This window comes from Tachyglossus aculeatus, chromosome 16 (genome assembly GCF_015852505.1).
Source record: "Tachyglossus aculeatus isolate mTacAcu1 chromosome 16, mTacAcu1.pri, whole genome shotgun sequence".
NCBI classification, from domain to species: domain Eukaryota; kingdom Metazoa; phylum Chordata; class Mammalia; order Monotremata; family Tachyglossidae; genus Tachyglossus; species Tachyglossus aculeatus.
In genome coordinates, this window is record NC_052081.1 from 45443477 (window position 1) to 45515565 (window position 72089).

Genomic DNA, 72089 nt, shown 5'->3' on the forward strand with positions numbered 1-72089 from the left:
ATTATTATCACAGTCTAGAAGGGGGAGACGGACCACAAAACAAATCACATAGACGGGTGTCCCTCATGGGACAACCTGATCACTTTGTATCTCCCCCCGCACCCAGTGCACATAGTGCCTAACAAATGCCATCATCATTATGATTATTATTATTACAGTCTAGAAGGGGGAGATGGACCACAAAACAAATCATGTAGACGGGTGTCCCCCGTGGGACAACCTGATCACCTTGCATCTCCCCCCCAACCTAGTCAGCGCCTAACAAATGCCATCATCATTGTAATTATTATTATTACAGTCTAGAAGGGGGAGACGGACCACAAAACAAAACACGTAGATGGGTGTCCCCCGTGGGACAACCTGATCACCTTGTGTCTCCCCCCCAAACTAGTCAGCGCCTAACAAATGCCATCATCATTATGATTATTATTATTACAGTCTAGAAGGGGGAGGCGGACCACAAAACAAATCATGTAGGCGGGTGTCAAAATGGGTTGGGCTCTCAGTCCTGTTCCCAGGAAGGGGGGGGGGGGGAAGGACCCCGGGACCCCCAGGGCCCCCTCCCAGCCCCTCCAGGAGGGCGAGGGTTAATGTGCCCATGCTTCTGTGCTCGTCACGCGTCCCCGTGATTTGGGGAAGGGGTGGGGAGAAGCGATGGTCTATGGTGGTCTTTGTGATGCGTTTTTCTCCAGAGCAGCAGCTGCAGCACCGAGGCCACCCGGAGCAGAGACAGACGAGCACACACACGCACACACAAAACCACAACTACACACCCACCCACCCACCCACCCACACCAGTAGAATCTGCAGAAGAGCCGCTGGACCAGGCCCCCCCGCCCCCCAAAAAAACAAAAAACGGTGAGCTTTTTCTCCCTTTTTCATTCATTCAATCGTATTTATTGAGCGCTTACTGTGTGCAGAGCACTGTGCTAAGCGCTTGGGAAGTCCAAGTGGGCAGCATCTAGAGACGGTCCCTACCCAACAACGGGCTCACGGTCTAGCAGGGGGAGATGGGCGAAGGGATGGAGGAATAAATAAATGATAACGGTGATGGTTCATTCGTTCAATCCTATTTATTGAGCGCTTACTGTGTGCAGAGCACTGTGCTAAGCGCTTGGGAAGTCCAAGTCGGCCACATCTGGAGATGGTCCCTACCCAACAACGGGCTCATGGTCTAGAAGGGGGAGATGGGCGAAGGGATGGAGGAATAAATAAATGATAACGGTGTTGGTTCATTCGCTCAATCGTATTTATTGAGCGCTTACTGTGTGCAGAGCACTGTGCTAAGCGCTTGGGAAGTCCAAGTCGGCCACATCTGGAGACGGTCCCTTCCCAACAACGGGCTCACGGTCTAGAAGGGGGAGATGGGCGAAGGGATGGAGGAATAAATAAATGATAACGGTGTTGGTTCATTTGTTCAATCGTATTTATTGAGCGCTTACAGTGTGCAGAGCACTGTACTAAGCGCTTAGAGCACTTAGAGCATTGGTTAAGCGCTCACTATGTGCCGAGCACTGGTCTAAGCGCTGAGCGCTGTTCCGAAACCGGGCGGAGGAGACAGAAGGCGGGCAGTGGGGAGGGAAGGAATCAAGAGGGTGAGCAGGGAGGGGGATTTTGGGGGGCTGGAGGGGTCCCCGGGCGAATGAATGGAAAAGGAGGCCCATCTTGCCATTTATTCATGCAATCATATATTTATTTTATTTGTACATATTTATTCTATTTATTTTATTTTGTTAATATGTTTTGTCTTGTTGTCTGTCTCCCCCTTCTAGACTGGGAGCCCGCTGCTGGGTAGGGACCGTCTCTAGATGTTGCCAACTTGTACTTCCCAAGCGCTACAGTGCTCTGCACACAGTAAGCACTCAATAAATACGATTGAATGAATGAATGAATGCAGAGCACTGTACTAAGCGCTTGGGAAGTACAAATAGGCATCTTTTCTGCTGTCTTTGGTTCCCGGCTTGACTCTGGCTTACTTTGGGTGTGTTGCGCTTGGGGGAGACTGGAGGGTTTTTGTCTTTTATTGTGGAGCCCCGAGATGTGACCACCTTGCGCCCCTGGAATTGGGGGGGTGGGGTCATGGTGTCTCCCCGGGGGGCTGGAGGCATCTCCACTAAGGTGGGGGGGACATTTCTGGGCCTGGAAAGGAATAGTTGCCCACCAGCCCTTCAGGCCTAGCTGTGGATGGGCAGGGGGCACCCAGAGCGAGGTGGGGATGCCCAAGGGTTAGCGCCGGGCAGGTCCTGGCTCCCCTCTGGGGTGGGCATTAAGAGCATTTTCCCCCCCAGATCGCTGGTACCCCCCCGGGGGAGACCCCTAGACCCCCGTTCTTCCCTGGAAGGTGACAGCCAGTGATGGACGGAGGGTCTTGGTGAGGCCTGTTATAGGCTTGGTGAGGTCTGTTAGAGCGTAATAATAATAATAATAATAATGGCATTTGTTAAGCGCTTACTATGTGCAAAGCACTGTTGTAACTGCTGGGGAGGATACAAGGTGATCAGTTTGTCCCATGTGGAGCTCACAGCCTTCATCCCCATTTTGCAGATGAGGTCACTGAGGCACAGAGAAGTCAAATTCATTCAGTCATTCATTCATTCATTCAATCGTAGGGGCTCACAGTCTTCATCCCCATTTTACAGATGAGGTCACTGAGGCACAGAGAAGTTAAATTCATTCATTCATTCATTCATTCATTCAATCGTAGGGGCTCCCACTCTTCATCCCCATTTTACAGATGAGGTCACTGAGGCACAGAGAAGTCAAATTCATTCATTCATTCATTCAATCGTAGGGGCTCCCAGTCTTCACCCCCATTTTACAGATGAGGTCACTGAGGCACAGAGAAGTCAAATTCATTCATTCATTCATTCATTCGTATTTATTGAGTGCTTACTGTGTGTGGAGCACTGTACTAAGCGCTTGGGAAGTCCAAGTCGGCAACATCTAGAGACGGTCCCTACCCAATAATGGGCTCACAGTCTAGGAGGGGGAGACAGACAACAGAACAAAACATGTAGACAGGTGTCAAAATTGTCAGAACAAATAGAATTAAAGCTATATGCACATCATTAACAAAATAAATGGTCAATATGTCCATGGTCAATGGTCAATGGTCAATAAGTCACACAGCTGACAATTGGCAGAGCCGGAATTTGAACCCATGACCTCTGACTCCCAAGCCCATGCTCTTTCCACTGAGCCACGCTGCTTCTCTACTCTGCCAAGTGCTTAGTACAGTGCTCTGCACACAGTAAGCGCTCAATAAATATGATTGATTGATTGATTGACTGACTGAAGGGCCTGCTTTGGGGAGGGGGTACGGGTGAGTCCCAGGGGTTCTTCCCCCTTCTGAAGAGCCAGGAAGGGCTGTGCACTTTCGGTCCTTCATTAATTCCATCCTATTTATTCAGTGTTTGCTGTGCATAGAGCACTGTACTAAGCGCTCAGAAAAGTACGGTACAGCAATAATAATAATAGTAATGACATTTATTAAGTGCTTACTATGTGCAAAGCACTGTTCTAAGTGCTGGGGAGGTTACAAGGTGATCAGGTTGTCCCTCATGGGGCTCACAGTCTTAATCCCTATTTTCCAGATGAGGTAACTGAGGCACAGAGAAGTTAAGCGACTCGCCCAAAGTCACACAGCTGACAATTGGCAGAGCCGGGATTTGAACCCATGACCTCTGACTCCAAAGCCCGGGCTCTTTCCACTGATCCACGCTGCTTCTCCAAGGGTGACAATCCCTGCCCACCACGAGCTCGCAGTCTTGGGGGCTGGTGGGCTGGGCGGGGGGAGAGACAGACGTCAGTACAAATAAACTGACATTAATATAAATAAATAAAATGACAGGATAGATACATGAGTGTTGTGGGGCCGGGAGAGGGGGAAGAGCAAAGAGAGCAAGTCAGGACGAAGCGGAAGGGAAGGGGAGCTGAGGAAAAGGGGGGCTTAGTCTGGGAAGGCTTCCTGGAGGAGGTGAGACTTCAGTAGGGCTTTGAAGGCGGGGAAGAGTGATTGTTCGATGGATTTGAGGACTGACTGTGTTCCAGGCCAGGAGTCGAGACAGGAGAGATGGAGGCACGGTGAGGTTAGCTCCTTATGGATAGATAGGGCAGGTGTCTTCTAATTCTGTTGTATTGGACTCTCCCAAGCATTTAGTACAGTGTCCTACACATAGTGAGCACTCAATAAATACCACTGATTGATGGCCACATCTGGCCCCATGGACCAACCCCCCACCCTGAACTGGGCCAGACCCGTGGCCGTTTGGCGCTTAATAAATGTGATTGAATGATTGCAGGAAGGAAGGAGGAGTCAGGCTGGGGTGCAGAGAAGGATTTATTTAAGGGCCGCCTTCTGGGGCGACCCTCCCCCAGCCCCCCAATCCCTCCAGCCCCAGCCTGGCACTTTCTCTGCCCCAAATTCCCCTGCCTGTCCCGAGGGGCCACCCCGGTGTGCTAATCTAAGCGCCCCTGAGGGTCAGGAGCCCAGGAGGGGTGGGAGGGGGAGTCCTGAGAGTCGAGGTCGACTGATGGAGGAGGGTGTGTGCGTGCAAATTGTCAATCAATCAATCGTATTTATTGAGCGCTTACTATGTGCAGAGCACTGTACTAAGCGCTTATTGTCGCTCTGGGAGCCCACCTGAGCCCTCCGGGAATCAGGGGGTGCAGGAGCTGTGATACCCGGGTATGCCTGGAAGGGGTGGCCCACTCAAAGTCAGCCTCCGTGGGCCTGTCTGTCTGTCTCTTGGGGGAGTCACCTCCCCTTTAGATAGCATAGACAGAAGGACCTGGAGTGAGTGTGTGTGTGAGTGTGTGTGTGTGTGTGTGTGTGTGTGTGTGTGTGTGTGTGTGTGTGTGTGTGTGTGTCTTTTGGGGGAGTCGTCTCATCCCAAGTAGCACAGAGAGAAGGACGGAGAGAGAGACAGAGAGTGTGTGTGTGTGTGTGTGTCTGTCTGTCTTTATGGGGAGTTGTCTTGCTGCAAGTTAGCACAGAGAGAAGGACCGTGTGTGTGTGTGTGTGTGTGTGTGTCTGTCTGTCTGTCTGTCTGTTTTTTGGGGGAGTTGTTTTGCCCCAAGATAGCACAGAGAGAAGGACCGGGAGAAAGAAAGAGAGAGACTCTCTGTGTGTGTGTCTGTCTGTCTTTCTTTTGGGGGAGTTGTCTCGCCCCAAGATAGCACAGAGAGAAAGACAGGGAGAAAGAGAGAGAGGGAATGAGAGAGAGAGAGAAAGAGAGAGACTCTGTGTGTGTGTGTGTGTTTCTGTCTGTCTGTCTTTCTGGGAAGGCTTCTCACCCCAAGAAAGCACAATAGCACAGATAGATGGACAGAGACAGAGAGTGTGCTTTGGGGGGTCATATTGCCCCAAGATGGCACAGAGAGAAGTACCAGGAGTGTGTTTGTGTGTGTGTTTTGGGGGGGGTTGCCTCGCCCCTCGATGGCACAGAGAGGACCAGGAGAGAGAGAGAGAGAGAGAGAGAGAGAGAGAGAGAGAGAGAGAGAGAGAGAGAGAGAGAGAGTGTGTGTGTGTGTGTGTGTGTGTGTGTGTGTGTGTGTGTGTGTGTGTGTTTTCTTGGGGCCGGGGGGGTGTTGCCTCGCCCTTAGGTGGCACAGAGAGAAAGACCAGGAGTGTATTTGTGTGTGTTTTGTTGTTGGAGGGGGGTTGTCTCACCCCAATATGGCACACAGATAAGGCCCGGGAAAACCAGGACAGCTTTCCAGGCAAGCGGGAAGGCAGGAGGCAGCAGCTGCCCTGTGCCCTGGAGAGCCGGTTCCCCAGGCCTGACCTGCAGGGAGTGCCAGAGAAGGGAGCCTGCTCAGCCATTACCCTGCCAAAGCTGGGGGGCTGCTGGGATGACAGATAGAGAGAGGGAGAGGTCAGTAGAAGCGCAGGTGAAGAAAGGGGGCTTGGGTCTGAGAAGGGGCGGGCTGGGGTTTGCAATCCATGGGGGTGGCTGGCCTGGCCTGAGGGGGCTACCACAGGCTCCCTATCTCTCTCTCTCTCGATGCCTTGGCTGGAGTGGGATTTTCCACGCTGATATAAAACGCTCCGCTGCCTCTCCGGCCGCAGTAGCTGGGCGACCTGAAGCCCTGCCTGACTCTGGTCGAAGGAGAGAGTCTGATCCAGATAGCCCCATCCTCCCCCTTCCCCGCTCCAGCTCCACTCCATTCATTCATTCAATCGTATTTCACTCCAGCCCCCACCCAGAGCGAGGACCCCAGTGGCTAGTCTCCCAGTCCACTGTCGGGGCTATCCCGCAGATTCCCTCTCCGAGGCTCTTTGGATGGCGGGCTCCAGGGGCGAATTGAGCCCCCTGGAGCTGTGCTGCAGGAGGCTAATCCCAGCTGGTGTGTGGTCCACGGCCTCTAACTCTTCCCTTTGGCCCGGCTCTTGGCTTGCTTAGAAGAAGCAGCGTGGCCTAATGGAGAGGGAACACAGTCCTGGGAGTCAGAAAGAGCAGGGTTTTAATCCCGGCTCTGCCAATCGCTTGTTTGTGTAGCCTTGGGCAAGTCACTTCACTTCTCTGTTCCTCCATCTCCTCAACTGTAAAATGGGGTTACCTGTCCACCCTCCTACTTAGACCGTGAGCCCCATGAGAGACAGGGCCTGGGTCCGACCTAATTAACTTGTACCTTCCCCAGTGCTTAGGACAGTGTTTGACACAGAGTAAGCGCTTAACGAATAGTCAATCTCACCGCCGCGGGGTTGCGGGGGGGCCGGATTTGGCCTTCAGCCTTTCCCAGCTCCTGGCTAGTAGGACTTCCCTGGGGGCCAGGGTGACCTGAGGTGACCAGACCAGGCTTAAGTTGGAGTCTTGCCAGTCTCTCCACCCACCCCTCACCCATATCCTGCCTTTGGCTTGGAACACCCCCGCAAAGGCCCATCTCCTCCATGACGCCTTGCCAGACTCAGCCCCACTTTTCCTCATCTCCCACTCCCTTCTTCGTCCCCCTGACTTGCTCCCTTTTCTCTTCCCCCATCCCTGCCCCACAGCACTTAAGTCCACATCTGTCATTTATTTATTTCTATTAATGTCTGTCCCCCCCCTCTGGGCTGTAAGCTTGTTGTGGGCAGGAAATGTGACTGTTGGTTGTTGTCCTGTACTTTCCCAAGCGCCTAGTACAGTGCTCTGCACACAGAAAGTGCTCAGCAAATGTGATTGGATGAATGAGTGAGTGAGTGAGTTGCCGTGGTCGCTGCTGCAGTGGGGCTGATGGCAGAATCCGGGAGATTTTGGAGAGAGTCGGAGGCGGGGAGGGGGCGGAGGGAAGGGGTTTTTTCTGGGCTGCTGCTCTGTCATTTCTTACACCCAGGCCAAATTCCCCAAAAGGACCTGGTCATCCAGCTGGGTCCTCGCTCATTCAATCATATTCATCGAGCACTGTACTAAGTGCTTGGGAGAGTACAGTATAACAAGAAACAGACACATTCCCTGCCCGCGGCTAGCTTACAGCTTTGCCGCAGACCGTCTTGGGCAGTCATTCCACCTGCAAATAACCACTCGCCCAGGAAGTCATTCCACTTGCAAATAACCACTCGCCCAGCATGAGTGACATCAGATTTCAGGCAAGTAGAAAGGAACTTTGGCTACCCACCCGGCCAAGCTGCTCCGAAATGGATGGGGGCCGGTTGATTGTCTGAGAGGTTCTTGATGGACTCATTTGGGACTGATCTAAATGATTTAATAATAATAATAATGGCATTTATTAAGTGCTTACTATGTGCAAAGCACTGTTCTAAGCGCTGGGGAGGTTACAAAGTGATCCAGTTGTCCCACGGGGGGCTCACAGTCTTAATCCCCATTTTCCAGATGAGGGAACTGAGGCCCAAAGAAGTGAAGTGACTTGCCCAAAGTCACACAATTGGCGGAGCTGGGATTTGAACCCCTGACCTCTGACCCCAAAGCCCGCGCTCTTTCCACTGAGCCACGCTGCTTCTCATTTCATTGTTCACCCCCTTTATCTAAACAAAGCATCGCTGTGTCAGGTGCCCTCCACAGCCAAAAAAGGCTGCATACCTCCTTAAAAAAGAAGTACCTGCATTCATGATTTCGAGCAATTCCTTGAATTCACAAAGCTCTCTTTCAAGTAGCTCAAAAGGCCTCCCCTGTACCCGCCCCACGAGACACCAAAGGGATCGCCATTACAGTGCTTTGCACATAGTAAGCGCTTAATAAATGCCATTATTAAATGCCATTATTAACAGTGGGGAAACTGAGGCCCAGAGAGGTTAAGTGACTTGCTCAAGGTCACCCAGCGGGAGAGTGCTACGGCCGGGGTTTTCCATCTGGTGTTCCTTTCCTCAGGCTGCACTAACTATATATTCATCACGATGCGGTATGGTGGGCGTAATTAGGAATGGGGAGGATAAGGGGGCTGGGTCACCCTTAGCTGGGGGCAGTTTTCTGGGCACCGGCTCAAGAGGAGGACAGGGAGAAGGGAATTGGATCCAGCAATTCCGGAGGCGAATGAGGCAGGAGCTCTGGAGAGGAGCCTCTCAGTGGAGCGAGGAGAGGTGTGCCAGGGACGGAGGGAGTCATCAGGACTGCTTGGAAAATTGGTTCTTTTATGGCGACCCTGATTCGCTCAAGCACTCCATTCATTCATTCATTCAATCCTATTTATTGAGCATTTATTGCGCGCAAAGCACTGTACTAAGGGCTTGGGAGAGTACAATATAACAACAAATAGACACATTCCTGCCCACATCGAGCTCTCCAGAGCAAAGCTCCCTCTCTCTCCCTCCTTCTTCCTGGCTCTGCATAAGCATCCCCACTGGTTCTCATTCATTCATTCAATCGTATTTATTGAGCGCTTACTGTATGCGGAGCACTGTACTAGGCGCTTGGGAAGTACAAATCGGCAACACACAGAGACAGTCCCTACCCAACAACGGGCTCACAGTCTAGAAGGGGGAGACACACAACAAAATAAGGACGTGTCAAAACTATCAGAATAAACAGAATTATAGCTGTATACTACATCATTACTACATACACAAAACATCATTATATACCGAAGCAGCGTGGCTCAATGGAAAGAGCCCGGGATGGGAGTAGTAGGTCCTGGGTTCTAATCACGGTTCCGTCACTTGTCGGCTGTGTGACTTTGGGCAAGTCACTTCACTTCTCTGTCCCTCAGTTACCTCATCCGGCTTGTCGCTCTCCTGCTTCCTGATCCCTCCTCCCCTGCCTGCCTCTGGATTCCTCTTCCCCTCTGGACCATAAATTCATTATATTGTTATATCGTGCTCTCCCAAGCGCTTAGTACAGTGCTCGGCACACAGTAAGCACTCAATAAACACAACTGACAGACTGACACAAGGTAATCAGATCCGACGTGGGAGGGAGAACAGATGTTGAATCCCCATTTTGCAGATGAGGGAACTGAGGCGAAATACGATTGATTGATTGATTGATTGATTGATTGAGGCACAGAGAAATTAAGTACCTTGCCCAAGGCCCTAATCATCATCAATCGTATTTATTGAGCACTTACTATGTGCAGAGCACTGTACTAAGCGCTTGGGAAGTCCAAGTTGGCAACATATAGAGACAGTCCCTACCCAACAGTGGGCTCACAGTCTAAAAATGAAATAGATTTGGCATTCGAGGGTAGAGTTGGAAGACTGTTGAAAGAGGATTAATGGAGCTGATGCTGGAAGGTGGAAATAGTCTGCTTAGAGTCATACTTTATGGTCTGAATGATGTCCTAAGAGAATCAATCGTATTTATAATAATAATAATAATAATAATAATAATTGGCATTTGTTAAGTGCTTACTATGTGCAAAGCACTGTTCTAAGCGCTGGGGAGGATACAGGGTGATCAGGTTGTCCCACATGGGGCTCACAGTCTTAATTCCCATTTATTGAGCGCATACCGTGTGCAGAGCACTATACTAAGAGCTTGGGAGAGTACAATATAACAATGTAACAGACACGTTCCCTGCCCACGTAGAGAGAGAAAATTATAAAGAGAACATTAATTAAAAAAAATAAAAGTGATTAAGCAAGAGTCATCGATTCACAGGTGTTCTGTCTCCCTTCAGACTGGAAGATCGTTGTGGGAGCGGCATGTATCTCCTTATTAATAATTATGATATTTGTTAAGCACACACTATGTGCCAAGCAGTGTTCATTCATTCATTCAATCGTATTGAGCGCTTACTGTGTGCAGAGCACTGTACTAAGCGCTTAACTGTACTAAGTGCTTGAAAAATGGTATATTTGTTAAGTGCTTATTGTGTGCCAAGCACAGTGCTAAGCACTGGGGTAGCTACAAGGCTATCAGGTTGTCCCATGTGGGGCTCACAGTCTTCATCCCCATTTTACAGATGTGGTAACTGAGGCACAGAGAAGTTAAACAACTTGCCCAAAGTCACACAGCTGACAAGAAGCGCTGGGGTAGATACAGGGAAATCAGGTTGTCCCACATGGGGCTCACACTTTTAATCCCCATTTTATAGATGAGGTAACTGAGGCACAGAGAAGTTAAGCGACTTCCCCAAAGTCACACATCAGACAAGTGGCGGAGGTGGGATTAGAACCCACAACCTCTGACTCCCAAACCCGTGCTTGTTCCAGTAAACCACACTGCTTCTCTCTGCTTATTCTGCTGTTTTAAGATGACTGCTGGAAGTGGCTCTGAGACAATCAGTCGGCCAGTCATTCATTCAATCGTATTTATTCATCATCATCATCATCAATCGTATTTATTGAGCGCTTACTGTGTGCAGAGCACTGTACTAAGCACTTGGGAAGTCCAAGTTGGCAAAATATAGAGACGGTTCCTACCCAACAGTGGGTTCACAGGGGAAGACAGAGAACAAAACAAAACATATTAACAAAATAAAATAAGTAGAATAAAAATGTACAAGTAAAATAAATAGAGTAATAAATCCTTTTAGACTGTGAGCCCACTGTTGGGTAGGGACTGTCTCTATATGTTGCCAATTTGTACTTCCCAAACGCTTAGTACAGTGCTCTGCACATAGTAAGCACTCAATAAATATGATTGATTGATTGATTATACTCTCCCAAGTGCTTAGTACAGTGCCCTGCCCACATAAGCACTCAATAAATACCACCGATTGATTGATTGATTGAGTCACCTTAATGGCCGAACCACAGTGTCGGGGATTAGTTTTGGTTTTGGAAACAGATTTTACGAAGGCCCCGCCGAGGGCAATACACTGTATCCGGCGCTTGAAACTGTACCAAGTCCTCCAGGCTGCAAGCTCACTGTGGGCAGGGAATGCGTTTATTGTTATATTGTGCTCTCCCAAGCGCTTAGGAGAAGCAGCGTGGCTCAGTGGAAAGAGCACGGGCTTTTTGGAGTCAGAGGTCATGGGTTCGAATTCCTACTCTGCCACATGTCTGCTGTGTGATCTTGGGCAAGTCACTTAACTTCTCTGGGCCTCAGTTACCTCATCTGTAAAATGGGGATCAAGACTGTTAGCCCCACGTGGGACAACCTGATCACCCTGTATCCTCCCCAGCGCTTAGAACAGTGCTTTGCACATAGTAAGCGCTTAATAAATGCCAATTATTATTATTATTATTAGGATAGTGCTTTGCACACAGTCAGCTCTCGATCCTTGGAGGGGACACTCTTAACAGGTGGGTGAGGGGCTGGGGGGGGCTCGGGGATAGTGTCTGTGATGTTTCTGGGCAGGGTCAACATCTGCGTAGTAGATGTTCTAGACTGTGAGCCCGCTGTTGGGTAGGGACCGTCTCTATATGTCGCCAACTTGTACTTCCCAAGCGCTTAGTACAGTGCTCTGCACGCAGTAAGCTCTCAATAAATACGATTGAATGAATGAATAGTCAACTGCAGCTGCCACCCCCTCTCCTGAGCCCCTGCCACAGGCTTGCTACTCTAACCAGAGCCCGTGACTGGGGAAGAGATGGGCAGGGGGGACACAGGATAGGATATCAAACCCCCGGAGAATCATTTCCTGCTAGAGATTTGGGAAAAATGGGACAGACTAGAGTGAGCATCATGAGAGGAAAGAAAGAGGACAGAGAGAGAGGGAGCATTCTGAGGAAATAAGATCATTTCATGATTCGTTTGCTGGAGATGATTTGATTATCCCGGAAGTCCGGAGTCTGGAATCGATGGGGCAGGCGGACAATGCGGCAACCCCAGGTTGAGAAGCAGGTGGAGAGTAGGGCAGGGGGTTTCGGAGGGAGGCATGGAAGATGGGGTTGAAAGGGCACAGTCTCCAGGAGAAGTCAGGAAGCTGGCAAGGGAGATCCTCTGAAGAACTGAAAGATCATCATCATCATCATCAATCGCATTTATTGAGCGCTTACTATGTGCGGAGCACTGTACTAAACGCTTGGGAAGTACAAATTGGCAACATATAGAGACAGTCCCTACCCAACAGTGGGCTCACAGTCTAAAAGGGGGAGACAGAGAACCAAACCAAACCTATTAACAAAATAATGACCGCTGGAAGTGGCTCTGAGACAATGTCGGCCAGTCATTCATTCAATCGTATTTATTCATCATCATCATCATCATCAATCTTATTTATTGAGCGCTTACTGTGTGCAGAGCACTGTACTAAGCGCTTGGGAAGTACAAATTGGCAACATATAGAGACAGTCCCTACCCAACAGTGGGCTCACTGTCTAAAAGGGGGAGACAGAGAACCAAACCAAACCTATTAACAAAATAATGACCGCTGGAAGTGGCTCTGAGACAATCAGTCGGCCAGTCATTCATTCAATCGTATTTATTCATCATCATCATCATCATCAATCGTATTTATTGAGCGCTTACTGTGTGCAGAGCACTGTACTAAGCGCTTGGGAAGTACAAATTGGCAACATATAGAGACAGTCCCTACCCAACAGTGGGCTCACAGTCTAAAAGGGGGAGACAGAGAACCAAACCAAACCTATTAACAAAATAATGACCGCTGGAAGTGGCTCTGAGACAATGTCGGCCAGTCATTCATTCAATCGTATTTATTCATCATCATCATCATCATCAATCTTATTTATTGAGCGCTTACTGTGTGCAGAGCACTGTACTAAGCGCTTGGGAAGTACAAATTGGCAACATATAGAGACAGTCCCTACCCAACAGTGGGCTCACAGTCTAAAAGGGGGAGACAGAGAACCAAACCAAACCTATTAACAAAATAATGACCGCTGGAAGTGGCTCTGAGACAATCAGTCGGCCAGTCATTCATTCAATCGTATTTATTCATCATCATCATCATCAATCGTATTTATTGAGCGCTTACTATGTGCAGAGCACTGTACTAAGTGCTTGGGAAGTACAAATTGGCAACATATAGAGACAGTCCCTACCCAACAGTGGGCTCACAGTCTAAAAGGGGAGACAGAGAACCAAACCAAACCTATTAACAAAATAATGACCGCTGGAAGTGGCTCTGAGACAATCAGTAGGCCAGTCATTCATTCAATCGTATTTATTCATCATCATCATCATCAATCGTATTTATTGAGCGCTTACTGTGTGCAGAGCACTGGATTAAGCGCTTGGGAAGTCCAAGTTGGCAACATCTAGAGACGGTCCCTACCCAACAGTGGGCTCACAGTCTAGAAGGGGGAGACAGAGAACAAAGCAAAACACATTAACAAAATAAGTAGAATAAAAATGTACAAGTAAAATAAATAAATAAATAAATAGAGTGATAAGTACGTACAAACGTATATACATATATACAGGTGCTGTGGGAAAGGGAAGGAGGTAAGGTGGGGGGATGGAGAGGGGGAAGGGGGGAGAGGAAGGAAGGGGCTCAGTCTGGGAAGGCCTCCTGGAGGAGGTGAGCTCTCAGTAGGGCCTTCGGGGGTCACGTAACTAGTCATATTTATTGAGCACTTACCGTGTACAGGGCTCAAGATTATCGGGTCTTCTCTGAGGCCCAGAGAAGTGAAGTGACTTGTTCAAGGTCACACAGCAGACAAGTGGCGGAGCTGAGATTGGAACCCAGGTCCTTCTGACGGCCAGGCCTGAGCTCTATCCACTAGGCCACGCTGTGATAATAATAATGGTATTTGTTAAGCGCTTACTGTGTGCAAAGCACTGTTCTAAGCGCTGGGGAGGTTACAAGGTGAGCAGGTTGTCTCACGGGGGGCTCACAGTCTTAACCCCCATTTTGCAGATGAGGAAACTGAAGCCCGGAGAAGTGAAGTGACTTGCCCACAGCTGACAATGGGCGGAGCCGGGATTTGAACCCTTGACCTCTGACTCCAAAGCCCGGGCTCTTTCTACTGAGCCCTAACCCACATAGGGCTCCCAATCTTAACCCCATTTTACAGATGAGGAAACCGAGACACAGATAAGTTAAGTGACTTGCCTAAGGTCACACAGCAGACAAGTGGTGGATCCGGGGTGGGAGAGAATGCTTTCAGTTGGCCCTTCTCTGCCATGGTGGGACAAAGCTTTAAATCATCATCATCATCATCATCAATCGTATTTATTGAGCGCTTACTGTGTGCAGAGCACTGTACTAAGCGCTTGGGAAGAAATCCCCTCAGGGCAGGAGAGCTCACGAGACCCATGCCCCACCCCCTCAGGGGAGACCCCTGGGTGCCACACAGACCACTGGGAAGATGCCATGACTCTCAGCACGGGCCTGGGATTCGGAAGGTCATGGGTTCTAATCCTGGCTCCGACACTTGTCTGCTGTGTGACCTCAGGCAAGTCACTTTACTTCTCTGTGCCTCAGTTCTCTCATCTGTAAAATGGGGATTGAGATGGTGAGCCCCATGTGGGACAGGGACCCAACTTGAGTTAATAATAATAATAATGATGGCATTTATTGAGCACTTACTATGTGCAAGGCACTGTTCTAAGCGCTGGGGAGGTTACAAGGTGATCAGGTTGTCCCACGGGGGGGCTCACAGTCTTCATCCCCATTTTACAGATGAGGTAACTGAGGCACAGAGAAGTTAGGTGGCTTGCCCAAAGTCACACAGCTGACAGTTGGCAGAGCTGTTATTTGAACCCATGACCTTTTAGACTGTGAGCCCACTGTTGGGTAGGGACTGTCTCTATATGTTGCCAATTCGTACTTCCCAAGCGCTTAGTACAGTGCTCTGCACATAGTAAGCGCTCAATAAATACGATTGATGATGATGATGACCTCTGATTCCAGAGCCCATGCTCTTTCCACTGAGCCACGCTGCTTCTCTTTGCTTCATATCCAGCCCAGCACTTAGTACAGTGCCTGGTGCGTAGTAAGCGCTTAACAAATACCATCATTATTATTATTACCTTCCTCCACGCCGGGAATAGAGAAGCAGCGTGGCTCAGTGGGAAAGAGCCCGGGGTTTGGAGTCAGAGGTCATGGGTTCAAATCCCGGCTCTGCCAATTGTCAGCTGTGTGACTTTGGGCAAGTCACTTCACTTCTCTGGGCCTCAGTGACCTCATCTGTAAAATGGGGATGAAGACTGTGAGCCCCCCGTGGGACAACCTGATCACCTTGTAACCTCCCCAGCGCTTAGAACAGTGCTTTGCACTTAATAAATGCCATTGTTATTATTATTATTACTCCCGCCTTCACGAGGTCAGGATTCCGGGAAACGCAGGTTGTAGTCTCAGCTCTGCCACTAGCCTGCCGGGTAATCCTGGGAAAATTTTTTTTTTAAGCGCTTAGTAGAGTGCTCTGCACACAGTAAGCGCTCAATAAATACGATTGATGATGATGACTAAACCCAGCCCTTGCCCCTCTGGGCTCCTGCCCTAAACCAGAACAGGATGGGAGTAGGGTGAGCTGGTGTGGGGACACAGACCTCCACAAGGCCAGTCTTTTAATCAATCAATCAATCTTATTTATTGAGCACTTACTATGTGCAGAGCACTGTACTAAGCGCTTGGGAAGTACAAACTGGCAACACATAGAGACAGTCCCTACCCAACATTGGGCTCACAGTCTAAAAGGGGGAGACAGAGAAAAAAAACCAAACATACTAACAAAATAAAATAAATAGAATACATATGTACAAGTAAAATAAATAAATAAATAAATAAATAGAGTAATAAATATGTACAAACATATATACATATATACAGGTGCTGTGGGGAAGGGAAGGAGGTAAGATGGGGGGAATGGACAGGGGGACGAGGGGGAAGACTGTGAGCCCACTGTTGGGTAGGGACTGTCTCTATATGTTGTCAATTTGTACTTCCCAAGCGCTTAGGACAGTGCTCTGCACATAGTAAGCGCTCAATAAACACGATTGATGATGATGATGAAGGCCACGCAGCACCTCCTCCAACTTGGATGGTCCCGGCCCCCAGATCGGTCAGGGCCCGACTGATGGACGGTGGTATTTATTGAGTGCTTATGTGGGCAGGGCACTGTACTAAGCACTTGGGAGAGTATAATCAATCAATCAATCATATTTATTGAGCGCTTACTATGTGCAGAGCACTGTACTAAGTGCTTGGGAAGTACAAATTGGCAACATATAGAGACAGTCCCTACCCAACAGTGGGCTCACAGTCTAAAAGGATTTATTACTCTATTTATTTATTTAATGGGAAGGACTGGCATCTAGTTTTGGGGGGCACTAGCCACTTGGCCAAAAAAGCCCAGGGCGCCTCGTAGGGGAAGGAGAAGTGAGTCCCCCCCCACAATCCAATGCCTCCTCTGCTCCTTCTCACCCCGAAACAATGGACCCTCCACCTCTGGCTTGGAAGTTGCCAATTTGTACTTCCCAAGCGCTTAGTACAGTGCTCTGCACATAGTAAGCACTCAATAAATACGATTGATTGATTGATTGATTGATTGGGGGGAGAGAGGGTTTGGGGGGACCAGCGGGGACAAACCACCCCAAAGGTCACCAGGGCACGAGAGGCCAGGGTAGCCATTAAAGCAGGAGACGCATCCCAAAGTCAATAATACGATTATTACTCTATTTATTTATTTATTTATTTTACTTGTACATAGCTATTCTATTTATTTTATTTTGTTAGTATGTTTGGTTTTGTTCTCTGTCTCCCCCTTTTAGACTGTGAGCCCACTGTTGGGCAGGGACTGTCTCTATATGTTGCCAATTTGTACTTCCCAAGCGCTTAGTACAGTGCTCTGCACATAGTAAGCGCTCAATAAATACGATTGATGATGATGATGATGATGATGATTAATAATTGGGGTATTTAATAATAATAATAATAATAATGGCATCTATTAAGCGCTTACTATGTGCAAAGCACTGTTCTAAGCGCTGGAGAGGTTACAGGGTGATCAGGTTGTCCCACGGGGGGCTCACAGTCAGTCCCCGTTTTACAGATGAGGTACCTGAGGCACAGAGAAGTTAAATGATTTGCCCAGAGTCACGCAGCTGGCAATTGGTGGATCAGGATTCGAACCCATCATCTCTGGCTCCAAAGCCCGGTATTTGTTAAATGCTTATTATGTGCCAAGCACTGTTCTAAGCCCTGGGGTAGGTAAGAGGTAATCATTCATTCATTCATTCAATCCTATTTATCGAGCGCTTATTAATAATAATTAATTAATAATAATAATGGTGATGATGATGATGATGGTATTTGTTAAGCACTTACTATGTGCCAAGCACTGTTCTAAGCGCTGGGGGTGGTACAAGGTGATCAGGTTGTCCCACGTGGGGCTCACAGTCTTAATCCCCATTTTCCAGATGAGGGAACTGAGGCCCAGAGAAGTGAAGTGGCTTGCCCAAAGTCACACAGCTGACAATTGGCGGAGGCGGGATTTGAACCCATGACGTCTGACTCCAAAGCCCGGGTTCTTTCCACGGAGCCACGATTGTGTGCAGAGCACTGTACTAAGCGCTTGGAAAGTCCCCACCCAACAATGGGCTCAGGTTGGACACGGTCCCTGCCCCACATGGGGCTCACAGCCTTAATCAAGCAGCTGCTTAATGAAGCAGCGTGGCTCAGTGGAACGAGCCCGGGCTTTGGAGTCAGAGGTCACGGGTTCAAATCCCAGCTCCACCAACTGTCAGCTGTGTGACTTTGGGCAAGTCTCTTCACTTCTCTGTGCCTCAGTGACCTCATCTGTCAAATGGGGATTAAGACTGTGAGCCCCCTGTGGGACAACCTGATCACCTTGTAACCTCCCCAGCACTTAGAACAGTGCTTGGCACATAGTAAGCGCTTAACAAATACCATCATTATTATTATTATTAAGCCCCATTTTACAGGTGAGAGAACTGAGGCAGAGAGAAGTGAAGCGACTTGGCCAAAGTCACACAGCAGGCACGTGGCGGAGCCGGAATTAGACCCCACACCCTGTGGCTCGCGGGCCTGCGCTCTTTCCACCAGGCCATGATGCTTCCCATAAAGTTGGAGGTTATCGGATCCAACCCCCTGCCTCCAGGTCGGCAAATTCCATAAACCACCCGGGGTAGAGGGATATCACCCTCTCCCGATCCCGTTTGCATTTTTCTGTTCCTTCCCCAGGAGGGATCACCCCTTCTTCTCCCGCTTCCCATCTGAACCCCCTTTTAGACCGTGAGCCCACTGTTGGGTAGGGACCGTCTCTATATGTTGCCAATTTGTACTTCCCAAGCGCTTAGTACAGTGCTCTGCACATAGTAAGCGCTCAATAAATACGATTGATGATGATGATGATGATGATGATACCCGCGACTCCTCCATCTGCAGAGCTGAGCTCCTCGGCCGGTCTCGGCTGGCTTCTCCCTGTCATCATCATCATCATCAATCGTATTTATTGAGCGCTTACTGTGTGCAGAGCACTGTACTAAGCGCTTGGGAAGTACAAATTGGCAACATATAGAGGCAGTCCCTACCCAACAGTGGGCTCACAGTCTAAAAGGGGGAGACAAAACCAAACATACTAACAAAATAAAATAAATAGAATAGATATGTACAAGTAAAATAAATAAATAAATAAATAGAGTAATAAATCATCATCATCAATCATATTTATTGAGCGCTTACTGTGTGCAGAGCACTGTACTAAGCGCTTGGGAAGTACAAATTGGCAACATATAGAGACAGTCCCTGCCCAACAGTGGGCTCACAGTCTAAAAGGGGGAGACAGTGAACAAAACCAAACATACTCACAAAATAAAATAAATAGAATAGATATGTACAAGTAAAATAAATAAATAAATAGAGTAATAAATATGTACAAACATGTATACATATATACAGGTGCTGTGGGGAAGGGAAGGAGGTAAGATGGGGGGATGGAGAGGGGGACGAGGGGGAGAGGAAGGAAGGGGCTCAGTCTGGGAAGGCCTCCTGGAGGGGGTGAGCTCTCAGTAGGGCCTTGAAGGGAGGAAGAGAGCTAGCTTGGCGGAGGGGCAGAGGGAGGGCATGAGCTACTAGGAGCCCGGCTGATCGTGCAGTGGTACTGAGACAGTGTTTATGCGGCACCAAGCGCTGGGGTAAACGCTGGGCCTGGTGCAGGATAATCAGAGTGGACGCAGTCCCTGTCTCATCCCCATTTTACAGAGGAGGAAACTGAGGCCAAGAGAGGATCAGTGATTTGACTGTGGTCTCACACAGCAGACCAGGGGCAGGGCTGGGAAGTGGGGGGGCGGTGAGGTGGGGGTGGGGAATCGATCAATCGTATTTATTGAGCGCTTACTGTGTGCAGAGCACTGTACTAAGCGCTTGGGAAGTACACGTTGGCACCATATAGAGACAGTCCCTACCCAACAGTGGGCTCAGATGAGAGAGGGGTCCTGCCCGGTCCCCTGTTTCCTTGTGGGGAGCTCAGACCACTCCCTTCTGGGACCCCACGCCCCGCTCCACCTTGCTTTGTCCTTGAGGCCGCTGCCATTCCCCGCTTTTGGGGAGAGCCAAAAATATCTTTCCGGCGTTCAGCCGTTTGGCCGGTTAGCTTCGCTAGTCAGCGAGCTACCTGAGAAGGACAGCGGATGCGGAGGGGGATCCGATCCCACAGTGAGTGGAGGGAGAGAGGGACAGAGGGACGTGGGGCGGCTTGGATGGAGCCCCTGGACCCCACCACCGTGACCGGCCATTCCAGATAATCCAAGGCCCTACTAAGATCTCACCTCCTCCAAGAGGCCTTCCCAGACTGAGCCCCTTCCTTCCTCTCCCCCTCGTCCCCTTCTCTATCCCCCCATCTTACCTCCTTCCCTTCCCCACAGCATCTGTATATATGTATATATGTTTGTACATATTTATTACTCTATTTATTTTACTTGTACGTATCTATTCTATTTATTTTATTTTGTTAGTATGTTTGGTTTTGTTCTCTGTCTCCCCCTTCTAGACTGTGAGCCCACTGTTGGGTAGGGACTGTCTCTAGATGTTGCCAGCTTGTACTTCCCAAGCGCTTAGTACAGTGCTCTGCACACAGTAAGCGCTCAATAAATATGATTGATTGATTGATTGATTGTACATATCTATTCTATTTATTTTATTTTGTTAGTATGCTTGGTTTTGTTCTCTGTCTCCCCCTTCTAGACTGTGAGCCCACTGTTGGGTAGGGACTGTCTCTAGATGTTGCTAGCTTGTACTTCCCAAGTGCTTAGTACAGTGCTCTGCACACAGTAAGCGCTCAATAAATACGATTGATTGATTGACTGATTGATTGTACATATCTATTCTATTTATTTTATTTTGTTAGTATGCTTGGTTTTGTTCTCTGTCTCCCCCTTTTAGACTGTGAGCCCACTGTTGGGAAGGGACTGTCTCTAGATGTTGCCAACCTGGACTTCCCAAGTGCTTAGTACAGTGCTCTGCACACAAATAAATACGATTGATGATGATGATGTTCGGTGCCCAGGGCACCTGAGACGCGTGATCTAATTCGTCCCGATGCCCTTGTCTTTGGGAAATACACCAGAGACAGAGACCGTCACCTGCCCACGAGGGCCGGGGACGTTTAGGTGACTTGCCCCAGGTCAGACAGAGAATTAGGGCAGAGCCAGGACTAGAAGGAGCATGGCCTAGTTGCAAAAGCTCAGAGCTGGGGGCCAGGAGTCCTGGGTCCTACTCCCGGCCCTGCCAGGTACCTACTGGGTGACCTTGGGCGAACCTCCTAACTTCTGTGTGGCCCGATTTCCTTGTGTGTAAAATGGGGGTTCAGTACCTGCTCCTTAGACTGTGAGCCCCATGTGGGGCAGGGACCCTGTCTGACCCGATTATCTTGTATCTAGTCAAGTACAGTGCCCGGTATAGCCCTGAACAAACGCTACTATCAGTGGAAACAGCACGGCTTTGAGGTCAGAGGTCATGGGTTCAAATCCCCATGTCTGCCCATTGTCAGCTGTGTGACTGTGGGCAAGTCACTTCACTTCTCTGGGCCTCCGTTCTTCATCTGTAAAATGGGGATTAAGACTGTGAGCCCCCCGTGGGACAACCTGATCACCTTGTAATCCCTCTAGTGCTTAGAACAGTGCTTTGCACAGAGTAAGCGCTAAATAAATGCTATCATTATTATTATTATTATTTAATTGTCTTCATCATCATCATCAGTATTATCATTATCCTTCGAAGCTTTAGGATTTTACACAAACACACCCACACCCACACATGTCATAGGCATCACTTTGAGTCCCATAATCTTCAGCAGCACCCCGGCCATAGCATCGCCCTCACAGGGACAATTCTCCCTAGGGAAACAGCCCGTGGCCTAGCGGGAAGAGCATGGGCCAGGGAATCAGAGGACCTGGGTTCTAATCCCGGTTCTGCTACTTCATCATCATCATCATCAATCGTATTTATTGAGTGCTTACTATGTGCAGAGCACTGTACTAAGCGCTTGGGAAGTACAAATTGGCAACATATAGAGACGGTCCCTACCCAACAGTGGGCTCACAGTCTAAAAGGGGGAGACAGAGAACAAAACCAAACATACTAACAAAATAAAATAAATAGAATAGATACGTACAAATAAATTAAATAAATAAATAAATAGAGTAAAAAAATATGTACAAACATATATACATACATATAGGTGCTGTGGGGAAGGGAGGGAGGTAAGATGGGGGGATGGAGACGGGGACGAGGGGGAGAGGAAGGAAGGGGCTCAGTCTGGTACTTGTCTTTTGTGTGACCTTGGGCGACTCACTCAACTTCTCCGGGTCTCGGCTTCCTCATCTGGGAAATGGGGACTAAATCCTACTCCCTCCTACCAAGCGCTTAGTACAGTGCTCTGCACCCAGTAAGCGCTCAATAAATACGATTGATGATGATGAAGGCTGTGATTCCAGGTGGGACTGGATCCCACCTCATTATCTAGAGAAGCAGTGTGGTCTAGTGGAAAGATCCTGCGGCTGGGAGTCAGGGAATCTGGGTTTTAACCCTGGCTCTGCCATGCCTCTGCTGCGTGACAACCTCTCCATTCATTCAATCGTATTTATTGAGCGCTTACAGTGTGCAGAGCACTGGACTAAGCGCTTGGGAAGTACAAGTTGGCAACATATAGCAACGGTCCCTACCCAACAACGGGCTCACAGTCCAGGCCTCAGTTACCTCATCCGTGCGACGTGGCTCAGTGGAAAGAGCCCGGGCTTTGGAGTCAGGGGTCATGGGTTCAAATCTCTGCCACTTGTCAGCTGTGTGACTTTGGGTAAGTCACTTCACTTCTCTGTGCCTCAGTTTCCTCATCTGTAAAATGGGGAGTAAGACTGTGAGCCCCCCGTGGGACAACTTGATCACCTTGTAACCTCCCTGGCACCTAGAACAGTGCTTTGCATGTAGTAAGCGCTTAATAAATGCCATTATTATTATTATTATCCATTAAATGGGGATTCAATCCTGTTTCCTCCTACTTAGACTGTAAGTCTCATGTGGGACAGGGACTGTGTCCAACCTGATTGATTTGTATCTACCCCAGTGCTTAGAACCATGCTTGGTACCGAATAAGCACCGAACGACTAGCATAATTATTATTATCAATTATTACCAACCCTCCCTCCAGCAGCCTCCATTCCTGCTGGCCCGTCAGACTCCAATCTCGCCAGCAGCTGCGACAGTGCCTTTTTTTTTTTTTTTAAAAAAAAAGGGCATTTATTAAGTGCTTACTATGTGCAAAGCACAGTTCTAAGCGCTGGGGGGATTACAAGGTGATCAGGTTGTCATCATCATCATCATCAATCGTATTTATTGAGCGCTTACTATGTGCAGAGCACTGTACTAAGCGCTTGGGAAGTACAAATTGGCAACATATAGAGACAGTCCCTACCCAACAGTGGGCTCACAGTCTAAAAGGGGGAGACAGAGAACAAAACCAAACATACTAACAAAATAAAATAAATAGAATAGATATGTACAAGTAAAATAAATAAATAAATAAATAGAGTAATAAATATGTACAAAGATATATACATATATACAGGTGCTGTGGGGAAGGGAAGGAGGTAAAATGGGGGGATGGAGAGGGGGACGAGGGGGGCTCACAGTCTTAATCCCCATTTTACAGGTGAGGGAACTGAGGCCCAGAGAATTGAAGTGACTTGAAGTGGCAGCAGATACTTGGTAGATGCTGTGAAAATCGACTAATAATAATAATAATAATGATTGTGGTATTTGTTAAGCAATGTGTCAAGCGCTGTTCCAGGCATCAGGGTACATAGAGGGTAATCATGTCAGACACAGGCCCTGCCCTTCATGGGGTTTCACAGACTAAGTAAAAGGGGGAGCAAGGGTTGAATCCTCATTTTACCGAGGAGGAAACTGAGGCCCAGAGCAGTGAAGCGGCTTGCCCAAAGTCACACAGCAGGCAAGTGTCAGAGCCGGGATTAGAACCCAGTTCCTCCGACCCCCAGGCCCGGGCTCAATCCACGAGGCCAGGGCTGGGCTGAGCTCAGGGGCTGAGGTCCCGGAAGACCAGGGTGGTGACAGACCCCAGACTCTTATGGCATCCAGAGAAGCAGCGTGGCTCGGTGGAAAGAGCCCGGGCTTTGGAGTCAGAGGTCATGGGTTCAAATCCCACCTCTGCCAATTGTCAGCTGGGTGACTTTGGGCAAGTCACTTCACTTCTCTGGGCCTCAGTGACCTCATCTCTAAAATGGGGATTAAGATTGTGAGCCCCACGTGGGACAACCTGATCACCTTTTAATCCCCCCAGCGCTTAGAACTGTGGTTTGCACATAGTAAGCGCTTAATAAATGCCATTTTTGGGGAAGCAGTGTGGCTCAGTGGAAAAGAGCATGGGCTTTGGAGTCAGAGGTCATGGGTTCAAATCCCAGCTCTGCCAATTGTCAGCTGTGTGACTTTGGGCAAGTCACTTAACTTCTCTGTGTCTCAGTGACTTCATCTGTAAAATGGGGATGAAGACTGTGAGCCCCATGTGGGACAATCTGATCACCTTGTAACCTCCCCGGCGATTAGAACAGTGCTTTGCACATAGTAAGCGCTTAATAAATGCCATTTTGGGGGAAGCAGCGTGGCTCAGTGGAAAAGAGCCTGGGCTTTGGAGTCAGGGGTCATGGGTTCAAATCCCAGCTCTGCCAATTGTCAGCTGTGTGACTTTGGGCAAGTCACTTAACTTCTCTGTGCCTCAGTGACCTCATCTGTAAAATGGGGATGAAGACTGTGAGCCCCATGTGGGACAACCTGATCACCTTGTAACCTCCCCGGCGCTTAGAACAGTGCTTTGCACATAGGAAGCGCTTAATAAATGCCATCATTATTATTATCCAGAGCGGAGAGAGGCTAGGCCCCGCCCAGCCTGGATTGGAAATTTCCTTTCCCCTAAGGTCGGCAGTCTGGGGCTTGGGCATCCTCCTCTTGGCTGTGTGACTTTGGGCGAGTCACTTAAAGCCCGCTGTTGGGTAGGGACCGTCTCAATATGTTCATTCATTCATTCATTAAATCATATTTATTGAGCGCTTACTGTGTGCAGAGCACTGCACTAAGCACTTGGGAAGTACAGGTTGGTGCTCCACTTAACAAGAGTGTCAGAGTCCCTCATCTGCTTAAACACGGGGAGAGGGGGCCTGAATGGAGCAATGCCTTCAAGAAGCATTTTTATCTGTTGCCATAGTGATCTGGATTCCTTGGTCCTCAACACCAAGATAGAACAGGAGAAGGGAGATGGGTTACTTCTCGAGATCTTTCTCTCTGGCTTGGGAAGAACGACTCTGCCCTTTTTCAAAGACCTCCCCCAATTCCACCTCCTCCAGGAAGCCTTCCCCGATTCATTCTCACCTCCCCAAGTTCACAAGTAGGGACCGTCTCTATACGTTGCCAACTTGGACTTCCCAAGCGCTTAGTACAGTGCTCTGCACACAGTAAGTGCTCAATAAATACGATTGAATGAATGAATGAATGACCATCAACCCTACAGCCACCTTTAGCACCTAAGCTTTGTACACCTACCCGCAGCATTATATTTACAGTCTACTGACATACAAATCTGCTACTGTGTGACCTTGGGCAAGTCACTTAACTTCTCTGTATCTCAGTTACCTCATCTGTAAAATGAAGATTAGGACTGTGAGCCCCACAGGGGTCAGGGTCTGTGACTAACCTGGTTAGTGTGTTTCTACGCCAGTGCTTAGTAAAGTGCCTGGCACATAGTAAGCGTTAAACAAATACCACAAAAAAAATCAGTAATATATGTTTTAGCTACACTCCTTATTTATTTTTTAATTATCCATAGTCTTGCTCTTAAAAGTTATATCCTTGTTCCTTATTCCCGTCTCACCCCACTGGCTTCACAGCACATATGTACGTATCTGCAATGAATTTATTTATATTAATGTCTGTCTCCCTTTCTAGAATGTAAGCTTCTTGTGGGCAGGGAAGGTGTTTACCAACTCTGCTGTATTGTAATAATAATCATGACGATGGTATTTGTTAAGCACTTACTATGTGCCAAGCACTGTTCTAGGCGTTGGGGTAGACACGAGGTAATCAGGTTGTCCCACGTGGGGCTCCCGGTCTTAATCCCCCTTTTACAGATGAGGTAACTGAGGCACAGGGAAGTGAAGTAGCTTGCCCAAGGTCACACAGCAGACAAGGGGCAGAGCCGGGATTAGAACCCAGGTCCTCAGACTCGCAAGCCCGTGCTCCCTCCACTAAGCCATGCTGCTTCTCACAATTGTAGAATTCTCACAGTTCTCTCAATCAATCAATCAATCAATCAATCGTATTTATTGAGCGCTTACTATGTGCAGAGCACTGTACTAAGCGCTTGGGAAGTACAAATTGGCAACACATAGAGACAGTCCCTACCCAACAGTGGGCTCACAGTCTAAAAGGGGGAGACAGAGAACAAAACCAAACATACCAACAAAATCAAATGAATAGGATAGAAATGTACAAGTAAAATAAATAAATAAATAAATAAATAAATAGAGTAATAAATATGTGCAACCATATATACATATATACAGGTGCTGTGGGGAAGGGAAGGAGGTAAGATGGGGGGATGGAGAGGGGCTAATCAGCGCTTAGAACAGTGCTCTGCACATAGTAAGCGCTTAATAAATTCCATCATTATTATTATTATTATTAATTGTACTCTCCCAAGAGCTTGGTACAGTGCTCTGCACACAGTAAGCGCTTGATTGATTGACTTGATCCTCTTCCTCTCTCCCATTAGATTATAGGGTCTTTGAGGGCAGGAACCGTGTTGTCTTCTAGTTTTATTTGTACAGTTCCCAAGGACTTGAGCACAAGAAATATCACTGAGAGACTGACGGGTTTATAGTGTCCGTCTTTACTGTTGTCGACGTCCCGAAACCCACAGACGGCAGAGTGGTCCCCTGGGTTTTGAAGTTCGGATGCTCTACCCTGCCGGGGAATCCCCGAGATTGTTTCGGGACCCCGAATGAAAACAAGCCTCTCGGGGCGTCTCCCAAGCTACTTCACTTCTCTGTGCCTCAGTTACCTCATCTGTCAAAGGGGGATTAAGACCAGGCTTTTGGGAGAAAAAACTGCATCTTGGGGTGGAAGTTCAAACTGGCGAAATCCAAACAGGGAAGGGGATTCATCAGGATGTGGACTGGGATCCCCTCTTGGCTCCCAGTGGGGTGAGGATGTGGCCTTTATCATCATCATCATCATCAATCGTATTTATTGAGCGCTTACTGTGTGCACAACACTTTATTCCACCGTATTGCGCGGATGTGGTCTCCTGAACCTTCACAGAATTCCCTGGACTGGCTGAGATCAATCAATCAATGGAATTTACCGACTTATTTTTAATGGTATCCATTAAGCACAGAGCATAATGCGATCGAGTTGAGAGTCACGATCCCTGCCCACAAGGAGCTTCCAGTCTTCAGAGGGAGACAGAAATTAAAGTACATTTTAATGGGATGGAAGGGGTGGGGATTGAGTGGCCCCGGTGGCTCTCAATCAATCAATCAATCAATCAATCAATCAATATTGAGTGCTCACTGTGCGCAGAGCACTGTGCTCAGCATCTGGGAGAGGATAAAGTCTCAAAAATCCCCTTTGCCAACCCAGATGCATCAGAAGAACGTTCCATGACTTATGTCATGACATGTCCTAGAGAAGCGGTGTGGCTTAGTACAGTGCTCTGCACACAGTAAGCGCTCAATAAATACAATTGAATGAATGAATGAATGAAAGAACACAGGCCTGAGAGTCAGAGGACCTGGGTTCTAATCCTAGCTCTGCCACTCACCTGCTGTGTGACCTTCTCTGGGCCTCAGTTTCCTCAACTGCAAAATGGGGATTCAATACACATTCTCCCTCCCTACTTAAATTGTGAGCCCCCATGTAGGACGGGGACTGTGTCTGACCTAATTATCATATATTCACACCAGGGCTTAGTACAATGCTTGGCACATAGTAAGCCCTTCAAAAATACCACGATTATTATTATTAAATGTTACATAGGTTCTGTAATGGCATCCTATGGAAGCTATAGTGGAAATCTGCGGAGTATTAAGATTGTGAGCCCCATGTAGGACAGGGACTGTGTCTGACCTAATTATCATATATTCACACCAGGGCTTAGTACAATGTTTGGCACATAGTAAGCCCTTCAAAAATACCACGATTATTATTATTAAATGTTACATAGGTTCTGTAATGGCATCCTATGGAAGCTTTAGTGGAAATCTGCGGAGTATTAAGATTGTGAGCCCCATGTAGGACAGGGACTGTGTCTGACCTAATTATCATATATTCACACCAGGGCTTAGTACAATGCTTGGCACATAGTAAGCCCTTCAAAAATACCACGATTATTATTATTAAATGTTACGTAGGTTCTGTAATGGCATCTTATGGAAGCTATAGTGGAAATCTGCGGAGTATTAAGATTGTGAGCCCCATATAGGACAGGGACTGTGTCTGACCTCATTATCATATATTCACACCAGGGCTTAGTACAATGCTTGGCACATAGTAAGCCCTTCAAAAATACCATGATTATTATTATTAAATGTTACATAGGTTCTGTAATGGCATCCTACGGAAGCTTTAGTGGAAATCTGCGGAGTATTAAGATTATGAGCCCTATGTAGGACAGGGACTGTGTCTGACCTAATTATCATACATTCACACCAAGGCTTAGTACAATGCTTGGCACATAGTAAGCCCTTCAAAAATACCACGATTATTATTATTAAATGTTACATAGGTTCTGTAATGGCATCCTATGGAAGCTTTAGTGGAAATATGCGGAGTATTAAGATTGTGAGCCCCATGTAGGACAGGGACTGTGTCTGACCTAATTATCATATATTCACACCAGGGCTTAGTACAATGCTTGGCACATAGTAAGCCCTTCAAAAATACTACGATTATTATTATTAACTGTTACATAGGTTCTGTAATGGCATCCTATGGAAGCTTTAGTGGAAATTTACAGAGTATTAAGATTGTGAGCTCCATGAGGGACAGAGACTGTGTCCAAACCGATTGGCTTGTACCCACCCCAGCGCTTAGAACAGAGCCTGGTACATTTAAAAAAAAATGATTTGTTAAGTGCTTACTGTGTGCCAGGCACTTTACATAGTAAGCGCTTAACAAATACCATAATAATTATTACTATATTATAATAATATAACAATTATTAATAATAATAATAAATACCACCACCACTACAACCTAGAATGTGTCCTCTGTTCCCTCCATCCCCTCCACTAGACTATAAGCTCATTGTGGGCAGGGAATGTGTCTTTATTATTGCATCGTACTCTCCCAAGCGCTTAGTACAGTGCTCTGCACACAGTAAACGCTCAATAGATACGATTGACTGACCGACTGACTTCAGGGCCATTGCATCCCTCCCTCAGATCCCTGTGAATGCAGGCTCTGCTTCCAAAGTACTAGATTCAGTGGCCGGAATTGAGGGAACACGTCCACCACTTTTGTTATATTGTCCTCTCCAAGCGCTTAGTACAGTGCTCTGCACCCAGTAAGCTCTCAATAAATACGACTGATTGATTGATTGATTGATTGAGGCTGGTGCCGGAAATCAAAATGGCACACGCAAAGACGTCTGGTGCCATAGCGAAGCGGCCCGGCTTTAACTGGGAAGACCTCCCCCATTTAGCAGAGGGGTAAACTGAGCCCTCCAGATTCTTCTAGAACCGGATGGCCTCTTCCCAGCCGGTTGTGGCCCTTGTTAGGTTGGGGGGGGGGAGGTGGGGTGTGTGTGTGTCTGTCGGTCTCAGGAATCGGAGGCTGCTCCTACCTTGACTCCATTGGTTCCGTATTGTTTGAGCAGCAGCCTGACGTAATGGATAGAACTCGGCCTTGGAAGTCGGAAGGTCATGGGTTCCAATCCCAGCTCCAACACTCGTCTTCTGTGTGATCTCGGACAAGTCACTTCTCTGGGCCTCAGTTCCCTCATCTGGAAAACGGGGATTGAGACTGTGAGCCCCATGGGGGACAGGGACTGCGTCCAACCCGATTTGCTTCTCTCCACCCCAGCGCTTAGTACGGCGCCTGGAGCTTACCAAATGCCATAGGTATTTTATTATTATTATCATCATTATTACCTCCCTGGGAGGGCCTGAATCTGACGCCGTGTCTCCCCCTCCCCGCTTCAGCGCTCCGCCGGCCGATGAAGTGATTGATGAGCTTGTCGCAGCCCCGGTCTCTGTCCTAAAGGTGCCTGAAGCGTCAGAAATCGAGGTGAGGATGCCGGGCTCTGGGGGTTTGGGGAAGGCCATGGCGAGGGGAGCCAGGCCAGGGGTAGGGCAAGTGGGCTCTCCAGGTGTGGGCTGGAGGTGGTGGGCCCTCGTTGCCAGGGTGGCCAACCCCTGGGCCCAATGGGGGGCAGCCAGTTGGCTCTGAGGGGCTGGGCTGAGTGCCCTTTCCCCTCACCTGGACCGTGGGATTCATTTATTCATTTATTCAATCATTTCTATTAGTACAGAGCACTATACTAAGTGTTTGGGAAAGGACAAAACAACCGTAAACTGACATTCCCTGCCCACAACGAGCTCACAGTCTAGAGGGCCTGTCTACAGTCCTGTCATTCATTCACTCAGTCAGTCGTATCTACTGAGCACTTACAGTGTGCAGAGCACTGTACTAAGCGCTTATCCCTATTCATTCATTCAATCATTTCTATTAAGCACTTACTGTGTACAGAGCACTATACTGTTTGGGAAAGTACAAAACAACCGTAAACTGACATTCCCTGCCCACGACGAGCTCACAGTCTAGAGGGCCTGTCTACAGTCCCATCATTCATTCAGTCAGTCAGTCATATTTATTGAGCACTTACTGTGTGCACAGCACTGTACTAAGCGCTTGGAAAGTACAATTCAGCAACAGATAGAGACAACCCCTACCCAACAATGGGCTCACAGTCTAGAAGGGGGAGAGCAGTCCCTTGCTCTTTTCTCTCGGCCACCTCTCAACTCTCGGCCACCCTACCCAGAAACTCACGTCTCGTCGAGGGGGCGATGGCTTCAGTCCCACAGCTGGAACCCCAAGAAGGTGCTGCGATGAAACTGGGGGCAAGGGAGCAGAGAGAGGGCATGCTCTGGGCTAGCAGGTGGGGATCAGAAACCTGGGAGGAAGGGGGATACCCAGGTTTGGGGACTGGTGGGTTAGCCCAACACACAACAGAGGGCCCACAGGGAGTTTACAATCCAGTAGGCCGAGCCTGTAAGTGCTGAGTTTCACATTCTCCTGGGTGGGAGGGGGAGGCGTTGCCCTAACAGGAGTGGGTGGGGGGGGGGGGGGCAACTCCAGCCGGCGGAAACGAATCTGCTGCAATCCAAGGCAGATTTCCCCAACAAGTCAGCTGGCGAGGCTGCCAGGCAGAGCACATTTCAGGAAGTTCTGGAGAAGGTACTAGAGGCCAAACTTGCTCTCTCCCCTCACTGGTCTGCAGCCTGACAGCTAGGCACTGTCTCCTCCTCCTCTCCCTTCTCCCTCCTTCTCCTTGTCCTCCTTTTCCTCCCTCTTCCTTCTCTTCTTTCTCCTCTTTCTCCTCCTCCTTCCCCTTCTTTCCTTCCTTCGCCTCCCTTTCCCCTCTTCCTCTTTCTCCTCCTCCTTTTCCTCCTCCTACTCCTCTTCCTCCCCGTCCTCCTTCCTCTTCTTGCCTTCCTTCTCTTCCGTTCTCCTCCTCTTCCTTCTCCTTTTCCTCCTTTCCCTCCTAATCCTCCATCCTCCTCCTCCTACTCCTTTCTCTTCCTTCTCCAGCCCCTGGAGAAGGTACTAGAGGCCAAAGTTGCTCTCTCCCCTCACTGATCTGCAGCCTGACAGCTAGGCACTGTCTCCTCCTCCTCACCCTTCTCCCTCCTTCTCCTTGTCCTCCTTTTCCTCCCTCTTCCTTCTCCTCTTTCTCCTCCTCCTCCACCTCCTCCTCCTTCCCCTTCTTTCCTTCCTTCGCCTCCCTTTCCCCTCTTCCTCTTTCTTCTCCTCCTTTTCCTTCTCCTACTCCTCTTCCTCCCCCTCCTCCTTCCTCTTCTTCCCCCTCCTCCTTCCTCTTCTTCCCTTCCTTCTCCTTGTCCTCCTCTTCCTCCCTCTTCCTTTTCCTTTCTGCTCCTCCTCCACCTCCTCCTCTTTCCCCTTCTTTCCTTCCTTTGCCTCCCTTCCCCTCTTCCTCTTTCTCCTCCTCCTTTTCTCCTCCTACTCCTCTTCCTCTCCCTCCTCCTTCCTCTTCTTCCCTTCCTTCTCCTCCATCCTCCTCCTCTTCCTTCTCCTTTTCCTCCTTTCCCTCCTAATCCCCCGTCCTTCTCCTCCTCCTCCTCCTTTCTCTTCCTTCTCCAGCCCCTCCCCAACCCCCAGAGCATGCAGAATCCTGAAGCAGAGAGGCAGGGCCTGAAGGAGAGGGCCGGGGGTCGTAATGTAAAAGGGACCCCCAGAACCCCCAGGCGTGGCCGAGGCAACTCCTCTGGGTGAGGAGGAAGTGTGAAGACACCAGGCAGGCTCTTGTGGAGGGGGCCCAACATGAGATGCTCACACAGGAAGCGCTGAGGCGCACAACGAAGAGCTCCGCTTCCCCTCTGGGGACCCAGAATAGAAAAAAAAAAGAGAAGTCGAGGCAGGCTCAGCTGCGCGGCTGAAAGAGCGGCAGGCCCAAAGCGGGTGTCTGGGCCCCGGGGGTGGTGAGGGGGTGGGAGGACCAGCCGGAAGGAGCCCCAGCCAGAGCAGCAGGAGTCAGAGTGGGCGAAGCGGAGCTGGGGGCAGGGCGGGCAGAGGCCGGAGCTGCCTGCTGGGGAAACAAAGCCACCCCGCACCTAGGCAGGTAAGACTTCCAAGATGCCCAGCATGGTCTCCAAGGTGGGCAGGGCCCGGGAAGGTCCGAGGCCCAAGACCCGTGGGGCGCCGGTGTCCATCTCCTGGGCAAGGGGGAAGCGAGCAGAGGAACTGGCAGGTGGGGCGAGGGAAGGGGAGGTCGGGGAACGGGGGCCACCCGGCGGTTTGGCCACCGGGCCGCTCAGTGCTCGTGCTGTTCCACTGTGTTCTGTTTCTCTCACCCAGGGCTGCCGGCCATGGGCAACCTGATAAAGGTATTGGGCAAAGATTTAGAAAACTGTCCTCATTTTTTCCTGGATTTCGAAAGTAAGTCGTCCTGTGTTTGGGAGGCGCGTACGGATGCTGGAAGGAGGAGTCGCTGGTCTCCAAAGCCAAAGGGAAATCCAAGCCGGGCCTTATTACCCTTCGGGACACCCTGCCCAAAGCCTCACCGGCCCAGCTGGGAGAGGCCGGCAGCTATTCCTGCCAGAGAGCAGGGGAGAGAGGGTCCCTGAGCCTGGCTGGGTGGGGGGCGGTATTCCCTTTCCTGCACACATCCAGGACACCCACAGGACCTCCCTCAGCTTTCCAGTCCCCACCAAAATGCAAAAGTTCCTTCCTGGAAGGAGGCTGAGCTGGGCCAGACAAGTTTCAGGCCGGGAAAATGGGATGATAAAAGCCTTTCCTTCCCCTGCCCGATGACCCTCCACTTCCCTGTCGGAGTTGTTAATGCCATCTTCGGGGCAGGAGGGGCTGGGAGTGGTTTGGAGGGCTCCGTCCTAAGGTTTCCGAGCCCTGAGCCATTTAGACGGCCGATCTCCAGAGGCGGCGGATGAAATGTGGTGCTCCCCGCAGGGTTTCCTGAAATTCTGGAAGGTCGCCGGACCCTGACCCGATATTTCCTGCGCTGCAGGATCTTCCAGCAACCCCTGAGCCGACCATATGTTTGGGGAAGAAAGTACCTGCTGGCCACAGCCCGGCCACTCGCCCGGCCCTCTCTGCAGATAGAAAAATCCACAAACAAACCTCAACTTCTCTCCCAGAGACATGTCCCAGACGACCCCAAGGGGCCGGATCTTGGGCTTTTAGGGAAGGGTCAAAAATGCAGCTGAAGTGCCCCATCTCCCCAGGCCCCCAAAAATTGGCCACGTGAGAGAGAAAAAGAGAAGAAAGAAAGAAGGGAAGAAGAAAAAGAGGAAACGGAGAGAGGAAAAGAGCTGATGCTAGTAGCTTTGCAGACAGATTCCAAACCTACCAGCCCACACTCATTTTTTACCAGCCCTGTTCCGGCTGGTGTCCTTTGATCGGGGAAGGGGAAGGTCTAGGAGAAAAAACTGTCCCGGGTTTGCATGTTCAGTTTTCGCTCACACTCTTACTTGCCGGTTCATACATATGGGGTCCTGGACCGGTACTTATCTGCCCGGCGGCCTTCGGAAAAGAAAGGAGACCGGGAGAGAGGGGGAGAGGAGACCGGGAGAGAGGGAAGGTGTTTTCAGACCCCCCAGTAGAGCTGAGGTGGGGAACAGAGAGGTAGGGGAGAGAAAGATGAAGAGGGGAATGGAGAAGGACAGAATGGAGGGAGTGGGGCCCTGGGGTGGGGGAAGAGAGGAGTCAGAGAAGAGGAAACTCGAGATTTAGGAGAGCAGAAGAAGAGAGGGCAACGAAGAGGGATGTGGAAATTAAGGAAGTAGAAGAGCCTTGGAATACGGGAGCTGTGTGGTGGAGAGGAACTGGAGCCTGGTCTGAATAGACCCCCTCCCCACCCATACTCCAGCCCCTCTGGTCATCCAGTCGGTGATGACCCGACCCTAGGACATGCGGTCAAGTCTGGACCAGCCCACTCGGTAGCAGTCCTCCCCTCCCAGCCCTGGTCCCCAGCCAGTTTGGAGTTCACTTTCCTCAGTGAGTTCACCGGGTTGACTGTAGTCAGGGAAAGCCAGACCTGGCTTTCTGTCAAAACCACAAGCCGATCGGCAGAAAGAACGACCCAGATCAAGGTTTTTAAAAAGCGGGCGATAGCATCGCGGTGAGTGGATTTAATTAGCAGCGGAGTTTGAGTAGGCTGTGAAAGGGAGAGAGAGCTGACGCTTACACGAGTCGGTTTACCACACGCTCTCTCATTCCTTCGAACTCCTGAAGGCCGAATGGAAACTTGAAAATAGCTCGAATGCAGTTGAGCCCCGAGGTGGGGTGGGTGGGGTGGAAAGGGAGGGGAGGGTGATCCTAGCCAAAAGAGCAGGTCCCCAGGGCCGGAAAAGGTAATAAGGCTATCGATTCAATCGTGTCCATTGCTGCCCTTCGCAAGAAGAGGATTTGAGATGGGAATTGCAGCATCTGGACCATGCTTCTTTCTAAATTACTTCTGGGTGGGAGCCGGCTCCTCCGACGGGACCCCCCGCTCCCTCTCCCTCCCGCTTTGGTATTCCGGGACCCTCCCGCCCACCCTCCATCCCAGAACCTCGGGGGAATCGTCCCCATCTCGGGAGAACAGCGGCTCTGTTCCTGGCCGGTTGATGATTGTTCACTTCTCCCATCCGCCACTGCTCATTCCCCGTCTGGGAGCAGGAAGAGGGTCACCGTGGGCCAGGCCCCCAAATTCGGGACGTTGATGCACGTCGTTTCGGACCAGTCGTGCCGAGCGATAGCGAATTTTAAAAATCCAAAAGCAGTACAATGTCCGTCTCTGGTTCCCCGGGTGAGTCCCTGGGCAACCTCAATGCAGAGATCCCATCGGTTGGGAAGATGGGGTGTTTAAATTGAGCAATTGAGCAACAGGGGCCAGGGGAAGGGTCAGGGTCGTGGCTTCACGTGCCTCTTCCTGCCACATTTCCCTGCTGGGGTGACCCCAGCCTCGCATCTAAAACTGTCCTTCCGGACACTCCCCCCTCCACCCCTCCATCACATCTTCTCTTCTTGTCTCTTCTCTTGCAGGTGTCACATGGGGAACCTTCTTAAAGTGTTGACTTATAACGAGCTTGAACATGGCCCTAATTTTTTCCTTGACTTTGAACGTGAGACTGGATTTTATTTTCATTCGTTTGCATTCCCTTACTTTGATTATTATTATTTTGATCCTTTTGAGTTCGTATCGGTTAAGCCGCCATTTCACCTCGCCCTCCCGGAAGCGGCCACCGGCCTCTCCCTCCGCCGGATCCCGCGGCTCCGACCTGGAGAGTGAATTCCTTGTAATGAAGTTCCCCGGGGGGTGGGAAGCGGCGGTCAGAGGTCAAGAGGGATAGAAGCAATTTTGCTCTCTAGGCCTCGTGGGACTGCCACTGAAGTCGGAGGGTATTTTCCCACTTCTCAGCCTCTCCCAGCCAGCATAGACATAATAATAATAATAATAACAATAATAATAATATTTGTTAAGTGCTTAAGGGCTCACAGTCTAAGGGAAGCAGCGTAGCCAGTGGAAACAGCCCAGGCTTGGGAGTCAGAGGTCGTGGGTTCTAATCCCGGCTCCGCCACTTAGCGGCTGTGTGACTTTGAGCAAGTCATTTAACTTCTCTGTACCTCAGTGACCTCATCTGTAAAATGGGGATGAAGACTGTGAGCCCCCTGTGGGACAACCTGATCACCTTGTAACCTCTCCAGCGCTTAGAACAGTACTTTGCACTTAGTAAGCGCTCAATAAATGCCATCATCATCATCATCATCAAGTCACTTAACTTCTCTGTGCCTCAGTTACTTCATCTGTAAGATGGGGATTAAGACTGTGAGCCCCACGAAGGACAACCTGATTACCTTGTATCTACCCCGGTGCTTAAAACAGTGTTTGGCACATAGTAAGTGCTTAACAAATGCCATTATTATTATTATTATTATTAGTTCTAATCTGTCCCTTGTTTCCTCTGTGACCTTGGGCAACACAACTTCTCTGGACCTCAGTTTTGTCATCTGTAAAATGAGGATTAAATCCTACTCCCTCCAACTTAATAATAATAATGATGATGATGGTATTTGTTAAGCGCTTATTATGTGCAAAGCACTGTTCTAAGCACTGGGGGGATACAAGGTGATCAGGTTGTCCCATGTGGGGCTCACAGTCTTAATCCCCATTTTACAGATGAGGTAACTGAGGCACAGAGAAGTGAAGTGATTTGCCCAAAGTCACACAGCTGACAACTGGCGGAGCCGGGATTTGAACCCATGAGCTCTGACTCCAAAACCCGGGCTCGTTACACTGAACCACGCTGCTTCTCTACTTAGACTGTGAGCCCTATGTGGGACAGGGACTGTATCCAACCTGATTATTTTGTGTCTACCCCAGTGCTTAATACAGTGTGTGGGTATTGTAATTATCATTAATCATCATTATCATGAATTATTAGGGATGAGGAAGAACAGGTATTTAATCTCCATTTTACAGATGAGGAAAATGAGGTCCAGAAAAGTTATGTGACTTGCCCAAGGTCACACAGCAGGCAAGTGGCAGAGCCGGGATTAGATCCATGTCTGTCTCCTGACCCCCAGGCCTGTGCTCTTTTCATTAGGTAACCCTGCTGTTCGAGAAGCAGCGTGGCTCAGTGGAAAGAGCCCGGGCTTTGGAGTCAGAGTTCATGGGTTCAAATCTCGGCTCTGCCAATTGTCAGCTGTATGACTTTGGGCGAGTCACTTCATTTCTCTGGGCCTCAGTTACCTCATCTGTAAAATGGGGATGAAGACTGTGAGCCCCCCTGTGGGACAACCTGATCACCTTGTAACCTCCCCAGGGCTTAGAACAGTGCTTTGCACATAGTAAGTGCTTAATAAATGCCATTATTATTATTATTATTATTATTATCAGCCACGAAAACCCAGAGAGATTGGAAAGCTTCTTTGCTTCCAGTTCTGTCCCAGCTTAAATCCCCCAGTGGTCCAATTCAGGGTCAAGTGAGGAGAGGCGGATGATCAGGAGAAGAAAGGAACCCTGGCAGAAATCTGAGCAGAGGGAATTTCCTCCTTTAGGAAGCATTCCAGGATTCCCCTACCTCCAAAGACAGCTAAAAGCTTCCCCACCCCTGCCCAGACCCTCGGAAAATGGAGGAATTCGGGGGGTTCTTCCTTGCCTCTGGAGGACTGAGGACATGAGAGGGAGAGGGAGAGAGAGAGAGAAACAGAGAGGGGGGGAAATCCTCGTTCTTTTATCTGAGAGCCATTCAATAAAAATGGAACTGGGTCAGGAAGTAAGGGAAGGAATTGGGGAGAAAACATTTGGATGGCAATGAGATTGAGAGAGAGGTCCTCCAGGAGGGAAAGGCAGCCGGTAAATAAAGTCAGGGAGCTGCCAGAGGATAGGATGCCAGCGGGATCCGAAGAGGGAAGGCCGGCGGGGCGGGGAGGCTGAGGGCTCATTACAAGGAAAAGGCATTTCACTCCAGCTGGGTTGATATTTCCATCAGACATTTCTGTTTCCTTCACCCTTATTTTTCCAGGTTTCGTTTTCAGTTGAGAGCCTGTAGGTGCCAGAGTCCGTCAGAGAAACGGGGAGGGGGGAGAATCAACTGGGATGCTAGAGAACTCACGTGTGACTGGCTGACTGAGCTCTGAGGGACCGGCCCATGGACTTACGGAGAGGAAGTGACTTAGAGAAGGAACATTTCGTGGACTCGCAGGCAGGGAGTGATGCGGTGAATTAAGCTGTGGACTCGCGGGCCGTGATGTCGCGGAGAAGTATTCCGCGGACTCGTAGACAGGAAGCGACATGACTGAGAAGTTTTCCACAGAATGGCAGACAAGAAGTGGTATAGCCAAGAAGGATTTCATGGACCCTCAGACGGGAAGCGTAGGCTCAGCCCCCAACAACTTGCCGACAGGAAACATCTTGACTGACCGTCCCACCCACCGCTCCCGGACGGGACGTTTTTCTCCTCAGCTGTTCTGGGGACTGGACTGTGGCAGGGGCCTAGGGGGTGATGTGGGCGAGAGGGTTTGTCCGTCTGAGCCCTAGTTCCTAGATGAGCTGAGACCTCAGCCTGGGAGCCACACCCGAGGCTCCGGTGGCCCAGGAAGGCTCGTGAAATCGTTCTGTTTGGGTGATCTACCGCAGATGCCCAGCCCACGGAGGCCGAGACTGCGGTGTGGAACCAAGTCAACGCGGTGCTGGAGGAAGCTCAAACCATCCTGGCTGAACTGCAGTCCTATACCGGAGCGGGCCAGGAAATTAGAGAGGTAGCACGTCTGGGGTTTTCCTTCTGGTGGGGGTGGAGATGTCACGTTGGCGCAGGGCAGCGGGGGCCGTTGTTAGAATGTGTGGGGGCAAAGCCCGGGCCCAGGAAGAAGGATGTAGGAGTGTCGGAAAGACGGTACTGTGGAGCTGTTTCATTACCTCCTATCGGTCCAGATTATCCTACTTATTTTTGGACCTCGTTGATGCGGTGCGGAGTCAGGGGTGGGTACCCATGGGTTTCCCGTCCGTTTTCTATCTGGTAGGCCATCCAGAACCCCAACGACCTCCAGCTACAGGAGAAAGCCTGGAATGCGGTTTGCCCCTTAGTGGCTAAACTGAAGCGCTTCTACGAGTTTTCTCTTCGGCTCGGTAAGGCTGACTTCCCCGCCGTGTTCTGCCCTCTCGGGCAGGGGACAAGGATTTCCTCGTCTGCCCCGAATCCCCTTTTCGGTCCTCGATCTCCTCCGGCCTGGCGTGCCTTAGGGCCTTCTCTGACTGGCGGCACCGCTTTACGCCGACAGAGGTGGGAACCTACCGGATCACGTCACTTATTTGGGGAGGGATCCTTTCCCTCTTTTCTTTAATCTTATTTTTTAAGCACTTACTATATACCAGGGACTGTACTAACAACTGGGATAGATACAAGATAATCAGGTCGGACAAAGTCCCTGTCCCATATTGAGCTCACGGTCCAAGTTGGAAGGAGAAGGATTTAACCCCCATTTTACAGATGGATGGGGTAACTGAGGCAGAGGAGAGTGAAGTGACTTGCCCAAGGTCACACAGCAGACAAGTGGTGGAGCAGGGATTAGAACCCAGGTTCTCTGCTTCCCCGGCCCGGGCTCTTTCATTCATTCATTCAATTGTATTTATTGAGCTCTTACTGTGTGCAGAGCACTGTACTAAGCGCTTGGGAAGCCCAAGTTGGCAACATCTAGAGACGGTCCCTACCCAACAGTGGGCTCACAGTCTAGAAGGGGGAGACAGACAACAAAACAAAACAAATTAACAAAATAAAATAAATAGAATAAATAGGTACAAGTAAAATAAATAAGTAAATAGGGTCATAAATATGTACAAACATATATACAGGTGCTGTGGGGAGGGGAAGGAGGTAAGGCGGGGGGATGGGGGGGGATTTGAACCCACGACCTCTGACTCCAAAGCCCGGGCTCCCTCCACTGGGTCACGCTGCTTTTCTATAAGCAGAAATAATAATAAAAAATAATGGAAATAATAATAACGGAAATAAGAGAAATAATTTCCACCCTCAGGTCGAAGGTGGGGGGCTCCTGGGCCCGGCTGGGCGACCCCCGCTACTGATTTTCCACCAGGTCATGCTGCTTCTTTGGCCTGGTTTGGTCTTTCCACAAAAGAATTTTAGTCTTCAGATTTTCAGATGGATGGTGCTCCCAATCTCTTCCTTCCCCCTTCCTGCTTCCCAGATGAGCAGTGATAGCAGTCAGGGAGTGGGATGGCAGTGTTGATGTTGGCATTTACTACATGCCAAGTGCTGTGCTAAGTGCTGGGGTAGCTACAATACAATCAGATCGGACACAGTCCCTGCACCACCCCGGGCTCCTATCTATGGGAGAGGGAGAGCAGCTATTTCATTCATTCATTCATTCAATCGTATTTATTGAGTGCTTCCTGTGTGCAGAGCACTGTGCTAAGCACTTGGGAAGTACAAGTCGGTAACATATAGAGACGGTCCCTACCCAACAATGGGCTCACAGTCTAGAAGGGGGAGACAGACCACAAAACAAAACATGTGGACAGGTGTCAACATCGTCATAATCCCCGTTTTACAGATGAGAGAAGTTAAGTGACTTATCCAAGGTCACACAGCAGAGATGTGGCAGAGCTGGGACCACAACTTGCCATCCCCGCAACCTGGTTGGGCCCATTCCCTCCAAGTCCACTCCCTTTCCTTACAATTTCCAGGTTGGACTATGTCCAAACTGGTGATCTTGTATCACCAGAGAGGCAGCGTGGCTCGGTGGAAAGAGCCCGGGCTTTGGAATCAGAGGTCATGGGTTCAAATCCCAGCTCCGCCAATTGTCAGCTGTGTGACTTTGGGCAAGTCACTTAACTTCTCTGTGCCTCAGTTACCTCATCTGGAAAATGAGGATGAAGACTGCGAGCCCCCTTCGGGACAACCTGATCACCTTGTAACCTCCGCAGCGCTTAGAACAGTGCTTTGCACATAGTAAGTGCTTAATAAATGCCATCATTATTATCCTGTATCTACCCCAGTGCTAAGGACAGTGCCTGGCACCTAGCAAATACCATAAAATATATTTCCAGGAATTCTGGACTCAGAGTAGTAAGGAAAGGCACCTTCCAGGCTGTGGGAATGCCCCTGCCGGCCAAGTCCGGTGGACGGGATCAATCAATCATATTTATTGAGCGCTTACTGTGTGCAGAGCACTATACTAAGCACTTGGGAAGTCCAAGTTGGCAACATATAGAGACAGTCCCTACCCAACAGTGGGCTCACAGTCTAGAAGGGGGAGGCAGACAACAAAACAAAACATATTAACAAAATAAAATAAATAGAATAGATATAAATAGAGTAATAAATATGTACAAACATATATACAGGTGCTGTGGGGAAGGGAAGGAGGTAAGGCGGGGGGATGAAGAGGGGGAGGAGGGGGAGAGGAAGGAGGGGGCTCAGTCTGGGAAGGCCTCCTGGAGGAGGTGAGCTCTCAGTAGGGCCTTGAAGGGAGGCTAGCTTGGCGGATGTTGGGAGGGAGGGCATTCCAGGGATGGTGAGGGGCAGAGTGTTTGGGAGGTGGTGGTGGTGGACGGCCATTGGGTGATGGGGTGAGGACACCTGCCCACGACGCTCTTCTTCCCCTCTGGCCAGAGAACGCCCTGCGGAGCCTGCTGGAGGCTCTGACCAGCCCCCCGTATGCCCCGACCCAGCACCTGGAGAGGGAGCAAGCCCTCGCGAAGCAGTTTGCCGAAATCCTCCACTTCACGCTCAGCTTTGACGAGCTCAAGGTACCGGCTGCCCGGCCCCACTGGACGTGGGCCGAGAGGGGGGCGGACAGAGAAGGGGACAGCTCGGGGGGTCCTGCGGGAGGGCGTGATGCCTGGGGCGGCTCCCATCACCCAGGGAAGTTGGGCAGGGGGCTGCCCGCTGGGTTGCCCCTACCTCTGCAGGGCCACCGCATCAGGCTCCTGTGATGATGTTCAGAAGAACGGGCAAGGCCCAGCGTAGCCGCCCCCAACCCAGGGAGACCATCCTGCCACTAAAGTTTCGCCCTGGCCCAGGGGTTGCCCACACTCGCCCAGCCTCCTCACTGGGAAACGAAGTTGACCTGCTTTGATCCCACCCCCCTAAGCGCCTCATGTCCCCCTCTTCTCCTTCCCACCCGCCTTCTGCCGGGCAGTGGGAAATTGGAACCAATCTGGTCCCTTCGTCGGGAAGTTTCAGCTTCCCGGCCAGATTCCAGAGAGTCAGGGGTGCAAGGGGGCCTTGGGGACCTGAGAACACCGTCTTCTAGACTGTGAGCCCAATGTTGGGTAGGGACCGACTCTATATGTTGCCAACTTGGACTTCCCAAGCGCTTAGTACGGTGCTCTGCGCACAGTAAGCGCTCAATAAATACGATTGAATGAATGAATGAATGAATGAGAAGACTTGGGGTGGGGAAGGGGGGAAATCAATCGATCAGTCAATTAATGGACCGATGGTATCATCATCATCAATCGTATTTATTGAGCGCTTACTGTGTGCAGAGCACTGGACTAAGCGCTTGGGAAGTACAAATTGGCAACATATAGAGACAGTCCCTACCCAACAGTGGGCTCACAGTCTAAAAGGGGGAGGCAGAGAACAAAACCAAACATACTAACAAAATAAAATAAATAGAATAGATATGCACAAGTAAAATAAATAAATAAATAAATAGAGTAAGAAATATGTACAAACATATATACATATATACAGGTATGGTATGGTATGTACTGTGAGCCCCCCGTGGGACAACCTGATCTCCTTGTAACCTCCCCAGCGCTTAGAACAGTGCTTTGCACATAGTAAGCCTATGTGCTTAAACTTAATAATGTACTGTGAGCCCCCCGTGGGACAACCTGATCTCCTTGTAACCTCCCCAGCGCTTAGAACAGTGCTTTGCACATAGTAAGCGCTTAATAAATGCCATTATTATTATTATTACTGAGCACTTTCTGTGTGCAGAGCAGTGAACTAAGTGCTTGGGAGAAAATAGTACGATAGAGTTGGTAGAGGTCCCTGCCCTCAAGAAGCTTCCAGTCTAGGTCCCCGGTGGTCCACTCCGTGTCTCCCCCATCGACTCTCTCGCAGATGACCAACCCGGCCATCCAGAATGACTTCAGCTATTACAGAAGAACAATCAGCCGAAACCGCCTCAACAATCTACAGGTAAGAGGCTTGTCATTTTGTTCTAATGACATTTGTTAAGTGCTTACACTGGGCCATTCATTCATTCAGTCATATTTATTGAACGCTTACTATATGCAGGGCCAGCCACTGTACTAAGCACTGGGGTAGTTACAAGTTAATCAGGTTGGACACAGTCCCTGTCCCAGCCGGGGCTCACAGTCTCAATCCCCATTTTACAGATGAGGAACCAGAGGCCCAGTGAAGTTGTGACATACCCAAGTCTACTCAGCAGACAAGTAGCAGAGGCAGGATTAGAACCCAGGTTCTCTGACTCCCATTCATTCATTCATTCAATCGTATTTGTTGAGCGCTTACTGAGTGCAGAGCACTGTACTAAGCGCTTGGGAAGCCCAAGTTGGCAACATCTAGAGACGGTCCCTACTCAACAGCAGGCTCACAGTCTAGAAGGGGGAGACAGACAACAAAACAAAACATATTAACAAAATAAAATAAATAGAATAAATATGTACAAGTAAAATAGAGTAATAAATCCGTACAAACATATATACATATATACAGGTGCTGTGGGGAGGGGAAGGAGGTAAGGCGGGGGGATAATAATAATAATGGCATTTATTAAGCGCTTACTATGTGCAAAGCACTGTTCTAAGCGCTGGGGAGGTTACAAGGTGATCAGGTTGTCCCATGGGGGGCTCACAGTCTTCATCCCCATTTTCCAGATGAGGGAACTGAGGCCCAGAGAAGTGAAGTGACTTGCCCAAAGTCACACAGCTGACAAGTGGCGGAGTCGGGACTTGAACCCATGACCTCTGACTCCAAAGCCTGGGCTCTTTCCACTGAGCCACGCTGCTTCTCAGTGTGTAGCCTAGTGGGTACAGCCCGGGCCTGGGAATCGGAAGGACCTGGGTTCTAATCCTGCTCCGCCATTTGTCTGCTATGTGACCTTGGGCAAGTCACTTCACTTCTCTGTGCCTGAGGGAACTGAGGTTCCCTCATCCGTAAAGTGAGGATTAAAACTGTGAGCCCTATAATAACGATGGCATTTGTTAAGCACTTATACTATGTGCCAAGCACTGTTCTAAGCGCTGGGGGATACAAGGTAATCAGCTTGTCCCACGTGGGGCTCACAGTCTTCATCCCCATTTTCCAGATGAGGTTACTGAGGCCCAGAGAAGTGAAGTGACTTGCCCAAAGTCACACAGCTGACAAGTGGTGGAACTGGGATTAGAACCCATGACCTGTGACTCCCAAGCCTGTGCTCTTTCCACTGAGCCAGCCCTATGGGGGACAGGGATTTTGTCCAACCTGATCAGCTTGTATCTACTCTAGTGCTTAGAACAGTGCTTGACATACAGTAAGCGCTTGACAAATACAATTATTATTAGTAGTAATAATAATAATAGTATTTGTTAATAGTAGTAATAATAGTAATAGTATAGTATAGTAGTATAATAGTATAGCATAGTAATAGTAATAATAGTAGTAATAATAATAATATTTGTAGTAATATTATTACTCCCCCCCTCCCCCTCCTCCCACTCTCCATCCCCCCTGCCTTACCTCCTTCCCTTCCCCACAGCACCTGTATATATGTATATATGTTTGTACAGATTTATTACTCTATTTATTTATTTTACTTGTACATATCTATTCTATCTATTTTATTTTGTTAATATGTTTTGTTTTGTTCTCTGTCTCCCCCTTCTAGACTGTGAGCCCACTGTTGGGTAGGGACCATCTCTAGATGTTGCCAACTTGGACTTCCCAAGTGCTTAATGCAGTGCTCTGCACACAGTAAGCGCTCAATAAATACGATTGAATGAATGAATGAATCCCCTCTCCCTTACCTCCTTCCCTTCCCCACAGCACCTGTATACATGTATATATGTTTGCACGGATTTATTACTCTATTTATTTATTTTACTTGTACATATCTATTCTATTTATTTTATTTTGTTAATATGTTTTGTTCTCTGTCTCCCCCTCCTAGACTGTGAGCCCACTGTTGGGTAGGGACTGTCTCTATAGGTTGCCAACTTGGACTTCCCAAGCGCTTAGTGCAGTGTTCCGCACACAGTAAGCGCTCAATAAATACGATTGAATGAATGAATGAATCCCCCCCGCCTTACCTCCTTCCCTTCCCCGCAGCACCTGTAAATATGTATATATGTTTGCACGGATTTATTACTCTATTTATTTTACTTGTACATATCTATTCTATTTATTTTATTTTGTTCATATGTTTTGTTCTCTGTCTCCCCCTTCTAGACTGTGAGCCCACTGTTGGGTAGGGACCGTCTCTATAGGTTGCCAACTTGGACTTCCCAAGTGCTTAGTACAGTGCTCCGCACACAGTAAGCGCTCAATAAATATGATTGATTGATTGATAGTATAATAGTATAGTATAGTAATAATAGCAGTAATAATAATAATAACGCAGGAGCAGCCCCAGGCCACGAGAACACCCCCGCTCCTCTGGCTGCCAGAGTCACTCCTGTTTCCTATCCTGCAGTTAGATGCCGAGAGCGAAGTCAACAACGAAATGGCTAACAGGATGTCCCTCTTCTATGCAGAGGCCACGCCGATGCTCAAAACTCTAAGCAACGCCACCACTAAGTTTGTCTCTGAGGTAAGGGGCCTCCTCATAGAGCCCGGGGGGTGAGAAGGAGGGGTAGAAAGGTGCCCTGGGGTCTTGGGGAGGTGGACTGATTCATTCTTTCATTCATCCAACGCTTAAAACGGCGCTCCAGCGCTTAGAACAGTGCTTTGCACATAGTAAGCGCTTCACAGATGCCATCATTATTATTCATTCATCTCTATTAAGCGCTTACTGTGTGCAGAGCACTGTACTAAGCACCTGGGAGAGGACAATATATTAGTAAACTGACACATTCCCGGCCCACAGCAAGCTTACAACCTAGGTGGGGAGACAGGCATTAATATAAATAAATAAATGACAGATAGGGACATAAACTCTGTGGGGCTGAGAACGGGGGGGATTCATCATCATCATCAATTGTATTTATTGAGCGCTTACTGTGTGCAGAGCACTGTACTAAGTGCTTGGGAAGTACAAGTTGGCAACATATAGAGACAGTCCCTACCCAACAGTGGGCTCACAGTCTGAAAGGGTGAGACAGAGAACAAAAAGGGAGCAAGTCAGGGCGACGCGGGAGGGAGTGGGAGAAGAGGAAATGCATCTTGTAGCAAGGGGAAATAGACTGAGGTTGTTTCTCTTGGAAAAGCGCAAGCCGGGGTGTGGAGGGTGGGAGAAAATATAGAGGTGGGGTGTCTCCGGTCCCGGTCGCTCCCGGCTTCAATTGAAGCAAATGAGTCAGGTTAGATGTAAGGAAGGACTTCCTGCCAGTCAGGAGGACTCACACATTACAACGGATGCCTGAAGGAGGTTGGAGAGTTTCTATCGTTGAACAACTTAATAGATTAGACACCCATCTGCCAGTATAATTTGGGCGGTCACCTGTCTGGAAGCAGGGCATGGGACGCGATGAACTCTCAGGGGTCCGTTTTCACCCTGGAGGATTGTTCAACTGGATGTGTTCCAAGTGATGCGCAACTCTCTTCTGTCGTGCTCCTGCTTCCCCTAAATCCGGGCAGCCCAGGCTGGGACAGAGGTCCAAACCGCAGCTGCCGGCAGCAAGGGAAGCCAGAGCATCGACGGGTTTGCTGTCTGGTTGATCTGGAGTGGGAGGGGACCCGCTTGAAGTTACTCTTTTCCCGCTGGCTGCAAGACCCTGCCAGAGAGGGTTGGGAAGGCCAGGGGAAGGCCAGGGAAGGCCGGGGAGGGCTGGGGGATGTTGGGGAAGGTCAGGGGAGGCCAGAGAGGGCTGGGGAAGATCAGGAAAAGTCAGGGAAGGCAGGGGAAGTCCAGGACGGGCTGGGGAAGGCCGGAGGGGGCTGGAGAGGACCGGGGAAGGCTGGGGAGGGCTGGGGAATGTTGGGAAGGTCAGGGGAGGCCAGAGAGGGCTGGGAAAGATCAGGAAAAGTCAGAGAGGGCCAGGGAAGTCCAGGACAGGCTGGGGAAGGCCGGAGAGGGCTGGGGAGGACCAGGGAAGGCTGGGGACATCCAGGGAAGGCCAAGGAGGACCGGAGAAGGCCATGGAGGGCCCGAGAAGGCCAAAGAAGGTTGGGGAAGTCTGGAAAAGGCTGGGGAGGACCAGGGAAGGCTGGGGACATCCAGGGAAGGCAAGAGAGGACTAGGGAAGGCCACAGAGGGCCGGGAAAGGCCGGAGATGGCCAGGGAGGACCAGGGAAGGTCGGGGAGGGCTGGGTAGCTGCAGGAGGATCACGCGCATCAGTAAAGCTCCATTCTCTGCTCTCAATTCTCAGAACAAGACTCTCCCCATAGAAGACACCACTGACTGCCTAAGCACTATGGCCTGTGTGTGCAGGGTGATGCTGGAAACCCCGTGAGTCCCCTACCCCAGGGCCAATGCCCCACAGGCGATGGGGTGCTGGGCTGGGGGGGGGGCGGGTCACAACCCAAACTCTTTCCCGGGGGCTTGGAAGCCGGGAACCACAGCAGTTTGGAACTATGGAACTAAGGGAAGCAGCGTGGTTTAGTGGAAAGAGCCCGGGCTTTGGGAGTCAGAGGTCGTGGGTCCTCATCCTTTTAGACTGTGAGCCCACTGTTGGGTAGGGACCGTCTCTATATGTTGCCAACTTGTACTTCCCGAGTGCTTAGTACAGTGCTCTGCACACAGTAAGCACTCAATAAATACGATTGATTGATTGATTGATCCTGGCTCTGCACTTGTCAACTGGGTGAGTTTGGGCAAGTCACTTCACTTCTCTGGGCCTCAGTTACCTCATCTGGAAAATGGGGATTGAGACTGTGAGCCCCACGTGGGACAGCCTGATTACCTTGTGTCTCTGGAAGCAGCGTGGCTCAGCGGAAAGAGCCCGGGCTTTGGAGTCAGAGGTCATGGGTTCAAATCCCGGCTCCGCCAACTGGCAGCTGTGTGACTCCGGGCAAGTCACTTCACTTCTCTGGGCCTCAGTTCCCTCATCTGGAAAATGGGGATTAAGACTGTGAGCCCCACGTGACACAACCTGATCACCTTGTAAACTCCCCAGCACTTAGAACAGTGCTTTGCACATAGTAAGTGCTTAATAAATGCCATCATTATTATTATTATTATAACGTAGCATAATTTTAGCCTTTTAGCTAGCCTTCTAGACTGTGAGCCCACTGTTGGGTAGGGACCGTCTTTATATGTTGCCAACTTGTACTTCCCAAGCACTTAGTACAGTGCTCTGCACACAGTAAGCGCTCAATAAATATGATTGAATGAATGAATGAAAAGTGCCTAGACTGTGAGCCCGTTGTTGGGTAGGGACCGTCTCTATATGTTGCCAACTTGTACTTCCCAAGTGCTTAGTACAGCGCTCTGCACACAGTAAGCGCTCAATAAATATGATTGAATGAATGAATGAACAGTGCCTAGACTGTGAGCCCGTTGTTAGGTAGGGACCATCTCTATATGTTGCCAACTTGTACTTCCCAAGCGCTTAGTACAGTGCTCTGCACACAGTAAGCGCTCAATAAATATGATTGATGAATGAATGAATGAATAATTAATAATAATTATGGTATTTGTTAAGTGCTTACAGTGGGCTGAGCACTGTACTAAGCGCTGGGGATGATAGAAGATAATCAGATCAGACACAGTCCCTGTTCCACATGGGGCTCACATTCAATGCGGGAGGGAGAGCAGGTATCGATGCCCCATTTTACCGATGAGGAAACCGAGGCACAGAAAAGCTGGGCGAGTGATGGAGCCGGACTCCCAAGCCCGTGCTCTTTCCACCAGGCCACGCGGAACGTCGAGGAGGAAGTTGGGATGATTATTGTTAATCCCCATTTTCCCGATGAGGGAACTGAGACCCAGAGAAGTGACTTGCCATGGTCACACAAGTAGACTAGTAAGCCTAGTAAGCAATAATAATAATATTTTGCATTATATATATATAGTAACTTCCCCAGTGCTTAGAACAGTGCTTTGTACATAGTAAGCGCTTAACAAATACCATTATTATTATTATTATTATTATTATTAATACCCATTTTGCCGATGAGGGAACTGAGGCCCAGAGAAGTGACTTGCCATGGTCACACAACAAGTAGACTAGTAAGCCTAGTAAGCAATAATAATAATTATGTACTATATATATATATATATATATATAATAATGTAACTTCCCCAGCGCTTAGAACAGTGCTTTGCACATAGTAAGCACTTAACAAATACCATTTTTATTATTATTATTAATCCCCATTTTCCCAAAGAGGGAACTGAGACCCAGAGAAGTGACTTGCCATGGTCACACAAGTAGACTAGTAAGCCTAGTAAGTAATAATAATAATATTTTGCATTTTATATATATATATATATATATATAGTAACGTCCCCAGTGCTTAGAACAGTGCTTTGTACATAGTAAGTGCTTAACAAATACCATTATTATTATTATTAATCCCCATTTTCCTGATGAGGGAACTGAGGCCCAGAGAAGTGACTTGCCATGGTCACACAACAAGTAGACTAGTAAGCCTAGTAAGCAATAATAATAATTATGTACTATATATATATATATAATAATGTAACTTCCCCAGCGCTTAGAACAGTGCTTTGCACATAGTAAGCACTTAACAAATACCATTTTTATTATTATTATTAATCCCCATTTTCCCAAAGAGGGAACTGAGACCCAGAGAAGTGACTTGCCATGGTCACACAAGTAGACTAGTAAGCCTAGTAAGCAATAATAATAATATTTCGCAGTTTATATATATATATATTATATATATATAATAACGTCCCCAGTGCTTAGAACAGTGCTTTGTACATAGTAAGCGCTTAACAAATACCATTATTATTATTATTATTATTATTATTATTATTATTATTATCATCATCATCATCAATCGTATTTATTGAGCACTTACTATGTGCAGAGCACTGTACTAAGTGCTTGGGAAGTACAAATTGGCAACATCTAGAGACAGTCCCTACCCAACAGTAGGCTCACAGTCTAAAAGGGGGAGACAGAGAACAAAACCAAACATACTAACAAAATAAAATAAATAGAATAGCTATGTACAAGTAAAATAAATAAATAAATAAATAGAGTAATAAATATGTACAAACATATATATTATTATTATTATTAATCCCCATTTTCCCGATGAGGGAACTGAGGCCCAGAGAAGTGACTTGCCATGGTCACACAATAAGTAGACTGGTAAGCCTAGTAAGCAATAATAGTAATTATTATGTACAATATATATATATATAATAATGTAACTTCCCCAGCTCTTAGAACAGTGCTTTGCACATAGTAAGCGCTTAACAAATACTATTCTTATTATTATTCTTATTATTATGAGAGTGGGAAGACCTTTTAAGGGAGCTGTGAAGAAGGGGAGGGTTGAAGGGGACCGGGAAGAGCCTTGCAGGGGGAGAGAGGAGATTGTGGGTGGGTGAGTGGAGATGGGAAAGGTCCCGAGATTTAATTGGAGAGGAGCAGAGCGAGTACCGGTACCGGGGGTCGAGGGGGAGGCCATGGGGTGGGCCCAGGGGACTTCAAAGACCCAAGCGGCATGGCAGCCCCACCGTTAATTAAGGAGAGGGTCGTGGCGGGGCTGGGCAGCTGAAAAGTCGGAGCGTCTGGGCACAACGGGCAGCCCAGGAGCCAAATGATGGCATTTGTTAAGCGCTCACTATGTGCCAAGCACTGTTCTAAGCACTGGCGGGGAGACAAGGTGATCAGGTTGTCCCACCTGGGCCTCACAGTCTTCATCCCCGTTTTCCAGATGAGGTCACTGAGGCTCAGAGAATCAATCAATCAATCAATCAATCGTATTTATTGAGCGCTTACTATGTGCAGAGCACTGTACTAAGCGCTTGGGAAGTACAAATTGGCAACACATAGAGACAGTCCCTACCCAACAGTGGGCTCACAGTCTAAAAGGTACATTTCTATTCTATTTATCTTATTTTGTTGGTATGTTTGGTTCTGTTCTCTGTTTCCCCCTTTTAGACTGGGAGCCCACTGTTGGGTAGGGACTGTCTCTATGTGTTGCCAATTTGTACTTCCCAAGCGCTTAGTACAGTGCTCTGCACATAGTAAGCGCTCAATAAATACGATTGATTGATTGATTGATTAAAAGGGAGAGAAGCGACACCCTCCTCCTCCTCCAGGAGGCCTTCCCAGACTGAGCCCCTTCCTTCCTCTCCCCCTCGTCCCCCTCTCCATCCCCCCCGCCTTACCTCCTTCCCTTCCCCACAGCACCTGTATATATGTATATATGTTTGTACATATTTATTACTCTATTTATTTTATCTGTACATATCTATTCTATTTATTTTATTTTGTTAGTATGTTTGGTTTTGTTCTCTGTCTCCCCCTTCTAGACTGTGAGCCCACTGTTGGGTAGGAACTGTCTCTATATGTTGCCAACTTGGACTTCCCAAGCGCTTAGTACAGTGCTCTGCACACAGTAAGCGCTCAATAAATATGATTGATGATGATGATGACGTGACTTGCCCAACGTCACACAGCGGACATGTGGGATTCGAACCCACGACCTCTGACTCCCAAGCCCGGGCTCTTTCCACTGAGCCACGCTGCTTCCATTGGGTCGGCCCGCTCCGGGAGAGCGGGGCCGCGAGGCCCTGCCGGAGAGGGCCGGGGGGAGGCCGAAGAGGTCCAGGGAAGGCCGGGGAGGATCGGAGCGGGCCGGGAATTGTCCCGGGATGGCTTCCTGGAGGAGGTTGGCCATTTGGGCTGGATGGGCCGCGCTTTCGTCCGCTTTCCCGGACTCGCACTCGCTCTCAAACGCTCTCTCTCGGTACCCTCACGTGTTCTCACGTGCTCTCACATGTTCTCACACCCCCTCCCGCCTCTCCCCGTCCGCATCCCGGCCAGGGAGTACAGGAGCAGGTTCACCAACACGGAGACCCTCCTCTTCTGCATGAGGGTCATGGTCGGCGTCATCATCCTCTACGACCACGTGCACCCCGTGGGGGCCTTCGCCAAGACCTCGAAAATCGACGTGAGTGCCCGGCGGGGGCCGGCCCCGGCTGGGAGAGGGGCTCCGGGCCCAGGGGACGGGTGGGAAGGAGCCACTGGGCCGGGACGGGGTGGAGGACGGAGGGCTGGGGCACAAGTCAAGTGACTTCCTCAAGGTCACACGGCAGAAAAGGGGAAGAGCCGGAATTAGAACCCAGCTCCTCTGACTGTCATTCATTCATTCATTCAGTATATGTATATAATCAATCAATCGTATTTATTGAGCGCTTACTATGTGCAGAGCTTGGGAAGTACAAATTGGCAACACACAGAGACAGTCCCTACCCAACAGTGGGCTCACAGTCTGAAAGGGGGAGACAGAGAACAAAACCAAACATACCAACAAAATAAAATAAATAGGATAGAAATGTGCAAGTAAAATAAATAAATAAATAAATAGAGTAATAAATATGTGCAACCATATATACATATATACAGGTGCTGTGGGGAAGGGAAGGAGGTAAGATGGGGGGATGGAGAGGGGGACGAGGGGGAGAGGAAGGAAGGGGCTCAGTCTGGGAAGGCCTCCTGGAGGCCTTCATGTATATATGAAACATGTATATATGTTTGTACATATTTATTACTCTATTTATTTATTTATTTATTTTGCTTGTATGTATCTATTCTATTTATTTTATTTTGTTAGTATGTTTGGTTTTTTTTTTTCTCTGTCTCCCCCTTTTAGACTGTGAGCCCAATTTGGGTAGGGACTGTCTCTATATGTTGCCAACTTGGACTTCCCAAGCGCTTAGTCCAGTGCTCTGCACATAGTAAGCGCTCAATAAATATGATTGATGGATTGATTGATTGATTGAGCGCTTACTGGGTGCAGAGCACTGGACTAAGCGCTTGGGAAGTAGAGAAGCAGTGGAAAGAGCCCGGGCTTTGGAGTCAGAGGTCGTGGGGTCGAATCCCGACTCCACCCGTGTGACCTTGGGCAAGCCGCTTAACTTCTCTGAGCCTCAGTTCCCTCATCTGTCAGAGTGAGGATTAAGACTGTGAGCCCCACGTGGGACAACATGATCACACGGTATCCCCCCCAGCGCTTAGAACAGTGCTTTGCACATAGTAAGCACTTAACAGATCAATCAATCGTATTTATTGAGCACTTACTGTGTGCAGAGCACTGTACTAAGCGCTTGGGAAGTACAAATTGGCAACATATAGAGACAGTCCCTACCCAACAGTGGGCTCACAGTCTAAAAGGGGGAGACAGAGAACAAAACCAAACATACTAACAAAATAAAATAAATAGAATAGATATGTACAGGTAAAATAAATAAATAAATAAATAAATAAATAGAGTAATAAATAATGATAACAATAATAATACAATAATAACAACAGATGCCATCATTATTATTATTATTACAAGTTGGCAACATCTAGAGACGGTCCCTACCCAACGGCGGGCTCACAGTCTAGAAGTAGGAGGCAGACAACAAAACAAAACATAGTAACAAAATAAAATAAAGAGAATAAAGATGTAGAAGTAAAATAAATAGAGTAATAAATATGTGCAAACATATATACATATATACAGGTGTTGTGGGGAGGGGAAGGAGGTAAGGCGGGGTGGGGAGGGGGAGAAGAAGGAGGGGGCTCAGTCTGTTCCTGCCCACAAGGAATTTATAATCTTATTGCAACACAACATTTGCGTATATATCTGTAATTTTCCTTAATGTCTGTCTCCCCCTCTAGACCATAATCAATCAATCAATCAATCAATCAATCAATCATATTTATTGAGTGCTTACTGTCAGGCCCGGGCTCCTTCCACGAGGCTACGCAGCTTCTGCCCTCTCAAGCTCTTAGACCATGAGTCCCCAGTGTGTGAACGACTGTTTTGTTTTGTCGCCTGTCTCCCCCTTCTATTCAGTTCAATCGTATTTATTGAGCGCTTACTGTGTGCAGAGCACTGTACTAAGCGCTTCGGAAGTCCAAGTTGGCAACACTTCTAGACTGTGAGCCCACTGCTGCGTAGGGACCGTCTCTAGATGTTGCCAACTTGGACTTACCAAGTGCTTAGTACAGTGCTCTGCACACAGTAAGTGCTCAATAAATATGATTGAATGAATGAATAATAATAATAATGGCATTTATTAAGCGCTTACTATACGCAAAGCACTGTTCTAAGCAGTGGGGAGTTTACAAGGTGATCAGGTTGTCCCACATGGGGCTCACAGTTTTCATCCCCATTTTCCAGATGAGGGAACTGAGGCCCAGAGAATAATAATAATAATAATAATAGCATTTATTAAGCGCTTACTATGTGCAAAGCACTGTTCTAAGCGCTGGGGATGTTACAAGGTGATCAGGTTGTCCCACGGGGGGCTCACAGTCTTAATCCCCATTTTCCAGATGAGGGAGCTGAGGCCCAGAGAATAATAATAATAATAATAATAATAGCATTTATTAAGCGCTTACTATGTGCAAAGCACTGTTCTAAGCGCTGGGGATGTTACAAGGTGATCAGGTTGTCCCACGGGGGGCTCACAGTCTTAATCCCCATTTTACAGATGAGGTAACTGAGGCACAGAAAATAATAATAATAATAATAGCATTTATTAAGCGCTTACTGTGTGCAAAGCACTGTTCTAAGCGCTGGGGAGGTTACAAGGTGATCAGGTTGTCCCACGGGGGGCTCACAGTCTTAATCCCCATTTTCCAGATGAGGGAGCTGAGGCCCAGAGAATAATAATAATGATAATAATAATAATAATAATAATAATAATAATGATAGCATTTATTAAGTGTTTACTGTGTGCAAAGCTACTGTTCTAAGTGCTGGGGAGGTTACAAGGTGATCAGGTTGTCCCACGGGGGGCTCACAGCCTTAATCGCCATTTTCCAGATGAGGGAACTGAGGCCCAGAGAAGTGAAGTGACTTGCCCAAAGTCACCCAGCTGGCAATTGGCAGAGCCGGGATTTGAACCCACGACCTCTGACTCCAAAGCCCGGGCTCTTTCCACCGAGCCACGCTGCTTCACTTGTCACACCTGGTCACGTCTGATGACCTCGTGTCTGGCCCAGAAGAGAGGTCAGCCCAGTGTTCGGCCCATAGTGAGAGCTGAACAACTCTCCGTCTCCCCCTTTTAGACTGTGAGCCCACTGTTGGGTAGGGACCGTCTCTAGATGTTGCCAACTTGGACTTCCCAAGCGCTTAGTTCAGTGCTCTGCACACAGTAAGCGCTCAATAAATACGATTGATTGATTGATCATGGTGACTACTATGATTTGAAAGACGGTGTCCTTTTGGGGGAGCGTCTCCTGTGGTCTGTCCTCTTCCCCCTCCCCGCGAGAAAGCCAAAAGTTGTCCCCCCCACTGCCGCCCACAGCTGTTCTTTGCCTTTTCTTTGCCTTCCTTTGCTGTGAAAGATGAAAGGCTGCATAAAGGTCTTGAAAGATCAACCTTCAAACAGCACGGAGGGGCTCCTGAACGCTCTGAGGTAACGTCCTCCTCTTCTGCGTGCTCTCTGTGGGGCCGAGGGGCCATCTGCCACCCCCTCCCTAATAATAATCATTATTATGGCATTTATTAAGCGCTTACTAGGTGCCAAACACTGTTCTAAGCGCTGGGGAGCTCACAGGGTGATCGGGTTGTCCCATGGGGGGGCTCCCGGGCTTCATCCCTATTTTCCAGATGAGGTACCTGAGGCCCAGAGAAGTGAAGTGACTTACCCAAAGTCACCCAGCTGACAAGTGGCGGAGCCGGGATTTGAACCCATGACCTCTGACTCCAAAGCCCGGGCTCTTTCCACTGAGCCACGCTGCTTCTCCCGGCCTTCCCCCAACACCCCGAGGGTCCTGGGATGCCCAGAGAAGCCTGGGCTCTTCCACGCTCGGGGCCGGGAAGCTCCCGCTGGCCTCTCCTCTTCTCTCCCTTCCCACGGCAGGCGGAAGAGAAGGGGCTGTTTGGATAGACCTTGGGCCTGGGAATCAGAAGGTCATGGGTTCTAATAATAATAATAATAATAATAATGGCATTTATTAAGTGCTTACTATGTGCAAAGCACTGTTCTAAGCACTGGGAGGGTTATAAGGTGATCAGGTTGTCCCATGGGGGTTCACAGTTTTAATCCCCATTTTCCAGATGAGGGAACTGAGGCCCAGAGAAGTGAGTGACTTACCCAAAGTCACCCAGCTGACAGTGGCGGAGCCGGGATTTGAACCCAGGACCTCTGACTCCAAAGCCCGGGCTCTTTCCACTGAGCCATGCTGCTTCTCCCGGCCTTCCCCCAACACCCCGAGGGTCCTGGGATGCCCAGAGAAGCCTGGGCTCTGCCACGCTAGGGGCCGGGAAGCTCCCGCTGGCCTCTCCTCTTTTCTCCCTTCCCACGGCAGGCAGAAGAGAAGGGGCTGTTTGGATAGACCTCGGGCCTGGGAATCAGAAGGTCATGGGTTCTAATAATAATAATAATAATAATAATGGTATTTGTTAAGTGCTATGTGCAAAGCACTGTTCTAAGCGCTGGGGAGGTTAGAAGGTGATCGGATTGTCCCACGGGGGGCTCACAGTTTTAATCCCCATTTTCCAGGTGAGGGAACTGAGGCCCAGAGAAGTGAAGTGACTTGCCCAAAGTCACCCAGCTGACAGTGGCGGAGACGGGATTTGAACCCATGACCTCTGACTCCAAAGCCTGGGCTCTTTCCACTGAGCCACGCTGCTTCTCCCAGCCTTCCCCCAACACCCCGAGGGTCCTGGGATGCCCAGAGAAGCCTGGGCTCTGCCACGCTAGAGGCCGGGAAGCTCCCGCTGGCCTCTCCTCTTCTCTCCCTTCCCACGGCGGGTGGAAGAGAAGGGGCTGTTTGGATAGACCTTGGGCCTGGGAATCAGAAGGTCATGGGTTCTAATAACAATAATAATAATAATAATGATGATGGTATTTGTTAAGCGCTTACTATGTGCAAATCACTACTCTAAGCGCTGGGGAGGGTCCAAGGTGATGAGGTTGTCCCATGGGGGGCTCACAGTTTTAATCCCCATTTTCCAGTGAGGGAACTGAGGCCCAGAGAAGTGAAGTGACTTACCCAAAGTCACCCAGCTGACAGTGGCGGAGCCGGGATTTGAACCCATGACCTCTGACTCCAAAGCCCGGGCTCTTTCCACTGAGCCATGCTGCTTCTCCCGGCCTTCCCCCAACACCCCGAGGGTCCTGGGATGCCCAGAGAAGCCTGGGCTCTGCCACACTAGGGGCCGGGAAGCTCCCCCTGGCCTCTCCTCTTTTCTCCCTTCCCATGGCAGGTGGAAGAGAAGGGGCTGTTTGGATAGACCTCGGGCCTGGGAATCAGAAGGTCATGGGTTCTAATAATAATAATAATAATAATAATGGTATTTGTGAAGCGCTTACTATGTGCAAAGCACTGTTCTAAGCGCTGGGGAGGTTCCAAGGTGATCAGGTTGTCCCACCGGGGGCTCCCAGTCTTCATCCCCATTGTACAGATGAGGGAACTGAGGCCCAGAGAAGTGAAATGACTTGCCCAAAGTCACCCAGCTGACAAGTGGCAGAGCCAGGATTTGAACCCACGACCTCTGACTCCAAAGCCCGGGCTCTTTCCACTGAGCCACGCTGCTTCAGAGACCAGAAGGGTGAGGCCGTGAGCCACTAGAAATAATAATAATCATAGTTTTTGTTAAGCGCTTACTGTGTGCCAGGCACTGTACTGAGCACCGGTGTGGTTACAGAGCAAATTGAGGTACGGTTACATGTTACCGGCTTGGACTTCCCAAGTGCTTAGTACAGTGCTCTGCACACAGTAAGCGCTCAATAAATACGATTGAATGAATGAAGCAAATCAAGTTGGATGCAGTCCCTGTCCCACGTGGGGCTCACAGTCTCAATCCCCGTTTTACAGACGAGGGAACTGAGGCACAGAGAATAATAATAATGATGATGGTATTTGTTAAGCGCTTTACTCTGTGCAAAGCACTGTTCTAAGCGCTGGGGAGGTTCCAAGGTGATCAGGTTGTCCCACGGCGGGCTCACAGTCTTCATCCCCATTTTCCAGATGAGGTCACTGAGGCCCAGAGATGTTAAGTGACTTGCCCAAAGCCACACAGCTGACAGTTGGCATTTGAAGCAGCGTGGCTCAGTGGAAAGAGCACGGACTTTGGAGTCAGAGGTCACGGGTTCCAATCCCAGCTCTGCAACTTATCAGCTGTGTGACCTTGGGCAAGTCACTTCACTTCTCTGGGCCTCAGTTCCCTCATCTGGAAAAGGGGGATGAAGACTGTGAGCCCCCCGTGGGATAACCTGATCACCTTGGAACCTCCCCAGCGCTTAGAACAGTGTTTTGCACATAGTATGCGCTTAATAAATGCCATTATTATTGTTTGGACCCGTGACCTCCGACTCCAGAGCCCGGGCTCTTTCCACTGAGCCGCGACGCGGCGGCCGGGTGGCGGAAGCGGGATTAGAACCCATGACCCGGTGATTGCCAGGCCTCTGTGCTAGCCGCTCCACCACGCCGCTCCTACTTTCTGCTTACCCCGACTCCTTTCCCAGATATACCACCCGACACCTGAACGACGACACCACTTCGAAGCAGATCCGGGCCCTGCTGCAGTGACGTCTCCCCCATCCCGGCTGGACCCTGCTGCGGGGGACCCCACTTAGGCGCCCCTGGACACGGGGCCCTGCCGCAGCCAAGCCCCCGGCTGGGCCTTCAGCGGTATTTTAACGTCGATGCGATGCCAATATAAATAACCACGACCGTGCCCCTCGTTTTGTAAAGAAAGGGAAAAGTTTTAAAAAACAGTAAACTAATATTAATATGAGCCACCCACTGAACAAAACCCAAATTCCCCTCAACCTCCGGCACATGTGAGCACGTGTCCCTCCCGCTTCCCTTTCCCCTTGAAGGTGATGTGATTTGTAGGGAATAATAATAATATAACGATGGAATTTATTAATCAATCAATCAATCGTATTTATTGAGCGCTCACTGTGTGCACAGCACTGGACTAAGCGCTTGGGAAGTACAAGTTGGCAACATAGAGAGACGGTCCCTACCCAACAGTGGGCTCAGCACTTACTATGTGCAAAGCACTGTTCTAAGCGCCGGGGAGCTTACAAGGTGATCGGGTTGTCCCACGGGGGGGCTCACAGTCTTCATCCCCATTTTCCGGATGAGGCAACTGAGGCCCAGAGAAGCAGCGTGGCTCAGTGGAAAGAGCCCGGGCTTTGGAGTCAGAGGTCATGGGTTTGAATCCCGGCTCTGCCAACTGCCAGCTGTGTGACTTTTCTTTGTGCCTCAGTTCCCTCATCTGGAAAATGGGGATGAAGACTATGAGCCCCCTGTGGGACAACCTGATCACCTTGTAACCTCCCCAGCGCTTAGAACAGTGCTTTGCACACAGTAAGCGCTTAATAAATGCCATAATAATAATTATTATTATTATTAAGTGACTTGCACAATTGGTGACAATAGGCGGAGCCGGGATTTGAACCCATGACCTCTGACTCCAAAGCCTGTGCTCTTTCCACTGAGCCACGCTGCAACGCCTTCCCAGTTTTTGAGGATCCCTGAGCTGTTACCCCCAGGGCCGGGGTCGGCGGAGATGGGGAGGGTGACGGAGGGATTAATTAATGAATTAACGATGGCATTTGTTAAGCGCTTACTATGTGCAAAGCACTGTTCTAAGCGCTGGGGGGGGGGGGATACGAGGTGATCGGGTTGTCCCACATGGGGCTCACAGTCTTAATCCCCATTTTACAGATGAGGGAACTGAGGCTCAGAGAAGTTAAGTGACTTGCCCAAGGTCTCACAGCAGACAATTGGCAGAGCCACAATGGGGAGAGGTGCCGAGCCCGCCCCTCCCCACCTCCGAATCCCCTCGCTGAGGTCCGTGTTGTAGCCCAAGCCAGTCAATCAATCAATCAATCAATCGTATTTATTGAGCGCTTACTGTGTGCAGAGCACTGGACTGAGCGCTTGGGAAGTACAGGTTGGCAACATCTAGAGACAGTCCCTACCCGACAGTGGGCTCACAGTCTAGAAGGGGGAGGCAGAGAACAAAACCAAACATATTAACAAAATAAAATAAAGAGAATAGATATGTACAAGTAAAATAAATAAATAAATAGATTAATAAATCCATACAAACATATATACATATATACAGGTGCTGTGGGGAAGGGAAGGAGGTAAGGCGGGGGGGTGGAGAGGGGGAGGAGGGGGCTCAATCTGGGAAGGCCTCCTGGAGGAGGTGAGCTCTCAGTAGGGCCTTGAAGGGAGACCTCCCGGGCCTGGGTTCGAGATCACGTGGATTCTGCAGATCATCATCAATCAATCGTATTTATTGAGCACTTACTATGTGCAGACCACTGTACTAAGCGCTTGGGAAGTACAAATTGGCAACACACAGAGACAGTCCCCACCCAACAGTGGGCTCACAGTCTAGAAGGGGGAGACAGAGAACAAAATCAAACATACCAACAAAACAAAATAAATAGAATAGACACGCACAAATAAAATAAATAAATAAATAAATAGAGTAATAAATATGTACAAACATCTGGGTTCTAGATCGTCAGACCTTCTCCGGAACCTTTTTTTTTTTTTTTTGCTCCCTGTTTTGGGGGTCATTCGCTTCAGTCCTAGATTGAACCAGAACCAGGCTCGGGTCCTGAGTTCTGGATTTGGGTTAGAACCCAGTCACATGGGGGCTGGTTCTCGGGCAGGAACTCATTCCCTTTAGGGCCTTGATTTACCTTGTTTTAGGCCTGGGGTGCGAGTGGGAGCAGGGGAGACTTGGGGTGGGGGGTGGGATTGGGTTTATGGGGCGGGGAGGGTATCCGTCCTCATCAAGGAGATGAGAGGAAGCAGCGTGGCTCATTGGAAAGAGCCCGGGCTTTGGAGTCAGAGGTCATGGGTTCAAATCCCGGCTCCGCCAATTCTCAGCTGTGTGACTTTGGGCAGGTCACTTAACTTCTCTGGGCCTCAGTTACCTCATCTGGAAAATGGGGATTAAGACTGTGAGCCCCAAGTGGGACAACCTGATCACCTTGTATCCCCCCAGCGCTTAGAACAGTGCTTTGCACATAGTAAGCGCTTAACAAATGCCGCCATTATATTATTATTATTATAAAGAGATGTAAATAACGTGTCTGAGTCATTCGGGGTGTTTGGGTGCGAAGACGATGGGCGCAGCCGCCATCTTTAAAACTCCTGCTGGGACTCCATTAAAAATGGTTCATTCATTCAATCAATCGATCGATCAATCAATCGTATTTATTGAGTGCTTACTGTGTGCAGAGCACTGGACGAAGCGCTTGGGAAGGCCAAGTTGGCAACTTATAGAGACAATCAATCAATCAATCAATCGTATTTCTTCAGCGCTTACTGTGAGCAGAGCACTGGACTAAGCGCTTGGGAAGTCCAAGTTGGCAACATATAGAGATGGTCAATCAATCAATGAATCAATCGTATTTATTGAGCACATACTGTGTGCAGAGCACTGGACTAAGCGCTTGGGAAGTCCAAGTTGGCAACATAGAGACGGTCAATCAATCAATCAATCATATTTATTGAGCGCTTACTGTGTGCAGAGCACTGGACTAAGCACTTGGGAAGTCCAAGTTGGCAACATATAGAGACAGTCCCTACGCAACAGTGGGATCACAGTCTAGAAGGGGGAGACAGAGAACAAAACAAAACATATTAACAAAATAAAATAAATAGAACAGATATGTACAAGTAAAATAAATAAATAAATAAATTCATTCATTCATTCAATCGTATTTATTGAGTGCTTACCGTGCGCAGAGCACTGTACTAAGCACTTGGGAAGTCCAAGTTCATTCATTCATTCAATCGTATTTATTGAGCGTTTACTGTGTGCAGAGCACTGGACTAAGCGCTTGGGAAGTCCAAGTTGGCGACATATAGAGACGGTCCCTACCCCACAGTGGGCTCACAGTCTAGAAGCGGGAGACAGACAACAGAACAAAACATGTGGACGGGTGTCAAGTCATCAAGTGCTTAGTACAGTGCTCTGCGCACATTAAGCGCTCAATAAATACAATTGATGATGAGGATCAGAATACACAGAAGTAAATCTAGATTCATTCATTCAATCGTATTTATTGAGTGCTTACTGTGCGCAGAGCACTGTACTAAGCGCTTGGGAAGTTCAATTTGGCAACAGATAGAGACGGTCCCCACCCAACAGTGGGCTCACAGTCTAGAAGATTAAGGGAAGAAGGGATTAAGACTGTGAGCCCCACGTGGGACAACCTGATCACCTGGTTCGGTCACACCTTTTAGATTTTTAATATAAACAATTAAAATCCACCCACCTGTTCTTTTGTATATTTTTGCGTGAAATAAAAATAACATTTAATCTGTTGATTCAGGTCAGGGACGTACTGGGCAGGATTAGGGGCCAGTAGGGTGGCTGAGCCACGGGGGAGGGGGGGAGGGCTCCTTCCCAGGTCAGAGAGAGCCCTGCCTGCCTGGAGGCAGGGGGATGGTCTAAATGACCCAAGGATTCATTCATTCATTCATTCAATCGTATTTATTGAGCGCTTACTGTGTGCAGAGCACTGGACTAAGCGCTTGGGAAGTACCCTCCCCCCAGCCTTACCTCCTTCCCCTCCCCACAGCACCTGTATATATGCATATATGTTTGAACATATTTATTTATTTATTTATTTGTACATATTTTTTCTCTTTAATTTTGTTATATGTTTTGTTTTGTTCTCTGTCTCATTCATTCATTCATTCAATCGTATTTATTGAGCACTTACTGTGTGCAGAGCACTGGACTAAGCGCTTGGGAAGTGCCCTCCTTACCTCCTTCCCCTCCCCACAGCACCTGTATATATGTATATCTGTTCGTACGGATTTATTACTCAATTTATTTTATTTGTACATATTTGTTCTCTTTATTTTATTTTGTTAATATGTTTTGTTCTCTGTCTCATTCATTCAGTCATATTTATTGAGCACTTACTGTGTGCAGAGCACTGGACTAAGCGCTTGGGAAGTACCCTCCCCCCCGCCTTACCTCCTTCCCCTCCCCACAGCACCTGTATATATGTATATCTGTTTGTATGGATTTATTACTCTATTTTATTTGTACATATTTGTTCTCTTTATTTTATTTTGTTAATATGTTTTGTTTTGTTCTCTCATTCATTCATTCATTCAATCGTATTTATTGAGCACTTACTGTGTGCAGAGCACTGGACTAAGCGCTTGGGAAGTACCCTCCCCCCCGCCTTACCTCCTTCCCCTCCCCACAGCACCTGTATATATGTATATATGTTTGAACGTATTTATTACTGTATGTATGTATTTATTTATTTTATTTGTACATATTTGTTCTCTTTATTTTATTTTGTTAACATGTTTCGTTTTGTTCTCTGTCTCATTCATTCATTCATTCAATCGTATTTATTGAGCACCTACTGTGTGCAGAGCACTGGACTAAGCGCTTAGGAAGTACCCTCCCCCCCGCCTTACCTCCTTCCCCTCCCCACAACACCTGTATATATGTATATCTGTTTGTACGGATTTATTACTCTATTTTATTTGTACATATTTGTTCTCTTTGTTTTATTTTGTTAATATGTTTTGTTCTCTGTCTCATTCATTCATTCATTCAATCGTATTTATTGAGCGCTTACTGTGTGCAGAGCACTGGACTAAGCGCTTGGGAAGTACCCTCCCCCACCCCCTTACCTCCTTCCCCTCCCCACAGCACCTGTATATATGTATATATGTTTGAACGTATTTATTTCTGTATTTATTTATTTATTTATTTTATTTGTACATATTTGTTCTCTTTATTTTATTTTGTTAATATGTTTTGTTCTCTGTCTCATTCAATCATATTTATTGAGCACTTACTGTGTGCAGAGCACTGGACTAAGCGCTTGGGAAGTACCCTCCCCCCTGCCTTACCTCCTTCCCCTCCCCACAGCACCTGTATATATGTATATATGTTTGTACAGATTTATTACTCTATTTATTTTATGTGTACATATTTGTTCTCTTTATTTTATTTTGTTAATATGTTTTGTTTTGTTGTCTGTCTCCCCCTTCTAGACTGTGAGCCCACTGTTGGGTAGGGACCGTCTCTAGATGTTGCCAGCTTGTACTTCCCAAGTGCTTAGTCCAGTGCTCTGCACACAGTAAGCACTCAATAAATACGATTGAATGAATGAATGAATATGTATATATGTTCGTACGGATTTATTACTCTGTGTATTTATTTTATTTGTACATATTTGTTCTCTTTATTTTATTTTGTTAATATGTTTTGTTTTGTTCTCTGTCTTCCCCCTTCTAGACTGTGAGCCCGCTGTTGGGTAGGGACCGTCTCTAGATGTTGCCAATTTGTACTTCCAAAACGCTTAGTCCAGTGCTCTGCACACAGTAAGCGCTCAATAAATACGATTGAATGAATGAATGAATTAATATATATATATATATGTTCGTACGGATTTATTACTCTATTTATTTATTTTACTTCTACATATGTGTTCTCTTTATTTTATTTTGTTAATATGTTCTGTTTTGTTCTCTGTCTTCCCCCTTCTAGACTGTGAGCCCGCTGTTGGGTAGGGACTGTCTCTAGATGTTGCCAATTTGTACTTCCCAAACGTTTAGTACAGTGCTCTGCACACAGTAAGCGCTCAATAAATAGGATTGAATGAATTAATTAATTAATATGTATATATGTTCGTACGGATTTATTACTCTATTTATTTATTTTACTTCTACATATGTGTTCTCTTTATTTTATTTTGTTAATATGTTCTGTTTTGTTCTCTGTCTTCCCCCTTCTAGACTGTGAGCCCGCTGTTGGGTAGGGACTGTCTCTAGATGTTGCCAATTTGTACTTCCCAAACGTTTAGTACAGTGCTCTGCACACAGTAAGCGCTCAATAAATAGGATTGAATGAATTAATTAATTAATATGTATATATGTTCGTACGGATTTATTACTCTATTTATTTATTTTACTTCTACATATGTGTTCTCTTTATTTTATTTTGTTAATATGTTCTGTTTCGTTCTCTGTCTTCCCCCTTCTAGACTGTGAGCCCACTGTTGGGTAGGGACCGTCTCTCGATGTTGCCACCTTGGACTTCCCAAGCGCTTAGTCCAGTGCTCTGCACACAGTAAGTGCTCAATAAATACGATTGAATGAATGAATGAACATCTAGAGACAGTCCCTACCCAACAGCGGGCTCACAGTCTAGAAGGGGGAGACAGACAACAAAACAAAACATATTAACAAAATAAAATAAATAAAATAAATACATAAATAGAGTAATAAATCCGTACAAACAGATATACATATATCCAGGTGCTGTGGGGAGGGGAAGGAGGTAAGGCCGGGGGGGATGAGAAGAGGGAAAAGGGGGAGATGCCCCTCCCAGCCCAAGGAGTCAGGGCCTAAGATGTGGAAAGAGCCCGGGCTTGGGAGTCAGAGGTCGTGGGTTCTAATCCCAGCTCCGCCACTTGTCCGCTGTGTGACTTTGGGCAAGTCACTTCACTTCTCTGGGCCTCAGTTCCTTCATCTGGAAAATGGGGATTAAGGCTGTGAGCCCCCCATGGGACAACCTGTTTGTTCACCTTGTAACCTCCCCAGCGCTTAGAACAGTGCTTGGCACATAGTGAGCGCTTCTCTGTGCCTCAGTTACCTCATCTGGAAAATGGGGATTAAGACTGTGAGCCCCACGTGGGACAACCCTATCACCTTGTATCCCCCAACAATGCTTAGAACAGTGCTTGGCACATAGTAAGCACTTAACAAATGCCATTATTATTATTATTATTATTATTATTATTATTATTATTATTATTCAGTCAGTCAGTTGTATTTGCTGAGCGCTTACTGCGCTTGGGAGAGTGAAATATAACAAACAGCAGACATATTCCCCACCCACAGCGAGCTTCCACTTGCCTGCTGCGTGATGTTGGGCAAGTCACTTCACTTCTCTGGGCCTCAGTTTCCTATCTGTAAAATGGGGATTCGATACCCCAATATTGAATAGAGAATCCAACAGAGAAGCAGCGTGGCTCAGTGGAAAGAGCCCGGGCTTTGGAGTCAGAGGTCATGGGTTCAAATCCCGGCTCCGCCAATTGTCAGCTGGGTGACCGTGGGCAAGTCACTGAACTTCTCTGTGCCTCAGTTCCCTCATCTGTAAAATGGGGAATTACGACTGTGACCCCCCCCCGTGGGACAACCTGATCACCTTGTAACCTCCCCAGTGCTTAGAACAGTGCTTTGCATATAGTAAGCACTTAATAAATGCCAACATTATTATTATTACCTGTTCCCCCTCCCCCTTACATTGGGAGGCCTGTGTGGGATAGGGACTGGGTGAAACCTGAATATCTGGTATCTGTTCCAGTGCTTAGCACATAGTAAGTGCTGAATAAATGCCATTATTATTATTATTATTGTTATTATTATTATTATTACCCGTTACCCCTACCCCTTACACTGGGAGTCCTGTGTGGGATAGGGACTGGGTGATACCTGAATATCTGGTATCTGTTCCAGTGCTTAGCACATGGTAAGCGCTTAATAAATGCCATTATTATAATTATTATTATTATTATTATTATTATTACCCTTTCCCCCTCCCCCTTACACTGGGAGTCCTGTGTGGGATAGGGACCGGGTGAAACCTGAATATCTGGTATCTGTTCCAGTGCTTAGCACATAGTAAGCGCTTAATAAATGCCATCATTATTATTATTATTACCCGTTCCCCCTCCCCCTTAAGAATAATAATAATAATAATTCTAGACTGTGAGCCCACTGTTGGGTAGGGACCGTCTCTATATGTTGCCAACTTGTACTTCCCAAGCGCTTAGTACAGTGCTCTGTACACAGTAAGTGCTCAATAAATACGATTGAATGAAAGTAAGCGCTTAATAAATGCCATCATTATTATTATTATTACCCACTCCCCCTCAATAATAATAATAATGGCATTTATTAAGCACTTACTATGTGCATAGCACTGCTCTAAGCGCTGGGGAGGTTACAAGGTGATCAGGTTGTCCCACGGGGGACTCACAACCTTAATCCCCATTTTACAGATGAGGTAACTGAGGCCCAGAGAAGTGAAGTGACTTGCCCAAAGTCACACAGCTGACAATTTGTGCAACGGTTGCCAACTTGTCCTTCCCAAGCGCTAAGTACAGTGCTCTGCACACAGTAAGCGCTCAATAAATACGATTGAATCTTGACTCTTCTAGACTGTGAGCCCACTGTTGGGTAGGGACCGTCTCTATATGGTGCCAACTTGGACTTCCCAAGCGCTTAGTCCAGTGCTCTGCACACAGTAAGCGCTCAATAAATGCGATTGAATCGATTACTTCTAGACTGTGAGCCCACTGTTAGGTAGGGACCGTCTCTATATGGTGCCAACTTGTACTTCCCAAGCGCTTAGTCCAGTGCTCTGCACACAGTAAGCGCTCAATCAATATGATTGATTGATTGATTGAATGAATTTGTGGTGGCGGAATTTGAACCCATGACCTCAGACTCCAAAGCCCGGGCTCTTTCCTGCTGAGCTACTGAGTCCTGTGTGGGAGAGGGACTGGGTGAAACCTGAATATCTGGTATCTGTTCCAGTGCTTAGCACATAGTCAGCGCTTAACCTTCTGGACTGTGAGCCCACTGTTGGGTAGGGACCGTCTCTAGATGTTGCCAACTTGGACTTCCCAAGCGCTTAGTACAGTGCTCTGCACACAGGAAGCGCTCAATAAATACGATTGATTGATTGATTGATTGATTAACAAATACCACATTTATGATTTATGAGCCTCCCGTCCTCTCCGGCCGGGACAGCAGTGCCGCACGCCGTCAAATGCCCACTAGGTGGCGCACAGAGACGGGGAAACTGAGGCTGACACCCCCTTTTTCTTTTTTTATTCATTCATTCATTCATTCAATCGTATTTATTGAGCGCTTACTGTGTGCTGAGCACTGGACTAAGCGCTTGGGAAGTACAAGTTGGCAACATCTAGAGACGGTCCCTACCCAACAGTGGGCTCACAGTCTAGAAGGGGGAGACAGACAACAAAACAAAACATATTCACAAAATCAAATAAAGAGAATTAATATGTACAAGTAAAATAAATAAACAGAGCAATAAATATGTGCAAACATATATACATAATGGCAAATGGGGATGAAGACGTGAGCCCCCCCCGTGGGAACACCTGATCACCCTGTAACCTCCCCAGCGCTTAGAATAGTGCTTTGCACCTAGTAAGCGCTTAATAAATGCCGTCATTATCATTATTATTATTATTATTTTATCGGCCTCAATTCCCTCATTCATTCATTTATTCAATCATGTTTATTGAGCGCTTACTGTGTGCAGAGCACTGGACTAAGCGCTTGGGAAGTACAAGTTGGCAACATCTAGAGACGGTCCCTACCCAACAGTTGGCTCACAGTCTAGAAGGGGCAGACAGACGACAAAACCAAACATATTAACAAAATAAAATAAAGAGAATAAATATGTACAAGTAAAATATATAAATCAGAGCAATAAATATGTACAAACATATATACATAATGTCAAATGGGGATGAAGATGTGAGCCCCCCCGTGGACCACCTGATCACCTTGTAACCTCCCCAGCGCTTAGAACAGTGCTTTGCATATAGTAAGTGCTTAATAAATGCTATTATTATTATTATTATTATTCTCTCGGCCTCAGTTCCCTCATTCATTCATTCATTCAATAGTATTTATTGAGCGCTTACAGTGTGTAGAGCACTGTACTAAGCGCATGGGAAGTCCAAGTTGGCAACATCTAGAGACGGTCCCTACCCAACAGCGAGCTCACAGTCTAGAAGGGGGAGACAGACGACCAAACCAAACATATTAACAAAATAAAATAAACAGAATAAATATGTACAAGTAAAATAAATAAACAAATAGAGCAATAAATATGTACAAACATATATACATAATGTCAAATGGGGATGAAGACGTGAGCCTGATCACCTTGTAACCTCCCCAGCACTTAAAACAGTGCGTTGCACATAGTAAGCACTTAATAAATGCCATTATTATTATTAGTATTATTCTCTCGGCCTCAGTTCCCTCATTTATTCATTCATTCAATCGTATTTATTGAGCGCTTACTGTGTGCAGAGCACCCGACTAAGCGCTTGGGAAGTACAAGTTGGCAACATCTAGAGACGGTCCCTACCCAACAGCGGGCTCACAGTCTAGAAGGGGGAGACAGGCGACAAAACAAAACATATTCACAAAATAAAATAAATAGAATAAATATGTACTAATAAAATTGAGTAATAAATATGCACAAACATATATACATATATACAGGTGATGTGGGGAGGGGAAGGAGGTAAGGCGGGGGGATGGGGAGGGGGAGAAGGGGGAGAGGAGAGTCTGGGAGCCCGTTAAATGGTAAAAATACCATATTTTCAATGGTAAAAATACAATTTTTTAAAATGGTATTTGTTAAACGTTTACTTTAAAAACGATATCTGTTGAACACTTACTATGCGCCAGTAGCTAGGGGATTTACAAGATTATCAGGTTGGACACAGTCCCACATGGGGCTCAGTCTCCATGCCCATTTTCCAGAGGAGGGAACTGAGGCCCAGAGAAGTGAAGTGACTGGCCCAAGGTCACACAGCAGACAGGTGGCAGAGGCGGGATTAGAACCCAGGTGCTTCTGAATCCGACCACCAATCCATCTTCCCCCCCGCCCCACGTTTTCCACAAATCTGGCGGTCCTAAGGACGCGGACCCCCGCCCTCTTTCCCACCGCCCCCCAAAAGCAGCATCCAAGGGCGGGGGCTGCGTCTGATCTGATAATAATAATAATAATAATAATAATAATAATAATAATAATAATAATAATAATAGCATTTGTTAAGCGCTTACTATGTGCAAAGCACTGTTCTAAGCGCTGGGGAGGATGCAAGGTGATTAAGTTGTCCCACGTGGTGCTCACAGTCAATCCCCATTTTACAGATGAGGTAACTGAAGCTCAGAGAAGTTAAGTGACTTGCCCAAGGTCACACAGCAGACATGCGGCAGAGGCGGGATTCGAACCCCTGACCTCTGACTCCAAAACCCGTGCTCTTTCCACTGAGCCACGCTGCTTCTCCACATATAATAATAATATAATATAATAATATAATAATGATGGTATTTATTAGGCGCTTACTACATGCAAAGCATTGTTCAAAGCGCTGGGGAGGTTACAAGGTGATCAGGTTGTCCCAGGAGGGGCTCAACAGTCTTCAACCCCATTTTACAGATGAGGTAACTGAGGCACAGAGAAGCTAAGTGACTTGCCCAAAATCACACAGCTAATTGAAGGAGCCGATTTTTAATATACACATTATTATATATAATAATAATAATAATAGTATTTGTTAAGCACTTACTATGTGTCAGATACTTTACTAAGGACTAGGGTGGACACAAGCCAAAAGGGTTGGACACAGTCCCCGTCCCACGTGGGGCTCACAGTCTCAATCCGCAAAGCAGCGCGGCTCAGTGGAAAGAGCACGGGCTTTGGAATCGGAGGTCATGGGTTCAAATCCCGACCCCGCCAACTGTCAGCTGCGTGACTTTGGGCAAGTCACTTCACTTCTCTGGGCCTCAGTTGCCTCATCTGTAAAATGGGGATTAAAACTGTAAGCCCCCGGTGGGACAACCTGATCACCTTGTAACCTCCCCAGCGCTTAGAACAGTGCTTAATAAAAGCCATTATTATTATTATTATTTTCAGATGAGGAAACTGAGGTTCAGCGAAGTGACTCGCCCAAGGTCAACAAGCGGCGGAGTCGGGATTAGAACCCATGCCCTTCTGACTCCCAAGCCAGGGGTCTATCCATTAGGCTATTCATTCATTCATTCAATCGTATTTAATGAGCACTCACTGCATGCAGAGCACTGTACTAAGCGCTTGGGAAGTACAATTCAGCAACAGATAGAGACGGTCCTTACCCAATAACGGGCATGATCTGATAAAGAAGCAGTGTGGTTCAGTGGAAAGAGCCCGGGCTTTGGAGTCAGAGGTCATGGGTTCAAATCCTGCTCCGCCAATTGCCAGCTGTGTGACTTTGGGTAAGTCACTTCACTTCTCTGGGCCTCAGTTCCCTCATATGGAAAATGGGGGTGAAGACTGTGAGCCCCACGTGGGACAACCTGTTCACCTTGTAACCTCCCCAGCGCTTAGGACAGTTTTTGGCACACAGCAAACAAGCGCTTAATAAATGCCATCAGTATTATTATTCATTCATTCAATCGTATTTATTGAGTGCTTACTGTGTGCAGAGCACTGTATTATTATTCTTATTCTTATTATTCTAGCAATGATGGTATTTGCTAGGCGCTCACTGTGTGCCAAGCCCTGTGGAAGTGTGGGCAGCCTCGGGCCTAGCTGAGTGGGTATTCATTCATTCAATCGTATTTATTGAGCGCTTACTGTGTGCGGAGCACTGTATTATTTTATTATTCTTATTATTCTAGTAATGATGGTATTTGTTAAGCGCTCACTGTGTGCCAAGCTTTGTGGAAGTGTGGCAGCCCCGGGCCTAGCCGAGTGGGTATTCATTCATTCAATCATATTTATTGAGCACTTACTGTGTGCAGAGCACTGTATTATTATTATTATGATTCTAGTAATGATGGTATTTGTTAAGCGCTCACTGTGTGCCAGGCCCTGTGGAAGTGTGGCAGCCCCGGGCCTAGCCGAGTGGGTATTCATTCATTCAATCATATTTATTGAGCGCTGTTTGCAGAGCACTGTATTACTATTATCATTATTATTCTAGTAATGATGGTATTTGTTAGGCCCTCACTGTGTGCCAAGCCCTGTGG

The 72089-nt window shown here is 48.1% G+C and overlaps 1 protein-coding gene across 6 annotated transcripts; it reads left to right on the forward strand.

The window, feature by feature from the left end:
- Positions 1–799: 799 nt before the first annotated feature.
- Positions 800–59171, forward strand: LOC119938520 (CYFIP-related Rac1 interactor A-like). Of its 6 annotated transcripts, none has more exons than XM_038758370.1 (12): positions 800–858; positions 29952–30036; positions 32845–32925; positions 38627–38748; positions 39010–39115; positions 41619–41755; positions 43083–43160; positions 45655–45771; positions 47490–47569; positions 52092–52218; positions 55614–55684; positions 58742–59171. In XM_038758370.1, the coding sequence occupies exons 3-12, from the start codon at positions 32856–32858 to the stop codon at positions 58803–58805; spliced, it is 972 nt and encodes a 323-aa protein (XP_038614298.1). In that variant the 5' UTR covers positions 800–858; positions 29952–30036; positions 32845–32855; the 3' UTR covers positions 58806–59171. The 6 variants fall into 6 exon arrangements, with proteins under 6 accessions (XP_038614298.1, XP_038614295.1, XP_038614296.1 ...); XM_038758367.1 differs by lacking the exon at positions 32845–32925 and adding an exon at positions 35530–35609; XM_038758368.1 differs by lacking the exons at positions 800–858; positions 32845–32925 and adding exons at positions 19883–19902; positions 35530–35609.
- The last annotated feature ends 12918 nt before the right edge of the window (positions 59172–72089 follow it).

Bases quoted from the DNA above. Each gene is read 5' to 3' on its own strand.
- LOC119938520 (XM_038758367.1), top strand. From the start codon at position 35,537: ATGGGGAACCTTCTTAAAGTGTTGACTTATAACGAGCTTGAACATGGC. The intron at 38,749-39,009 runs GTAGCACGTCTG...TCTATCTGGTAG, and splicing joins CGGGCCAGGAAATTAGAGAG to GCCATCCAGAACCCCAACGA. The intron at 43,161-45,654 runs GTAAGAGGCTTG...CCTATCCTGCAG, and splicing joins ACCGCCTCAACAATCTACAG to TTAGATGCCGAGAGCGAAGT.